Source organism: Rattus rattus, chromosome 4 (assembly GCF_011064425.1).
Source record: "Rattus rattus isolate New Zealand chromosome 4, Rrattus_CSIRO_v1, whole genome shotgun sequence".
Lineage (NCBI taxonomy): Eukaryota > Metazoa > Chordata > Mammalia > Rodentia > Muridae > Rattus > Rattus rattus.
Window position 1 is genome coordinate 130,265,388 of NC_046157.1, and position 72,089 is coordinate 130,337,476.

The window sequence follows — 72,089 nt, forward strand, 5'->3', positions numbered from 1 at the left end:
AGGACTTTTGCATTTGCCTGTGGTTTGTAGGTAAAGAAATCCGACCAGAAGCTAGTAAGCTAGGCCCTGTTGCTGTAGGGCTTCTGGAAAAGTCTTCGTGACTTGGATTTTCTGTCTTATGCTGTGATATATAACTGCCCCTAGAGACAATAGGAACATTAACTGAATCAATGAGAATGGAAACTTAAACAGTATCGAAAATTAAAGAGGAAGAGTTAGACTTGATGCAAATTCAAACAGAAGCAAAACTTGCTGTGGATTCATTGGTCTTAGAGCTGGACACATGACATCCTACTGTGTGTGGAAGACACTCAGTCAGACCTGGGCAGGGATTCCCTTTACACCACCACGGGGGCATGTCAAGGTGACAGGAAGCATGCCTCAGGGAGAGATACATGTGGATGCTTAGTCTTCCCCTATGCAGTCTAGAACCCCAAATAGGGGATTATGGTACCTCCTACTCTTCAAATGGATCTTTCCAGGTCAGTTAGCACAATCAAGATAATCCCTTAAGGCATGGCAGAGCCTAACCCAATGTAGCTAATCCATTAAAGTGTGTCCAGGGGCTTATGCCCTAGTTGATTCTAGGCCCTGTCAACTTAATAATCATTATTAACTATTTCTGTGCTTAAATATTTTAAAATGCATGTTAGGACATAGCTAGGAGAAATCAATACACAGAGAAAATATTGATTGCAGCATAATTATTACAAACTAGAAACATAGTTACTTTTGGTCACCGTTACCAAACACTTGGCAGAATTAATCTTGGCTCACAGTTTCAAAGAGTTTGGTTCATTAGAATGGGGATGACATGGTGGACCAGAGCAGTTCATTTCATGGCAGAGAGGGAGCTGAGATGGGAATGCCAGCACTCAACTGGACTTCTCCTCCCTCCCACTTTATGGTCTGACTCGCCCATCCCCACACTTAGAACAGGAATCTCTCTGGAAACGCCCTTACAGACAGAGCTGTGCCTTTCCCATCTCCTAGGTGATTCTAAGTCCTGCCAATGAAGAGTAGCCATCAGAGCCACTGAAACAGGACAAATGTAGCCCCGTGTGGCCCTTTCCGCTGGGCACCTCTCCCCTATGCTCTAGGCATACCTATGTCCTCTAGAACGTGTGTCCATAGGAGCATGACCCTGGCAGAGCCTGCCATGCTCTTCCTGTTTGGACTTGCCTTTAGTGTGAGCTAACTTTGTGTTAATTTCATTTGGGGCTCATGTCTCTCCCACTTTTCTATATATTTGGGCCAATAACCTCTGTTTAAAGTTGATATTTTGAAAACAAACTACTACCATAAGACTTTGGTGTGTCTAGTACAGATACAGAACACAGGGTACACTCAACACAATCCAAGGAGTGTTGATGTGGGGGCGAGCATTTCTAAAAGTGTGGGTGTGTGGACTTCAAAGGCTCCTGGGCTGATGAAGTAGTGAGAAGCATTGTTAATTTTTCCCTGACTCTGCAGGGTCCAGGGCAAGAGTACAGATGACGGTTCACACCCCATCTTAGAATTTTCCAGTTTCAGCAGCTGGCACACGAGTAAATAACCAGTTTCTCTTATCTGTTTGAGCATATGGAGTGTTCTAGCAATGGCTTTGAAGGCCAGATGTGCCTATAGAATCACACCATGCTATCAGAAGAAGAGAAAATCAGTGGGCCCTTTCCTTCCTTCTTCCCCCAGCTCTGCACAAGCTCTTCCAGCATCCCAGACCAGCAACCAGGCCTAGGCATTCAAACTCTGTTTGGTTTTACAAATAACTGTTCTGTGGGCCGCCTTTCGGTCTAGGGTTGTTAGCTCCAAGCCCCTATGTTCCCTGGAAGAAAATAAGAGATGCACAGATTCTAAAATCGGACATAGATAAATGTGGGTGGAGAATTCGAGGCTCCAAGTCTACAGCATGCTCTACACATAGGCAGGCTCAGGAGAAGCTGGTGAGAGGCCTCGGGCCTTGTGTGACAGTGTGATTCCTGCTCCAGGCTAAGGGATGAGTCTGCTTTTGAGCAGCCATGACCTTCTTTCCAGAGATGTGGCCCTTTGCAGGTAAGTGCATGGGAAGGGATGGGGGCTTTTACCTCCCTCTAATACCAGAATTACTTACTAGCTACTTCCTGACAGAATTCAGAGGGCTAAGGAGCTTAAGTGCTGCTGATGCCTGGACCAGAGGCCAGTACAGAGAGTGCTTGGGGAGCAAGGGCCCCAGGCACAGGTTTTACCAGGTAACCCTTGCGAACCCTGTACTTCTGGGCAGGGCTTAACAAGGCAGAAGAAAAGCCAGAGGCAGTGTAATGGACAAATTTAATTAATCAAATATTTCAGGGGGAAAAATATAATTAAGTACCTGAAGTAGCAGAGGAGGGACAAGGCAAAGTTGACTACCATCCTAAGGGATATTGATGAGGTCGGTGAAGTTCTTCAGACAGGCATACACAGGTCAGTGTTTAAAATGACTTCACTTTGTGACATCGTTTGTGTAAATGTGAGTTATCCTACTAACACTTGCCACTGTCCTGCTTTGTGTAAGGCACCCATCAATCTATGTATATGTATGTGTATGTGTATATATGTGTGTTTCTATATACATGCATATACACATATATAATGATATTATTTAAACATGGCATTAAAGGGTGGGGAGACAAATCCTATAATTTTAATATAAAATTTTCTTTCTCCAAATCACTGCGCATTTCCCCATCCCACCCTTTCCATTTTTCTACTTCTTCTGAGATCCAAAAGAAAGAAAGGCAGAGCAGGAGAAGTTACACAAGGAAAGTGTGTGTGTGTGTGTGTGTGTGTGTGTGTGTGTGTGTGTGTGTACAGGGAGCTAACAGCAGAATGCTTTTTAAAAAGCAGGTGTTGCAGTTAAAACAAGGTAGAAAATGCCTTCCTCAAGGAAGCCAGTGATCCCAGCAGGACAGGGGTGCCCAGGCAGACAGCAGTGATGGACAGGCAGGGGGAGGTCACCTTTGCTCAGGAGTCATTCTGTGAGGACTTAGAGGGGTGACCAGTCCTCTGCTGAGCTCCTATTTGGGCTGCGGTCTCTGCTCTGTACCCCATTCTGCTTTGACCAGTCTGTCCTGTGATTCTTGTCTTGGCCTCTGGAAGTAATGGACATTTTAGTCAGAGTTAACCACCCAGGATATTTGTCTTGAATGCTGAAACCATAGCAAGGAGGGCAACATTTAATACACATTTTTTTCTATTCCTTTGGATTGCTGGGGATTAGACATGAGAAATTACAAATCTTTCTTCCCACCCTCTAATGTCATGTTTAAATAATGATAACAATAATAATAATAATAATTTAAAAAAATCGTGATAAAAATAAAAACTACTTAAATATACGTCAGTATCTTGTTTTTGACAACAGACCATCTAGGTTCCATCAAATCAGTGGTAATTCAAAGATTCCTTACAATGACAAACAGAAGAAGGTTCAGAAAGAGAGTTCAGGCAGGTAGCACCGTATTCCAGATGTGCTAACCTTGGGATTCTATTGGAACAGCTGGTCTAAGAGGTAGCTGGCATCCTGTGCTGGGAATGTTCTGTGGTGGGTTGGTGCTGCCATCTCGTGGCCACATTGCAATACTAGCCCTCATGTCTTTCCCAGCCTCTTTTGAAGTGAAATGTGATAAGGTGTAAAGAGATAGTGAGATCCCAGCCACACCCCTGAGATCCAGCCACACCCTGAGATCCCAGATCCACACTCCTGAGATCCCAGCCACACTCCTGAGATCCAGCCACACTCCTGAGATCCCAGCCACACTCCTGAGATCCAGCCACACTCCTGAGATCCCCACCACACCTGAGATCCTGCCACCTCCTGAGATCCAGCCACACTCCTGAGATCCCACACCCTGAGATCCCACCACACTCCTGAGATCCAGCCACACTCCTGAGATCCCAGCCACACTCCTGAGATCCAGCCACACTCCTGAGATCCCAGCCACACTCCCTGAGATCCAGCCCACTCCTGAGATCCCACCACCTCCTGAGATCCAGCCACACTCCTGAGATCCCACCACACTCCTGAGATCCCAGCCACACTCCTGAGATCCCACCACACTGTCCTGAGATCCAGCCACACTCCTGAGATCCCAGCCACTGTCCTGAGATCCAGCCACAGTCCTGAGATCCAGCCACACTGTCTGAGATCCCAGCCCACCTCAGAGATCCCAGCCACACTCCTGAGATCCCACCACTGTCCCTGAGATCCCAGCCACACTCCTGAGATCCCAGCCACTGTCTCCTGAGATCCAGCCACACTCCTGAGATCCCAGCCACACTCCTGAGATCCCAGATCCAGCCACTCCTGAGATCCCAGCCACACTGTCCTGAGATCCCAGCCACACTCCTCCACCACACTCCTGAGATCCCAGCACACCTCCTGAGATCCCAGAACACACTCCTGAGATCCCAGCCACACTCCTGAGATCCCAGCCACACTCCTGAGATCCCAGCCACACTCCTGAGATCCCAGCCACACTCCTGAGATCCAGATCCTGAGATGATCCCACACCACACTCCTGAGATCCCAGCCAGACTCCTGAGATCCCAGCCACACTCCTGAGAACCCAGCCACACTCCTGAGATCCCAGCCACACTCCTGAGATCCCAGCCACACTCCTGAGATCCCAGCCACACTCCTGAGATCCCAGCCACACTCCTGAGATCCAGCCACACTCCTGAGATCCCAGCCACACTCCTGAGATCCCAGCCACACTCCTGAGATCCAGCCAGCCACACCCCTGAGATCCCAGCCACACTCCTGAGATCCAGCCACACTCCTGAGATCCCAGCCACACTCCTGAGATCCAGCCACACTCCTGAGATCCCAGCCACACTCCTGAGATCCCAGCCACACTCCTGAGATCCCAGCCACACTCCTGAGATTCCAGCCACACTCCTGACATCCCACCACCCTCCCTGGATTCCAGCCACACTCCTGAGATCCCAGCCACACTCCTGAGATCCCAGCCACACTCCTGAGATCCAGCCACACTCCTGAGATCCCAGCCCAGCCACACTCCTGAGATCCCAGCCACACTCCTGAGATCCAGCCACACTCCTGAGATCCAGCCACACTCCTGAGATCCCAGCCACACTCCTGAGATCCAGCCACACCCCTGAGATCCAGCCACACTCCTGAGATCCCAGCCACACTCCTGAGATCCAGCCACCTCCTGAGATCCCAGCCACACTCCTGAGATCCAGCCACACTCCTGAGATCCCAGCCACACTCCTGAGATCCAGCCACACTCCTGAGATCCCAGCCACTCCTGAGATCCCAGCCACACTCCTGAGATCCCAGCCACACTCCTGAGATCCCAGCCACAGATCCAGCCACCTCCTGAGATCCCAGCCACACCCCTGCCAACCCTACCACCCTCCTGAGATCCCAGCCACACTCCTGAGATCCCAGCCACACTCCTGAGATCCAGCCACACTCCTGAGATCCCAGCCACACTCCTGAGATCCAGCCACACTCCTGAGATCCCAGCCACACTCCTGAGATCCAGCCACACTCCTGAGATCCCAGCCACACTCCTGAGATCCCAGCCACACTCCTGAGATCCCAGCCACACTCCTGAGATCCCAGCCACACTCCTGAGATCCCAGCCACACTCCTGAGATCCAGCCTATCCAGCACACTCCTGAGATCCCACCTCCCCTGAGATCCCAGCCACACTCCTGAGATCCCAGCCACCTGAGATCCCAGCCACTCCTGAGATCCTGAGATCCCAGCCACACTCCTGAGATCCCAGCCACACTCCTGAGATCCCAGCCACACTCCTGAGATCCCGCCACACTCCTGAGATCCCACACTCCTGAGATCCCAGAACCCCCTCCAGGGAGCCCACCCCCACCCCTGAAATCCCGGCCACACTCCTGAGATCCCAGCCACACCCCTGAGATCCAGCCACACTCCTGAGATCCCAGAACACACTCCTGAGTTCCCAGCCACACTCCTGAGATCCCAGAACCACCACTCCTGAGATCCCAGCCACACATGAGATCCCAGCCACACCCCTGAGATCCCAGCCACTTGCTGAGATCCCAGCCAAAATGGGTAATACCTTATTTTGGTTTTCTGATTTACTCTATATATTTAGCTATTCTTCTCTCTGCCTTGCTAAGATTGGTCTCGATCGTCTTACTACACATAACATAAAAGGAGATGTGGCTATAAGTCAGCCGCAGATAGAAGAATTGGGCTACGTAGACCCAGCACACCTGGGTAAATGGGCTCACCCGGTTAGTGAGGATCTTCAAACATGACATTGACTATTGACTGAACGTCTACTGTAGTCAAGCCCTTCATGCTCCTAGGTCCACATATTGATTTTAATGCTTAGTGTTTGAGATTTACTATCTTGCCTACACATAAGATTTCTGTTCATCTCCTTTAGTTGAGGACCTAGTCATTGGTCTATTGATCTTGCTTGACAGCATCATTAGAGGCTAGTGCGTGTGTGCGTGCATGTATGTATGTATGTATGTATGTATGTATGTATGTATGTATGTATGTGTGTGTGTGTGTATTATCTAAAAGGTTTAGATCCTAGTGATGAGGAAGTCAGTCTGCTTTGTGAACTTTCCCGTTTGGACATCCATCCATGTCATTACTTTGCCTACTTAATAAAACAGCGGTGAACAAGCATCTCATCTTTATGTTTTATACACCTGTTCCTTTTTGTGCTTTATTGTTTTTTTTTCCTTTTAATGCTGACTTTGAACTCATTGTCTTTGTGAATCAAAGCATTATAGTAACTTATAATACTATTGGGGATTTTATTGTTTAATTATAACAAAAATATTTATAATTTGACTCATATTTTTCTCTTATTTTTGTAGAGATTTATTTATTTATCTCTGTGTGTATATGTCTGTGGTGTGTGCACACATGCATGCATCCATGTCTGTATGTGCAGGTGCCTGAAGAGGCCAAAAGGTGGTGTCAGGTCCCCTGGAGGAGCCGGGTTTCAGGCAGTGGCTAGCAGCCTGAGGGATGCAGAGAGACGGACTTGGATCCTATGTTAGAGTAGGAAGTGCTCTTCACTGCTGAGCCATTTCGCTAGCTTTTAGCCATCACAACTTTTTGACAAGAATCTTTGTAGTGGGTACATCTCATCTCCTAACACCATTCCTATCACTCTCCATATTATTCGGGTTTTCTAGAACCCACAGGGTATCCCCAATGTATCCTGGGAATCTTCCTTCAGCCCATCAACTCTGAGCTCCCACCTCCAACCACACGATGGCGGAGGGCTGTCTAGAGCCGCACGCCAGGGCAAGCGCGAGCTCTGCCTATAATTCCAGCAGGTTCCCCGGACTCACCAGTCCTTGTACTCTAAAGCCCTCTTTAGTCACAAGACTTGGAGCTCTCGTGGTATTTAGCTCCAGAGTCTAAAGCTGCCTTCAACATCTCCAATCTCCGATCCACAGGAGGAATATTTGGCGGCCTCGACAGGATGGACCTAGGCATGAGGGAGGCTGGAGCGGGGCTGATTTTGATAAGCGCTCAAGATACCATTGAACATTAAATGCCAGGATGATGCTTTGCTCTCCTAAGCAATCTAATGTCCTCAGGCAATCGCACAATTTATGTGTGATGACAGCAAAGGCTCTATTATACAAAATAAGTCTGAGGGATGGAATTTGAAAGCTTTCAACCAATGCATACTCAAAATATAAAAATAATCCAATTGGTTCTTAGGAAGGGCTGGGCAGTTTCCTTTCTATCACCTCTATGAGACTGCAGTGGGCAGGAACTGGGGAAGGCTCACAAGTTGTCAGGCCCTGCTCAACTCAGCTCTTTCTGCTGATGCTCATCTTCATTCTCCAAAATACATGTTTGCACTCATGTACACGATGTACATCTGTGTGTGCATGACACGTGTGCATGCACACATGCATGCACACACACAGAGAGAGAGAGAGAAAGAGAGAGAGAGAGAGAGAGAGAGAGAGAGAGAGAGAGAGAGAGAGAGAGAGAAAAGAATCTTACTGTTAAAAGTGCAGTGCCCCTGTGCTTGTGAATGCATGTATTGGGCATGGCTAGAAGTCAATTTCGGATGTCTTTGCCTCAATCATTCTCTGCCTTTATTTTTGAAGATAGCAGCTCTCACTAAATCAGAAACCCGGAAACTCATTGATTTGGCTTTATGTTTTGGGAACTGAGCTCTGGGGATCAATGTATCTCTACCCTATTCTCCAGCACCCAGGCTACAGAAAGTGTACCATAATGCCCAGCCTTTATCCGGATGCTGGGGATCTGAACCCAAGTCTTCATGACTGAGCCGTCTCCCCATGCTTATAACTTACTCAAGAAGGAAACTCAGTTTCTCCGTCTCTTGAAGGTCGTGACCTTCAAGTCAGGTGATTGCAGTAGGAGCGTCTGTTTCTTTTTGCCCTTTAGTGTTGGAAGAAACCTGGCGATCGTTACAATGCAGAGAATCTAATTTGTCTCATCAAAAGCGAATTGGGAGGAGGTTCCCGTGGCATGAGGTAATGGAAACAGGCTGCACTCATTAACAAAAAGGCCAGTGGACAGGCATTTCTGCGTTTGCCTTTGAAAGCTGCGGAGGTGGACCCCACTGGGAGGATGCCTCCCTTGGCAGTGGGCTGTGAGCTTGGTTCATCTGCGGGCAGCAGGGCTGTTGCACCCCAGGCCAGGAGTTCCCAGACAGAACAGAGCCCCTGTTGGGAGAAAGGGTCATTTCTTGGAACTCCCAGTAAATAAAGAGGTTCCCAGTGGGTTTCCCTTTGGCCAAGCATCTCCGAATTCCACATCCCATTGGCTTTGCCCTAATTGTTACTTATTTGAGATATAAGAAAATGTAATCCGTATGCACCCTATTCCGTGCATTTAACTAATAAAACTGTTGTTTCCTAAGAGCCTTTTGAAGTCCAAGTAAACTTTGGAATCAGTTTTATGAGACTTTAAAAACCTTTCTTCTTAGGAGCAGGAAGTTGAGTTTTGCCAAGAATAAATGAATTCAAATAGCAAAGGGAGATGCCAAACCCACAGTGTTTCAGTGGCTTCTTTACGGGGCCAAGCACATTTCCCAGGCCCGAGAGTCAGTCTGCTATCTAAGGTTACAGTCCAACCTGTTATTACTTATAAATAATTATTTTAGAATGCCAGTTGTTCTTAATACAAAAATGCTGCCATCTTTTTTTTTTTTAACTACTTTGATTTTTACAGTCAAGGAAGAGAGAAATTATTGATTTTACAAATCATCCCTTTATAAGGATTTGTTAGTTACCTGGAAAAATGAATTAAATTTTCCCTCTGGTATTTCTTGAATGTTCTTACTTTCTTCCTTCATATTTATTTAAGATCATGTAAGTTTTTGAAAGCCTTCATGACCACATTCTGAAATATTTTCTAGGAGACTTTCCTAAAAGAGGAGTTATGGTGAGCAATATAATTAATTTTGGCAGCCATGAAAAACTCATGGAAACTTCAAAGAGAGCATCATGGATGTCATATGAGGGCTTGTCATCCCAAAGATGCTTTTCTCAATAAAATTAATGGCAAATTCTTTTACCATTTTAAGATGAGTAACTGGTTTGGAAGCACAGACGCTGCACCTGCTGCCTGCTCTCTGTTGCTGGTATCTCCCGTCCTTTGGAGGAAGACTCATCAGGCTCATTCGCATGCTCTTCAGTAATTTCTTTTTCCTTTTGCCTGCTGCTCCTGATCCTTTACCCTCGGTCCCCTTTCAGACTTGCCTGTTGTTCTCCTAGACATGGTTTTTACCATGGCCACTATCATCACCATCACCACCGTCACCACCATCACCTCGGTCATCACTGTCACCACCACCATCATCATCTTCACTTTGTTTATATTTCCCGGGCTTCTATCTAAGTCAAGATCTTCCTCCTAACTTGGGCTTCTATAGCCCCTTGCTGGGCTCATGCTAATTTATTTCCCTGTATAGTCCTATCATTTCAGCCATACGCCTTTCTCAAGCCCTGCCTTCCTGCTGTTTTTTGTTTCAACCAGATAGTCATCAAATCACTAACTCCAGGCTTCTTGACCAAACTTCAACCAAAGAGAGACATGTCTTTTATTTGGCTCCAGCTAGTATGTACTGAGACACCTTGCTACCACAGCAGTTGCCTCCAGAAACTAGTCAGAATGGTGGCTTTCTCTTGGGTATCTGATACACCAATCCCAATTCTGTCAGGTGGTCTTATAGGGAGGAGCTACATGGAGCCAGGAGCTTAGGACCAAGATGAGTGGAGTCTGATGATCACAGTGGTGCAATGTAGAGAAACCTCACTAAGGAGACAATAACGAATACTGCCCACGGAGTGGGCAGAGCAGGCATCCTAGAGGCATGGGTACCTACACTAGATTTGCATGAGAAGAATCAGAGGAAACCATTAAAAAATACAGACACTGAGCTAAAATGTTGAGTAGGAAGACAGGAGGAAGCTGAGGAAATACAGCATGGCTGACCCGTTGTGTTGGCAGGTTTTGTATCCCTGGATTCAAATAACTAAGATGAAACAAGTTCAGACTCACAGGTTCCATGCAAGAAGAGTACCAATCCTATTCATCATGAAAGTAAATAAATATGCCTAACATCCACACGGAAGCCCCCCAGAAGACCCAGTATAGCCAAAGTAGTCTTGAGGCAAAAGTACAAAGCTGGGTGTAGTACGGTACCTAACACCAGAAAGTATACTGCAGAGCTCTAGTAACTAAAACAGTGTGGCACTGGCACCAAGACCCAAGTGCAGACTGATGGAAGTGAGGAGAGACCCTGCAAAGAACCACAGGTCTGAAACCACACCCAGAAAGATGCACATACTCAAAATGGTTTAAATGCCTACGTTTAAGACCTTCAATTATTAAAGTTTTAAAGGGGGTTTTTCTCTAATAAGGCCCAATGAAGACTAAAGCAGAACAAAACAACAGAGATTGATGCTATTAAACTTAGAAGCTTCAAGAGAGTGAAGGAAACAAAGAAAAACTCACAGCACGGAGGAAGCCTTTGCCAATATTTTACCTCACCAAAGATTAACAATTAGAATATGAAAGGAATTTAGAACACTAAACAACTAAAGAAACAACCTCCAAGATACCAGTAATTCAGTTAAAAAGGGAGATGATCTCAATAGGCATTTACCAAAGGAAGACACACAGATATTTAACAGCTTTGTGACTACTCATATAGTTTGGACTTGTAAGAAGGACGCAGGTCAAAGGCCTAGAATCAGGCTGACCAATGGGTGACAGGCACCAATCCCTGGGTTTGGGTCCTGGATGGTATGAGTGAAGTCACCTGAGCAGCAGCCAATGAAGTCATTTCTCTTTGCTTGTCACTGGAGCTGTGAGATGACTGGCACTTTTAAATTCCCGTCGCCTTGATTTCCCTGCTGTGATGAGTTGTAACCTGGAATTATGAGCCAGAAATAAACCCTTTCTTCCCAAAGTTGCTTTTTTTGTCAGGAAATTTTATCACCAGTCAGAAATGAAAACAGGACTGTCATGTACAGAAATTTAATTTACATGCATGCACACTTGCAAAGGTCTTTTTGTTTCTGAGATACTGCAGATCAAAGAAAGGCCCTTGAATTTGCTATGTAAAAGCTTTAACTGTTGAGTGTATCCTGAGCCCTTGAGAGACCTTGCTGCCTAGTTCACAGTGGCCTTGACTTTGCAGTCCCCTCCTTCACCCTCTCCTTTGCTAGGAAGAGTTGCTTGCCACCATGTCGTGCAAGAGAGGTTTACCTAAAATAGTCAGTGTGTGTCATTACGGATACAGGCTTCAGAATTCCCTCTTGCTTGAAGGGAGTCACTATTTTGTTCTATTCTTGTTTCTAGTTAGAGGCACGCCTACACTATAGACAGTAATCTATTTATTCTAACTCTGTTTTAATGTAAGTCATATCTGAAATGTCTTTGCATCTGTGTCTGCATTTGTGTTTGACCAAACAGCCGCATCCTTGTTTAACAGTTTATATACAAGGTCAGCTACCATGGGCATCTTTCTCTACTATCTTTCTGGGGATCCAATCCTGATGTCGTGAAATGACAAATGTGCATTTAGTTCTTAGTACACACCTGTCAAACTAAAACAGTTTTACAGTGTAGTTCATTTTGAAATCTGCCTGCAAGTACATTGTTTTATCTGACATCCAATCAACCATTCTGTGTGTGTGTGTGTGTGTGTGTGTGTGTGTGTGTGTGTGTGTGTGTGTGTGTGTGTGTGTGTACTGTGTGCACTCTAGATATGTGTGGGCAGTTACATAAAAGCATCAGTTGTCCTGATAGATTTGGAGATATTCTATGTATGTGTCTATATGTATATGTGGCTATACACATGTGTTTGTGTGTATGTATGTGTGCACATCTGTATGTTTGTTCATATGCGTTTATTTGTATATTTGTGCATGTGTGTTTGTTCATGCATGTTACATATGTTTGTGCATGTATGTATATGTGCATGTGTGTGCAGTATGTTTTCTTGTTTTTGTTATGGTATTTGCCCATGTGTGTGCATGTCAAGGTCAGAGGCTGACAAGTGTTGTTTTGACTACTTATTTCTCGTGACGTCTTATTTTTTGTGACAGGCTCTTCTGGCCGAATCCTGAGCATTCTGTTTTGGTCCCTGGGTGTCACCTGCATCTTTGAACCCAGCTCTGGGTACAGATGTGCCCTCTGTGATCTACTTTGCTTTTGTAGGGTGCTGGAGACCCATGCTCAGATCCTCCTGTTTCGGCAGTCTCGTGTTTCCTGTGAGCCACCTTCCCAGCCTAAGGTACACAGATTCTATCAGCTCATTTACAGGACAGAACTTACCTCAGAGCAGTTTAGAACTGGCTCTGTGGAGAAGAGGACTCAAGACCTTTAGCCAGGATTGGATCCTACTGCCCAGGTCTTTCTTTAACAAGCCTCAGGCTTCCTAAGGCCTGAATCACAGAAGAAGGAATGAAGCCTGACTCAGAGCAGTGCTCACCCTCAGGGAGTTTGTGGCTAGATTCAGCCAGCTGCATAGCAGCACATCTCTCTCACAAAGGTAATAGAGTACTCCGAAATGGGAAGGGGCAGGTTTTCACAGACAGCACAGGCATGGGACAGCCACAGGTCCCTTTTGTCTTCATACTTACAGGCTATGGAGTTCTGTGCTATTCTTTACCTTATTTTTATTCAGGTAGGAAAACAGGAATGATCACATCCGTTGACCACACAGCACTCTTTGAAGGGGGGGGGAGGAGGAGGAGGGAGGAGGAGGAGGAGGAGGAGGAGGAGGTGTGTGTGTGTGTGTGTGTGTGTGTGTGTGTGTGTGTCTTATGTGTTGTTTATTGCTTAAAACTGCCTGAGGACAATTTTTTTTAAAATGTGATATGGGATGTATCTCTTGGTTGTGGTATTATAGAATTTAATTCTGTAAAACAATACAAAGTCTTGGATATTCAAACATGCTCGTGTGTTTACGTTAGAGTGGGTAAAAAAAAATCACCTTGGGTTGTTTGTTCTGGTGATTAAGCCTCTAATATTCAGATACGTGGATCTATCCTTGTTACATTACACTTATTCCCAATGTCAAACTATCTCTCAGGATTAAAATAAAGAATTTCCAAAGAAGCACGAATCACTCTTAAATTTACTTCTAACTCCTTATTAAGTAACACAAATACTTTGATTAGTCAGCTACATTTTTTAAATCACACCATTGCCCTGGAGTATCTGCAGTGACAACCATTCCAGATTTGACACCAGGCAGTGTCAGTAAAGCTATGCACCTCTGTTTGACCTCTGTTTGACGTCTGAGCTCTCCCTGACTCAAAGCTGCCACTCCAGGTTCCATTTGATTCCCTTTGTCCTGGCGTCTGTCAGTCTCTTAGGAATTACATGGTATTTATTCTACCTTTGATTTTCCTGGGAGCTTCTGCAATAGGCCCTATTTGTCCGTTTGTCTGTTTCCTTGCCTTTAGAGTTCAGTCTAGTGCATTCTCACAGGAAAACCCAACGATTCCTTTAGGAGAAGTGAGACCTATGTCCTACATGCACATGGCCATATATCTGAGTCCAGTGTCAATATAAGCTGGGTGGTTAGATTTTGATGTATGCTATTCAAACTAAATTTTAGTAATGAGAAATAGGGATAGGCTCAGATGGTTTATGATATAGGTGCCAGTTCATATTTTATGATATCTACACAAACAAGGAAATAACCAAGTGACTGCCTTATTAGACCTGAATTGGGGAAATCAACTTTAATGTGTTCTATGACCTTTTGTACTGTAATTATATGTCTGCATGAGATCATGTGTTAGCAATTTATTTATATTTGATCTTTGATGGAAACACCAATGGTAGCATTAGCAATTGGCATTTCAAGTAAAACTAAATGCATATTGTCAGGGCACGTAACAGTTGACATTTGCATGCAAGACTTATTCTGCACTATTTTCTACAAAAAGTGGATAAAATTAACAATTTAAAAGAATACTTGGAGAATAATTTTACAATTAAAATTTTGTTAGGCCAATATATGAATGCCTATTAATTTTTAGAGTGAAAAAAAAACTGTAAAAATCTACAGAGATATCCTAAGTACTCAGTTAAAATGTATGGAAGGGTTTATTTGAAATTTAGTGGCATAATTTATCTGTTAAACAAATAATCACTTTACACAGATGAAATTCCCACACAGAAGATGAGTGTGACTCTTACTGTGTATGGTCTTGTCATTTTCAAGGTTGGGAACAAGAGAGACACCACCGGGTGAATGGCTCCCTAATTCCGGGAACAAACTATTCCCAAAACGGACACAAGAGGGCACCAAGCACGCAGTAGCTGGTAGAGATTTAATGGTCTGCATAAACTCTGGCACTTGAAAACGAAGCCACGTTTATTTTATTCTGAGTAATATATTACGCACCTGCTTGTTTTATTTTTTAGACTGATTTGTGTCAAGTGGCTCTCCAGAAAAATGACATGTGTGTTGGATGCAGGCAGAACTAATCTTTCAACATGGAAGTTGTACTATTTTGTACAAACTCTGATATAATTAAGTCCTTCGTATTGTACTGGAAAGGCTTTAGGCTCATGTAACAAGTTGGTGCATACTTTTTGTGCATTTTGCCTTTGTAGCTCCTTAAGAAGTGGCTTGGGGAGATGGGCTGTGCAATATGCACACTCCTACAAATCCCTTTGAGTAGGCTGAGTCCTGGATCTTTGTCTGGAGGACTCAGGGTTAATTGGGGCTGAGACTGAAGGAAGTTGGCCTCCCCAGTGGCTGAGGAAGAACCTCAGACCTGTAAATATTTAGTTGGTATATTAGTTTTTTAGGACTGTCACAGACCAGGTGACCTAAACGACAGAATTTATTTTCTTGCAAGTACCACAGATTGTAAGTCCAAGACCAAGTGTCAGCTGTATGGGATCTTCCCCAGATGTCTTGTTGGTTTGTAGATGTTCATCTTCCTGTCTTCACTGGCCCTTCCCCTGGGAGCGTGTGTTCTTGGTATTTCATTGTCTACTCTTTGTGCTCTTCTGAGAACACAGGCAGATTGCCTTAGAGTCTATAGCAAAGGGCTCATTTTGATTTAATGGCCTCATCGCAGATTGTCTCCTAATAGAGCTTTTGAGGAAGTGAGGTTTAGGACTTGAAGGTGAATTTTTAGGGAGTTGCAGTTCCACTAAAACACCTTGGTTCCTCGCTGGTCTGGGTGAGGCTGGGCTTGCCTAGTTTGAGTGAATGTGTTCATGACCCAGTTCCCCCTACAGCAAGCATCGAGTCAGCTCCTGTCGGGTGTTGAGCTCTGCACTTGTTGATGCAGTGCATTTCTGCTTTGAAAGGCTCCACATTTCACTCTGCTAGGCTGGCCTGAAATCTTCCACTGCGTGACAGGCAGTAATTAAGTACTGAAAGAAAGGCATAAATACTTCCTTTTAAACATTGACATTACATCCATCTAGTGAAAGGCGTGGACAGAGGCAAGTACAGGGAGTTCAGGAAATGAGAAATTTCTTTGAAATAGTTTCATTGAAAATTAACAAGTTGATTATTGTGAAAACAGATTCCAATTTACACATAATGGCCAATCATCTAGCTTTCCTGGCCTTGGAGGATGCCTTGCCTACCCAGTGTGATCTGCTGTTTTACCCCACCATGATGGTTATCAAGGGCTTCTTAGGTTAATTTGCCTTTCAGACTTCAAACTGCTTAAAGATAATACATCTAACTCAATTATAAGGATTCTTCTTACTCACGGTGTAGTTTCTCCTGGCCTGGCAGTTCTGCCTTGATATGTCTCCTACTTTGCCCAGCCCTCGTTTGAGGGGACATTAGCTGAGTTTCGATAATTGGATCGCTTGCACAGGAACTTCCTATAGTCACGGACAGCAGGGCAGTTACAAAGCCAGTCTTCAGGAGTGGCTCTACTACTGCAGGGACAGTCTCTGGCCACACTGACGGGAGGTCTCCTCCACAGATGAGCGGCAAGTGTATGGGAAGCCTTGCTCATAGATGGTGCCTGATCCCAGAAAGCAGGATTTGGGCTGGCTTGTCTAGACTTAAAGGACCAGTCTGCAGGCACAGGAGGGAGAGAAGGATCCCCAGCTTGATAGCTACTTTAAAACTCTTTCCTGTCTTGAGGGACTTTTCTGTTTCCGCCAGTTTTTGGATTGCTGGTTGATTTTAAACTTGCCCATTCTTTAATCAGAGATATATGGGAAAAAAAAACAAACAAAAGAAAGAAAAACAGAAAATCTATAAGGCACCCAGTTGCCTTTGGATTTCAAAGAAACACCTTATCCTCCCTACTTCAATTCTGCCTTCTCCTAACCTTCCAAACCCTTTTCTTTCTCTGTCCTTTGGATGTCCCCTTCCGAGGCTACTGTGATAAAGTTCTTCATACTTTTCTCACAAGACTTTTTTTTTTAATCCCTTCTGTTGGCAGGGAATTGACTCATGAATAAATGGATAATAATAACGGCTGACATTTTTGGAGCGCTGACTATTTGGCAGGCACTAAGCCGGGGATTTGCTCGCATTATCTCACTTGATCCTCTCGACAGCTTTGTGATGCAGCCCACTTCACAAAGGAAGCGCCGAAGCCGAGAGAGCGAAGGAGCATGTCCTCGGCCACAGAATTCGGAAACAGACGTGTCCCCCTCTCAAGTACAGGGAAAGGGAAATGGCCTTGGAGTGGAAATTGCAGGACCCTGAGACACGCAGAATTGGTTGCAGGTCAAAAAGTTAATGTTGCTTGCTTTCACTTAAAGGGATGTCAAGTGGCCATTGCAGGGGCTAATTTCCCCTGGGCAACCAATGTGCTCAAGCTGCCCGCTCTGCCCCTGGCGACAGTTTAAGTCTACTGCACTGGATTCCAGCTTCTGATGAACACTTGGCTGGTCGTGTGTGTGTGTGTGTGTGTGTGTGTGTGTGTGTGTGTGTGTGTGTGTGTGTGTGTACATGCTAGAGCAGGTGCCAGTGGAGACCAGAGGCTTTAGATCTCCCTGGAGCTATAGGTACATTTGGCTGTAAGCTGTCTGATGTGGTTGCCGAGAAATGAACTTAGGTCCTCTGCAAGAGCAGCGCATGCTCTTAAGCTGGGCCAGGCATAAAGACTTTTAAAAGTTCCCAAGGGATGCCGGAGGGCCAAGTGTGGGAGGCACTGTTTGAGATGTGGAGTGCAGTTAAGGCACCGCAGGGGACTTCCGTGACAGAGCTATGCACTGCACAGCTCCCTGGCTGGTGAAGCCAGGTTAGTTGAACCCCACGCTGCTTTCTGCGTTGGTCTGGCAGGCACACTGCTCTCACTCACTACCTCAGGAAACAATTGCTATTTTGGTTCCTTGCTTGCCAGGGTAAGGGCAAAAAATAGAAGTTTTCCCGGGCTTCCCGGCCTTCCTTGGGCCCTGCTCCCTGTTCCCCTTGCTCAGACTTCTTCCTTGAGGGAGAGGGGTGTCAGCATTTGCTCCCCCTGTTTTCTCTTTTCAATTTTCTCATTTACCACACCTCATTTGTCACTCATCTGTCTCCCTGATTAAAATTTGACAAGCTCAATTAAAACACACACACACACACACACACACCCACACACACACACACACACACACACACACACAACTCTTTCTTCTCTTTTCTTTTAATTTTAGAAAACCAAATGCTTGAACGTCTTCTGTGTATTCTTTTAATCGGGAATTTACAAGTTCTTCCTCTCTGGACTCCCATTCCCTCCTCTCTACCATCTCCCGTGCCTTTGTTAGGACTGGCTCACCCCATTATTTCTCCTTCCGTATCTCGGTCCCCTAGCCTGGGCACAGCACTGCCAGTCTTCCCTCTCTGGTGGATCGCAAAATACTGCAGAGATCTGTACCTCCTCTGTGTGTTTCCACTCCTCCATTTGGTGTTTAGCTGTACTGAACATATTGAAAGGTTGAGAGAGACAGTACTATTTTGGTTATTTATCTGTTGCCGAATGCACATAAAAAGAGGGAACCTTCCTTCCAACACTCAGCAACAGCAGCTTGGGCTTCCCGGCTGGAGAGACTGCTCCGAGCCATTACAGAATCGCCACCTCACACTTTGTTACTTTTTACTTGTTTGCACAATGTTTAAAAAAAGCGGTAAGGTAACCGCGGTTTCAGTGAAGGGACATCAAGAAGTAAGAGAAAGAAACCGGAAGGTAGGAATGAGTTACAGGGCCAAAGTATGAAACGAACTCAGGTGTTACCAGTAGAAGTGAAGAGGTCAAAGCCACAAGAAGCAGAGACCGGCACCCAGACATGTCTACAGAGAAAACAGTTTTTTTTTTTTTTTTTGGGGGGGGGCACTTCAAAGAGATAAGAATGTAACAACAGGAAAGAGAACCTTGGGAGACAGAAGAGGAGGTTCCCACTCTCACGGGTGGATGTTCAGAGGGACAGAAACCGCAGATCTGAGATGTCAGTTAAAAGGGCTCGGCATTACACTGATAAGCATTACCTATCTGAAGACCTGGCTGGAGCAGACTCAAGTCTCCAGAGCAGGAACACTGTACAGTTTCGGGAGGAACACACACAGCAACTACTGAATCCACAGAGCCAGAAGATGGCACCATAGTCAACGTTTGCAGGGAAATGGGCTAACCGCTTGTGTTTCTAGGCATGGGCTCAGCCCAACAGAATGTACTTAAAGGACGGTTATGTGTAGATTTTTGTGTTAAGGGTATCCTGTAAACGACAACAAAATATTCCAAACCAGTTTGGAACTCCCGGAAGGCGGCCCAGGGCAGGTGCGTTGGCTCGGTACACCCGCTCGGTACCTAGTGGCTGCGCAGTTTACGTGCTACGCGATACCAGCATTTGCAAGATTTTTAGTTCATTTCTTCCCTCACACTGGCAAAATATGTTTCCAGCTGGTGGGGGCAAATGGCAGACTAATTGCATGACATTTCTAAGTTTGTATTGTTGGAAATCTATAGATATAATTGTGCTGCTCTTATTTGAGGAGGTTAAAGATCTACTCTCTGCTGAGAGCCCACCGTGCTCTCCAGCTGTGGTAGCATGTATTTATCACTGTCGAGCTTGAGCCGGAAAGCTGGATTTTTATCTCACTCGGAGTGACTGTGAAGCAAACCACGCTTCCCTGTTGAGATTCCTGCATAGAAACACATTTCTCAATTCCTTCTTTCCAGCTCAGACACAGTAAACCAAGCAAGTGAGATCTGAAGAATAATTTCTGGACCTAAAAGAGAAATAATGGAGAAGATGAGACGCAAAACCCTTTCTTTTCTTTTAGCTATGTGCATGTTCTGGGTGTCAGGAGAAAAGAGGGGTGAGGTCAGGGTCAGAGAAAAATAGGAGCGTAAAAGACATCATGTTTTTGGTTCATTTAACTTCACATTGAATATGGTATTCAGTCAAATTCCCCATTCAGTACAATTCTAAAGATACATTCTTTTAAAAAAATTCACAAACAACGTATTTGAAAACAACTTTTAAAAATTAGCCAGTAATCAAAGAATATGAACACATCCTTCCAAGCCTTTGAACAAATTATCAAAAATTGCATTTGATATTCTTTGAAACAAGTCCAGGTAAGCTTCCCAGACTCCTTGACAAAGGTGGGCCCCTTTCATTGCAGCCACGTGCGACTCAAGGAAAGCCTTGGTGCTGTGGGTTAATCATTATGTCAGTGGTGTCTCCATCACATCACCCAGGCTCCTGGTTCAGCTCTCCCCGGTTCTATAACCACAGATGCTTCGTGAGACCGCTGACCACTGCTCCCCACGAAACGTCCTCTTTCTAAACTACAGTCTTATTTATGAATCAGGAAAGTTTCAAAGGAGGCCCCCATCTGACGACTGCTCACTGATGAACTTGCAGCAGGGAGGCTTTTAGTCTCATTTTGCGAGCTTCTCGGAGAGAAGGTTTAGCATTTCAGAGTCTGGATTTGGCCACTGGCTAATACGCCTACTACTTAACACCATGTACTCACAAGACCTTGTCATCAGGCTGCAGTGAATATTCTCAAGAAACAGGTAATAGTGCACACGTGGCACTGGAAAACAACAGCGGAGTAATAAAAGGGGGGCTATAAACATTGTGTTCCTGTGCCAGATAGTGTAAGGTCAAATGTGCTTAACTTTCAAATTTACATTAGCTTGGAAAAATACCTTTTTTTTTTTTTTTTTTTTTAACAACAACCCAGTTATCAGCCTGAAATGAATGGGAATCTCTTTGTAACTGAACTTGACATTTAAGAGCGTTGGTTTGAGAGTCAGGTAGGAATAACCTGTGAGGAAAGAACGGCATGAAACTCTCCATGTTGAGGTGGTTTCGCTGTATCTTCATTTCTCAGATTACTTCCATATTCTAAATGGAGGCAGCCTTCCACATACGTGCACCGCTGGGCTTTTAAGGAGACGTAAGAAAAGACAGGACAAAACCAAACAAAGCAAAAGTCCCCATGAAAATAAGCCCTAAAAAAAGGAGTCGCACCTTGCCGTGCCTCTTCACCTCTTCTGCCACAGAGCCATATGCACTGTGATGACTGTGCCACCATCAAGGGCTCTGACAAGACACACAAAAGGTGTCATCCAGTGTAGTCATTTAGGAGGCTGGAAATGAGCTGTGTGTGTGTGTGTGTGTGTGTGTGTGTGTGTGTGTGTGTGTGTGTGTGTAGGGGAAAGGGAGGGAGGGAGGGAGAGACAGAGACAGAGAGAGATTCAGAGAGACTGGGGTGGGGGTGGGGCGCCGGTTTCACAATCATGCTATCAAAAATGTAATATTGCTTGTGAACCAGGTAAATCCTGCGCTGTCCTTTCCAGAGCTACAGTCCTCAGGGGTGTTCCTAACACCTCCGTGGGAACTGTGGAATGCACCAGCTGCAGTCACTCTGGAGCAGAACCCAGGACCCCAGGATCGCTTCAGCATTTTATGCAAATAACAACTTCTAGAATGGGATTTTCTTCCTTGTGGAATAGAAGCATCTAGAAAATACAATTCCAAGGGCCTTGGCCTATTAACAAATGAACAGAACTGACCAAATCACATGGGTGACAGGGGAGAACTGGAAACTTAGAGAGGGCTGTGCTCATTCCAGCCCTGGTTTCAGTGGGAGTTTTCTCTGCTTATGCGGAGTGCCTCTGTCCCTTCCTGGTGATTCTCCCTGTAAAGCGCAGTTGCTGGAATGCATGCTTATGTATGTGTCTGTTTCCTAGCCCCGGTGCTGTAGCCTTAGACTAAAACGGGTTGTAATCATGAAGAAATCAACACGTTGGATAAAGGTGTGTTTAAAAGAACTCTAAACAAAGCAAAAGCAGGGCCCAGGCATTCCTTACCACAAGTTTTGATCCTTTTTTTGCCTGAAAGTAAACATTTCAAAATGTAAGCTTTTTAATATATTTGCTGTTAAATTACTATCTTTCCCTCCAAATTGTTGCATGCCTTAAAATGTCCTGAAAAATCATGCACTCTCCTTAAAGATGTAGCAAATATTTACAACTGTCTGATACCCTGCTTTGGTTTTGACATGGGGAGGAGTACGGTTTAAATACATAGATAATTTTATGGTATTTATACATTTACATTAATAAGGCTTTCATTTTGGACCTAATTTTATGTAAATGTTATTCAGATTTCAGTCTAGTTTTCGAGGAGAGGTTAAAGGGTGCTTCTCCACTCAAATTAAGCAGGGACAAATATTATGACTTTTAAAATTGTTCTAAATGACTGTGTTTTGTTTACTAGGCTTATATTTATACAAAACATTTTAACTCTTTAAATGAAACCTAATTTCATGATGAAAGCCACAGTCAGAGAAAAGACCTGGGAATCTCATAAATCCAATATCGTGTCCTTTGTAAACCCCTTTTTGCGAGTTTTGCTTAATGAAATAAATCAATTATCACATTTAGAAAAATCAGGGAGAATAAAAATTAATCTAAGGGTTTAGATTACGTCCCCAAATGTCTTACCTTATAAAAATTATCCCGAAGACTTATGCTTAAAATGTGTTTCTTGGAGAAGAGTTTTAATGTTTAATGCTTAATGTATATTTACTTAAAATATACATTACAAATAGAGGTAAATAGGCAAAGACTATTTTCACGTTTAAAAATTACTTCAGAAAATGGTGTTTTGAGGCAAGAAAGGAAGAGATCAGCGGTGCCCTCAGAAGCCAAGCCTCCAGTCTGCTGTCTGCTATCTTTCTGCATGTGGTCAGGGAAGAGAATGTGCAAGGCAGGCTCTGACTGAAACCCTTGCTAAAAATTCAGAGCTGCATTTCAGAACCACGTATTAATAGAATAAACTTAATTTGGTTTCCCACAAGAGCAGCTGCTTTTCTATTTAATTATGGGTTTTCAACAGTAGTAATTTTTCCTTGACCTACTCAATCTCAAAAGTCAGGAAATTGCTTCTTTTTAAAAGCTGACAATGGCCCGGTATGTTTCCAAAGGGAAAAAAAAGAGACAAATTACAGAAAACCATTAGTTTAAACATATTTAAATAGCCAGAAAGAAGTTTGGACAGAAAACTTGGTGAAATATGAAGAAAAGTTATACATTGATTATATTGTATGGTAAAGCATATACATTGAGATTAAAATATTTTATTTTTTTAAGTAAGATACGAATGTGTTGAATGATTATAAAAAGCCCTGATGCATTAAAGATGGCTGAGTTCTTGATCTTTGGTAGGAATATGTAATTGTAAATTTAGATATTTCATCTGTATCCTGTGTGCCAGATGAACAGGACAAGGTATTTTAAAAGAGGAAAGTTTAGCTTATGAGGAAGCCATGGGCAGGATAGCAAGATAAGCATATAGCTCACTAGGAGGCTGAGGAAAACCCAGGAACAAGAGGCAGGGACTTTATTGAGAAATAAAGGAGGGAGATGTTTTTTATTTAAATTGTTAAATGTCAATGAAAAAATGTACATAAATTTTTCTCCAAATGGAAAGAAAAGTAATTTTGGTTTAATAAGACAAACTTAATTCACGGCTGAGGGGTCTTAAAAATTAAAAGGGATTTTTTTATATATATTATGTGTTTATCAAACTTTTAAGCTTCCTTTGTGGCATGTGAACAATTTGAATAATTTGAGGCTTTGAGATTTTAACTGATGATAGAAAATTTTAAAAGGATAAATAAAATTGCAATTTAATTTTATCATGTTCCAAACCTTTTTTTCTTTTTTAAACGTGTGCATTGAGATTTCTTCTGATTCATACATGGAGTTAAGATTCTTAGAAAGGAGTTAAACCTGGGGAAAGGATTTTTTTAAGTCTTAGTTATTAATCACGTTCTTTTCATCATTTTGGAAACGACAGAAATTATATCTTCATAGCAAAGCATGGTTTCAATACTCAGGCTAATTAAAGGGACCAAGTTACAGAATCTAGGCCATTGGCACCATCGGGAAGTCAAAGGAAGCTTTTAATGAACATCAGAGCTGTTGGGACTCTCAGGACTTTGATCTCTGCTAATTTTGATAGAATTGATATCAATCAGATGACCCAGGAGTCCCTTCTAAGTGCAAAACCTCACGTTGCCCTGGACGGTGGAGGTTCGAAATACTGTAAACTTTATATGGTAACACCATCCACAGTCCGCTTACTGTAGCCCTCAGAATGCCAGACAGCAGTGGATCGTACAGTTTACTTAGAAAATACCTCTACAGCACTCCACTATCCCCTGTGAGCAAGGTCAGGGTGGCACTCAGTACTCAACAGGTTCTTCAGAGACTTAGAATTAAAAATGGTAACTTTTGCTAACATAGGGGGAAAGGGCCCTTTAGATTCCCTCCTGGGATTCTGGGATACAAGCTTGTGCAAAAAGGACTTTTGTTTTGTTTTGTCTTGCAATTCTGAAGGCATGAAAATCTCAATAGAAAAATAATACAGGTTTACACCAAAATTCCTGAAAATTATCAGCCCATAACTGCCTTAGCTGTACCTGACGTCCTGTGGCACAGTCCCCATGCATAGCTCAAAACAATGCAGGGTGTGTCCGGAGCGGGATTCACCACTGATCTCATGCTTTGCTGAGACATAATAAAGCTAAAGATTCACATGGAAATAGGCCCTCAGCATAACAGCACCGGGGATCGGATTCTAATTTAGAAGTTAGGGTTAGGGTCACTAGCGGTAATGAGTGCTTGGGCAATTTGTGCCTTGTTTTTAAGTTAGGGAGTTGGTGGTAGCTGGGTAAAATGTGCTTTGAGTTTTTAATGTTTAACAAGTTTTTAATGTTTCAGCTAATTGTTCCTGTATTGCCTACCTGTGTTATATGCCCAGCTTTAAAAAAAAAAAAATAGACATTTTGACGCCCACAGAGGAGTCCATTAAAGGTGGCCTAGAGAAACATGAGGCCAGTTAGTGGCGGTGCAGAGCAACAGAATCGTTAGCGTGAGATTTATATGTTCTACCAATACAAATGGGAACTGTAGACAGGCCATGATCACCGAACAACGCTGGGGATTCCAAAGTAAGACAGACACTCTCTCCCTCCTCCGCATCAAAACAAGACCAAAGACAAGCAGGGATGAAGAGAGCCAAAGAACCAGCGAGCAATGTGGGCCATCTAGCCCCTCGCAGGAGGCTCGTCACAGATGTCTCGCTTGAAGATGACGAGAATTCCCATCTCTTGCGTACTACACTTTGTAACAGCGAAACCATATAAAGACATCATTAAAATGTCAAGGCAATGTGGAAAGAGCCCGAGCAAGAGCAGAGTACCTAGGTCGGGCAATGTACAAGCTTAGCCAGACAGCAAGGAAGAAGTAGGGTGTAGCAAAGGAGAAATGTGAGCCGAGCAATGGGACAGGTGACAAACGTGGTGGAGAATTCACTGCTTTAACCCCACTTAGCAGCTACCTTCCCCAGCTCTTACCTTACACAAATGAACATGAAAACTGTCACTCACAGTCACTGAAGACAGAATTTATGACTTCGTGGTTGCCGTTCTACCGGGAAGGCTCACCTCTGTACCTGCCACTCAAAACCTCTAGGGATTGTGATGCTACAGCATTGGCTACTGGTGTCCCCATTTTATTATTGTCTTTTTCGTTTGCTGGCAAGCTGAGGTTGGCTGTCAACCCGGGACTTGGGACTGAACTGGCCAAATTCTAGCCGCAGCAGATTGGCTTAAACCTTTTGCCTTGTGGGTTCTTGTCATGAGTCTTTAAGATTGTTTTAAAGCAATGTTTTTGTCTCTGTGTACTTTACTAATTCATTCAATGAAAGATACTCTGAAAGAGGGCCTGATATGGCTGCTTGGTAAAGACATCACGTGGGAATGACTCTGGAAGTCTAAGCCAGGAGAGCCGAGGCTATTAGGGAGGGCAGGCTTGAACAGGTCAGGAGTGTAGGCTAGGTAGTGGGCTCCAGCATCTGTGCTTAGTAGTCAGCATCAAATATATTTCTAAAGGTAAACTCGAAGATTAGATACAAGATCTAGAAAAGATTATCTAATCTTAGGAATAGTACTAATTGCATTAGCTACTGTTGCTGTAGGAGAAATAACAGTAACTATTGGTTAAGCTAATATGAAGTGAATGTTTTTCTTGATAGAAGGAGCTCTCAGATGGCTCTTAGAAGAAAAGATCCGAATTTGGGGTCAATTTCTGAACGATGCAAAAAAATATTTCAGCTTGTGATTCTCTTCGTGTATTTGTTTTCTTTTAACTTTATCAATGCTGAGAGAACTGGAAGCAGCTGCTGCGGTCTTCTCCCCCCTCTTGTCATGCCTCTTCCCCTTCCTCTACGCCCCCCACACTGGCTCACCTCTAGGACCATGCGAAGGTTTGCCACTGGGCCTGTGTGCAGCTGGAGATGGAGGTGTTTGAGTCCCTCAGACTTCCAAACTCTCCCAGTGCCCGAACTTTAATCAGCTTGAGTTTCATAGCATACTTTGTCATAAGAATAGTTTTAAAGGGCATATAGGGGTTGGGGATTTAGTTCAGTGGTAGAGCGCTTGCCAAGGAAACGCAAGGTCCTGGGTAAGGTCCCCAGCTCCAAAAAAAAAAAAAAAAAAAAAAAAAAGAAAAAGAAAAAAAAGATAAAGGGCATATGGTTGAGAGTAAGTTTTAAAATTAAAAAAAAAAAAAACCCTTAGTTGTTGGTATAATGTTTGTAAGTTAGGTCTGATATTCTTATTTATTTGACTTACAATTTCAAAATAAAATTAGGTTCATTTCAAATACTATTTTTCAGCTTGAAAAAAAAAAAACACCCTCACTTTGAACGTTAAGCCTTTACATTTTGCTCTCAGATCCGGCACCCTCTAGTATTTGGTTAATGCTATAAAAACAAAATCCTCACCAAACTACAAAAGCAGAGCAGCCTGGCTTCATTCAGCTGTCGCCCTGGAGCCAAAAACTTGGTCTCGTCACATGAAATTTTATAGTTTCATACGTCACCGTCTTGATGTGGTAATTTTATTGACTTTTCAGACTTTTTTTTTTGTTTAATTTCTAATAAGAAAACATTCCATAAAGAGGAATTTTATTATTTAATATTTTCCAAACATTTGCGGAAGAAGAGGATGTGAAAGGAATCTCTCCCCATGTGCCCCTTGGTACTCCTCGATGAGTCAGACTGGATTCAAAACCAAACGTGTTCTCGTGTCACATCGCCATGGAAATGTGGCTTTGGGAGCTGGACAGAATGGATCCCTTCCCAGATAGGAAAATTGTCCTTAGAAGAATAATAGAAAGCTCTTACTGGCATGTGACATGTGACATCTCCAGTTTTCTTTCCCTTTGCCTTGCATTCCAGGCTTCTAATAATATCTTTAATGTCAGCGGAATGACCTTTCAACAAATTAACAAAAACCAAACAAAACAACCAACCAACGAACAAACAAAAAAAACCACCACCACCTCCAAAAAAAACTTGCTAAAAATAGCAACAAACAATTATTATTTGGAATTTAATGGCCATCTTTTGATACTAATACATTTTTACAAATATGAAAGCAAAGGCATAATCAGGATTTCTGGACTTTCTCCATGATCTCTCTCTCTCTCTCTCTCTCTCTCTCTCTCTCTCTCTCTCTCTCTCACACACACACACACACACACACACACACACACACACACACACACACACACGTGTGTGTGTCTTTTGTGGAAAGGAAACTTTTACCTATGGCAAAAATTTAGAAATTTGAGGAAGAGGTACAGAGTTTACAAAAGTTGATTTTGAACGTAGGACTGTGTTAATATTACTCACATTTGAGTGGCAGGTTGGATTAATATCCAATTGAGATACCTTTTGGTTTTCCCTATCAGTAAACATTGGTAGACGAGAAAAACACTGGCCTTGTGGCAAGCCTCTGAGTGCAGATCTGGTTTATACCTGAGTGAGAACTGTAATCTACGGAGAGAAAAGCGGCCCAGAGACCTCTTTGTGTGAAACATCTCGACATACTGTTGCCTGTTAGAGCGTACCGAACACACACACTTCTGTTTAGTAATATTTTGGGGAGCTGAGATTTAGGGAAGAAAAGGCTGTGGTATTTTTTACAGCTAATTCTAAAGCTTCCTGGGGTTATTTATTTATCTGTGCTATGACGAGCACACATTATTTGTAAGGACAGTCTCAGCCTAACATTTTCTTTTTTGTTTAGCTGTGGTTTTTAGACCTTTGAGTTTTCTTTCCTTTAGCTTTTGGGAAAACCAAATAAGTGCAGGTTTCCTCCAAGACACCTCATGAAAACATTTTTTTTTTTTTAAAGAAAATGAAGAGTGAACCGAGTCTATATTTGTTTGGAAGATCATCTGACTACTGCTAAATGGAGTATCTCAAGCTGAAAGTGAAATCTGTTTCACTGCTAAAAATTGCCAAGAGTTTTTTGACTAAGATTTGGGAATCTGCAGAAAATGTAAAAGTTTTTTTTTTCTACAATAATCTGTTCAGTGAACAAGCTGTGAAAAATAGTTCTGTATTTTGTCCTTGTGATGCAGCAGACGGTGAATTTCCATTTTAAAGAGCGACGTGAGTAGCTTCTGGCATCCTCTGTTGCCTTACTCCAATCGACTTACACTGACTTACAACAATGCAGTTTATTATTTCTTAAAAAAAAAAAAAAAACACGGAATTTTCCCCCACGGCGCAGCTCTACCCTTCTATCTGGGATCAGAGGGGAGGGCGCTTTGAAGCCTTATCAAATGGGCCTTAAAATACCACAGAGTATTAGGAAGACACCATTCTCTGCAGTTAATGCTTTGCACTGGAAGGGCTTTAGAAACAATTTATGGTTTCTTCCCAAGCATATTATTTTGAGGTAGGTGGTCCCATAATGAACAGTTATTATAAACGGTTAAAGGATAATTTTTTAAAAAGGTATAATTATGATTCTCATACGGACATAAAGTGAACATGTGTTAAAGATTTTATTTAATTCATTAATTAATGAGGGAAGCAGTAAGATGTTACAACCTGCTTGAAGGAAAATTCAAATTCACATTCACACAAACAGACAAATAAAGAAGGCTGACAGGGCTTTAGGAAAGGTGCAAGGTTGGTCAGCATCTAAGGAACAGGAGGTGATTGGATTGTTTTCTGCAGGCCACACCTTGTTTGTGTTCCTGTGGGGAAGAATGATTTGCATTACTAATTCTCTGAAACCTGGAAAGATGTAACAGAGCTGAAAGACAATGAGAGGCAGAAACCACCTGGAAGGGTTTGCAAGGCAAGGGCCCTGAAGACTCTTTTTGCTTTATTTCAAAGTCTACGCAACTTTTAAAGGATCCAATTAAAAAGTCCTTTCCCCACTCAAAGGAATCAGTTTTGCATCTGGGTTACCAGGACAATATTTAATGTATAGTAGGTCCACACATTTTGAATGGATGAAGTTTTTCTAATGTATTCTACCAAACGCTTCTTCAATAACCCAGTAGTGTAAATAAGTATTTCTTTTTGTCTCCCAATTTTAAGCATGTTAAAGAGTCTGAAAGAAAGTTAAGGCAACTGTAAGGGCTTGGTGCATACCTTTCTTCTGTATTCTAAAGGTTTGTCCTTATAGATAAGTGTAACCATCACCCCTCAGTAGGGAAGCTTTTATTTGCAACAGAGACCATGACAGAGAACTTCGAGAGATTGAAATGCAGAGTTGCGGAGCCCAGTCCCAACTGACACATTTATGGTACGACGTCTGCACCTGAGTTTCATGGATCATCGCAGAGGAGGGCGTGGGAAGAACGTAAGAGCCAAAGGAATGGAGTTTGCTGGGAAATTATGTCTTCTAAAATGTCAAAACTTACACTCAAAGTCTCAACAACATGGCTGCCCGAACAAGACATGGATACAGACGGCACCAGTAGGCATCCTAACCCAGATGGAGTAAAGTTCTGGAGGCCTCAAGCTACACAAAGAACTGCAGGGAAGTAATGAATGCTCAGAGTGGGAGAAGTCGTCTTCTCTACAGAAGAGCTCACTGAACACTCGCTACCAAGGAGCCAGCACGGAAAATACACATATGAGTAACACTGTAAGACTGGGTGGGCTGTATTTATAAATTTGGGATATATGTATATATATGTATATATGTGTATATATACATATCCTAAGTATATAAATAGTTCTAAACACATATATATTCCTAATACATATGTATTCCTAATATAGGCATATTAAATACATATATTCCATAAATAAATATATATATTTATTTAAGAGAAAAGGTCATGATTTGAAAGAGAGCAAGAGAGGGGATAGATACATTGGAGGGTTTGTAGTGAGGAAGGGGAAGGGGGAAATGAACTAATTGTTACAACCTCTATAAGAACAACAATACCAACCAACCAGAGCTCCCAGGGATTAAACCACCATCCAAAGAGTACACATGGACAGACCCATGGCTGCAGCTGCATATATAGCAGAGGATGGCCTTGTTGGGCACCAATGGGAGGGGAAGCCCTTGGTCCTACCAAGGTTCGATCACCCAGTATTGGGGAATGTCAGGGCAGAGAAGCAGGAAGGTGTGGTGGACTGGAGGGGGATCACCTTCATAGAAGCAGGGGAAGGGGGGTTAAGATATGGGGTTTATGGATGGGAAACCAGAAAAGGGGATAACATTTGAATTGTAAATAAAAAACATGCAACAAAAAAAGAAAAAATATTTAAGAATTTGTTTCCACAGCTAATGAGGCATCTAAGAAAGGGCAGAAACAAACAAACAAAAGGTGATCCTGAGTTGAACGTGCACGGTGTTTCTAGTCTCTCCTGGAAAAGCCGTGGATGCTCATGGCTGAAATCAACGTTAAACTGTCCGAGGAGGCTGGCGAGGGCTGGATGGTTCTCAGTACTCGCTACTCTTGCAGAGGACCCAGGTTTGGTTCCCAGCATGCACACGATGGCTCACAACTGCGTGTAACTCTATTTCCAGGAGATCCCGCTTCATTTCCCTGGTCTCTACAGGCACCTGCATGCACGTGGTGCACATACATCCACTCAGGCACATATACATATACTTACACATTTAATAAGTAAATATGCTTCTGAAGGGTTAGTGGCCTTAGAGGGTGTAGGGCAACCTTCCTGTTCCCCTCATACTATCCTGGCTTCAGGCTATTACAGAACATATTCAGCCAATACTTTGGTTTTGGTATCAGTTGCTATTCTTAGAATTTATTTTCCTTTAGCCTTAAGTTGACTGGGTAATAACCTTAGGAACATGGACTCAGTTTTTTGAGGAGAGTTCTGATGTCCAAGCTTTCGTGTGCCTGGGATTCTGTCATTGGTACTTTGTGCTCATTAATGATGGTTCTCAATGATCTATGTGCCCATCGTGAGATTTAATGCTTCTTAATGGTTTTATACTTCTACCTATCAGTGGGGAAAAATTTTAATTTTTTTAAAGATTTATTTATTTATTATATATAAGCACACTGTAGCTGTCTTCAGATACACCAGAAGAGGGCATCAGATCGCATTACAGATGGTTGTGAGCCACCATGTGGTTGCTGGGATTTGAACTCAGGACCTCTGGAAGAGCAGTCAGTCCTCTTAACCACTGAGCCATCTCTCCAGCCCCAGGGAAAAATTTTTTTTTTTTTTTTGAGTTTTCCATAATGAAGCATCTTTTTAATGTGAAGAAACATATGCAGTTGGTAACATTTCATACCCACAATGCCCCAGCAGGCAACATGCTGGAAATCACTGAAATGCAGGAACACATATCCAAGTCTAAATTCACATTTGGTTCATTTACACTCTAACCAACAACATACTCTAAAATACTAACTAGTATTCTTTTTTTTTTTTTTTTTTTTTTTTAACTTGAGTATTTCTTATGTACATTTGGCAAACATCCCTTCCCTCCCCCCTTCCTTATGGGTGTTCCCTCCCCACCTCCCCCATTGCCGCCCTCCCCGACAGTCTAGTTCACTGGGGGTTCAGTCTTAGCAGGACAGGGAAAAATTTTAAAAGGTAACTTTTGATGTACTACTCTATGAGAATTTTCATGAGGAAATGCAAGGTTAAGACAGTGGAGTCTCCAATAAGGACTTTGAAAGGCCAAATGAGAAACTCTTGTATTGTAAGGTCAGATCCTTGAACAAATTATTTATGGTCCCATTATATTATCTTATAATTTATGAAATATTTCCATACATTTTTTTACTTCATTTAATCTTTATAGTAGTCCTGCAGATTTTAGCTGTGTACAATAAGTGTGGATTCCAAAGGTATTTCCCCCACTGTGTAAAATACATGGCTAACACAAGTGGCTTGTTCTCATCAGCTGTTGAAAAGCTGCGTGTTGGTCACCACACTGTGAGTGTTGTGGTGGTCCGTATCCTGCCCGCAAACAATAAATAGCGTGAAGCCGGAACCACAGCCTGATTCATCTGCCAGTTATAGGTGTGGTTTAGAATTTCCTCCTTCCCAGGTTTTGCTGTTCCCACTGAAAACGTTAGTTCCCTAAACACTCAAGTCTAGACTCATTGTCAGTTCGTGCTTTGTCATCAGATATTTTCAGATGCAATACAATTAGAGGAGAAAATCCAGGACACCAGTTAACTATTACTCTGTTTATAACTCTCCATTACAACGCCGTGTGTTTGGGAATGATAGCTGGACTTTGTAAACCGTGTGACTTCAGGCAAGCATGCATGACTGCCTGGTGCTTCCCAGTCTTAATATCTAGCAGGACTTTGAACATATGACTTAATTTTCTAAAGTGCAAGGAAGACGGCTTTCTGTTTAAGGAACAGAGGTTGTGTGGAGACTGGGTACAGTCAAAGTATTCTTAGCTAAAATATATTATTTAAATGGGAAGCATTATTACTAAGAAAAGGAACAAGGGGCGTGAGTTATGCTATGATTAAATTTGCTTTTAAACTCTTGAACCTGAAAGGCCGAATAAGTCTGTACTTATCTATCATTTTGTGGACCGTAGCTGTCCATCTCAAAAGTGATTTTTGGATGGGTTTTTATTAAATCCATGAATAAATATCATGAAAACATTTCTAACTCGCTTTATTCCTCCTGGACCAGTAGATACAAATTTCTGTGGCTGAAGCCAGGCAGAGAACTAATTTAGAAATGCCCTCAAACAGCAGTGAATTTAAATTCTAATGCACTAATGCACTGAGAGCATTCTAGATGTATGTGCGTGTTGTGTTTCCACACACACGTGTGCTCGTGCCTGTGCTTTTGAGTACTGCTCCGTGGAGGCTGAAGGTTGGCACTGGTTCTCTTCTAGCACTGTCCACCATAGTTATTGACACAGGTCTTTGGCTGAACCTGGAGCTCACTGATTCAACTGGCCAGAGAGCCTTATGGGATTTTTTTTGTCTTCACCTTCCCAGTGCTGGGAATACAATCTTGCAGCACTAAACCTAGATTTGTATGTAAGTGCTGGTAAACAGTTCCGGGGCTCATGATTGAACAGCAAGCATTTTCTTGATTGAGCCACCCCAGCCCTAGTTTGGAAATCAATAACGTTAATTTATTTAAAAACATTTCCCATTTATTTAAATGTTTTATTTTAAAAACCCCCTTGTTATTTACTTGTGATGAATTTTTAGCTATGTTGACCTTTGCCTGTTCAGATGCTCTCGTGTCCGTTATCACTTCGCCTCGTTTTAGGACGTTACTTCTCTGTTAGGATACCTCCCTACTGCCGTCATGGAGAGGCAATCGGGTCTGATCAAGCAGCACCCCCTCGATTATCCTTTCTGAGGAGCCATTCCTGTTCACCCGGCATCAGCAGGCATCAGCATCGAGGTAGCTCAGAGCAGCAGAGGCAACCTGAAGGCTGTGAGAAAGCAGCCTCATCCCCAGCAGTTCCAACCGGAAGTTGGGTAACCTGCTTTCAACTTCCAGTCTTTTGGTTCTTAGATCCTGCTCATCATTAAACCTGGTCTTAAATTAATTAATCTGGTCTTAAATCCTGTTTTTTAAATTATTATTATTATTATTATTATTATTATTATTATTATTATTATTATTTAAAGTTCCCCCACTTATCTTCAAAGTGTTTTTTTCTTGTTTGTTTTTGTTGTTGTTTATTTTATTTTATTTTATTTTTTAGGTGGCTTCTACTTAGGCTGTCAGCACTCCATCTTCGGATCCTCACATCATGTAAACAGTGTCAGTGTGTTTGTGCTGCAGAGTGGCAAGCTAACAGAGCACTGAGAACCTGACGTGGTTCCGGGTAACCACTAACTTCTCCACTATTATCACATCACTCTGGTTACTACCATACACTATGTAATCACCTGTTTAATTGTTGGCCTCCCAGAAGAAAAAGTAAGCTTTGGCAAGAATTTGTCTTATGGGACTACCAAGAGAGCTCAGTGGGGGGAGGTGCTTGCCTCAGAAGCAGGACGACCAGCATTTGATCGTAGAATCCATGTAGGGTGGAAGAAGCAGCCGGAAGGTTTCCTCTGACTTCCACACATATCATGGCACATGTGTGACCACACATGTACTATTTACATACATAGTAATGTAATAAATAAAAAAATAATTTGAATGTGTTACTTTGACATTTACCCTTGAATTTAGAATATAGTTGCTATTCCATACTTATTTATTGATTAGAGTAAAATTAAGTTAAAATTTAAATTTGTCACTGCAAGCATGGTGTACGCAATAACTTGTTACGTTTACTTAAATTTAGTTTAGTCGACTCACGTGTCTTATACCCACATTAATATGAAGAATGGAGAAGTGGGTATTGTGTTCTCTTCCCCCTGCCTCTGTATATATTTGTGATTTTATAGTGAAGACATGATGAAATAAACTTTCATTTAAACTTTCTTTTTATATACCTTCCTTTTACACAGCTGTGGTACTATACAGTACTGTATGATAGATTCATACTCACTATTAAGAGTGGATTCTATTAATCACGTGTCTAGCTTATTTTGTATTTATTTGCGCTTGTGTTTGTGTGTATTGTGTGTGTATCTGTGTGTGGGTATGTGTGTGAGTGCAGTGCCCACAGAGTCCAGAAGAGGGCATCAGATCCTTGAGAGCTGGAGTTATTAGCAGAATTAGAGGAATCTGTGTCCCAGTGAGACAGAAACTGAATTTAGGTCCTTAGAAAAAGAACAAGGGCTCTTAACCTCTGAGCTGTTTCCGCAGCCTTTCTTTTTGTAATCTAATGCAAGAAGCTTGCTCTAGAGTGAGTGCAAATCCTTCTTATCACAAAACACGCTGTGAAAGTCAGCAGGTGAGAGGCTCGCTCTGGAGTGAATACAAACCCTTCTTACCATAAAGCGCATTGTGATTGATACCTTACTATTGGTAAAGGAAATGTGCTTTGATTTATTGTCCTATGTGATGGTTTTTGTGTAGGCAGAAAAGAAGCCCTTTGTACCTCAGACACTGGCAGCAGCAGCACTGGCAAGAACAGCCCCCATCACCTGCGCATCTGTTAAAATGTAGGTTGGGGACCACACAAAACACATACTCAGGATGTATGTGGGGAGAAGAGTTACCGGAAATCTTCATCTTTAAAATTTCTGAAAAGTCCATCCTACAAATTTAATTTGAGAACTACAGTTCTAAATAAACAGCAAAATGTCCTCAGAGCATTTTCAAGACACAGGGTGAAACCTTTTTTTTTTTTTTAAATGAAATGTGAAACTATACATTTCACAGGTTCACACTACAGTGAGAGATCCAGTAATAGTTCTGAAGTGAACATAAACGCTCCTGTGGTTTAGGTTGTATTTTCCAGGTTTGTGATGTCACACTACCAAATGCAAACAGCAGAAGTCTGCAGATGTATACATTAACTTAGAGCGCCTTTTTAAATGTTAGGGAAAGTTTCCTGTGCTCTCTCACACCCTCACCAGGTCCAAATCAGACCCACACTTCCTAATTAACCTAAGAAAAGCAGCACAGGTGTCGAAATGAGGCTTAAAGAGCTGGATTGGAGCAGACTGAGGCGCTTTCTGTAAGTTAGCGATGATAAACTTTTACTACGAAAAGCAAAATCGCTCCGATAGTTGAATTTTCTTGGCTCCTGATAGTGGGTAAGGTTTGATAAGAGTCTATGGAAATGGACCATGAACGTTCTCAAGTGTGGGGACAGCGCGAAGACAGACCTGTGGCCTGAGACTCCGGGTATAAAGCGTTCACAGTGGTTATCGCGGGTCAGCCATGAGCATACGGAGATGGGGAAACTGTTCCTTCCTCAGGAAGGCTTGGGAGTGTGGGCGGGAGGTCAGGGCACTGAGCGGCTACATGGTTCACAGTGTTTGGCTAAGGAGCTATTACTGTTTGCTCGTGATCTGCTCCTTCTGAAGAGGGTGATGTAGTGATCCTGACTGATCAAACCAGAGCTCATGGGAAACTGATCCCTTGGAATGTGGCAAACTGCTATCCTAAGCTTCCTGCCACGTGGTGAGAATTAGCCAACCCCCTGTAGTGGTGACCTTCTGCTTCCTAAACTTAAAGGAGCTTTGTCTGAGAAGACAAATCTCCGAAGCCAAGGCATCTAGGTTCTTCTCAGAGAAGGGCAGAGAAGACACTACTCTGCAATGCTATTTGGACCTAGGTCCAGACAAGAGGAGACGTGAATGGTGTTGACTCATGAAAGCTTGGGGGACTATTTCTTGCTACTGCACAGCATGGCTGCACTTATTAGCAAAATAATTTCCTGATACAACCTTGACCATCTTGAGTTATAAAAACTGAGAGTGAGGTATAATAACTGAGTGATAGAAGTCTGGCTGGATCAGGAAAGACGAACTGTTTCTTTGTAACCACTCATTAATTTGCTTAGCCACTCAGCAAAATAAGGAGTATTGATTATGTGTCAATGCTGTTCCGTGCTAGGGGGAGTGTGGCGTTGTGGTTTGTAGTGCATTTGTGTGCTACAGAGCTCCAGGTGTGAGACCTGGCTATTGACATTGTTTGAAACCTCTTATTATTACCTTACTTTCAAGATAGCAATTTCCTATAGTATCATACTTTATATATTTGGTAAAGAAAACGAGTAGATAATATATGTAAATACTTTGCCATTGAGTCCTACCAAACCAACCCTCAAAGATGTTAGCTGTTATCTAATACCTACTTTGTCCTTCAGCCACTCCAGTCCAGCTGAGAAGGCTGCTAGTCACAGCAGAACCCATTTACATGGGTAATCCTGGTGTTAATATTTACTAGCTGTTTAACAGTCGCCACAGCTAGTGACAGTTCTGTAGACGGAGGACTGGGTCACAGGCCAGGCTGGCCCATCTCTAGGGTTACAAGGTCCACTGTTAGCTCATGGATAGTCATCAGGATCTCGGGGAAGAACAGGCTCTCAACTGTTAGTTTCTTGAAGTGCAAGGCCTGACATTCACATGTCTTTGCTGTGTTTCTGGAGCCACCATCTCAGCTCCTGGGGGTTTCACTGCGTCTGTGGTACTCGCATCCCAGGACTTCAAACTAAGTTAGGTATTTCTCATATTCAGAATCAGCCTGACTCCTTGTTTTTTATAACCCTTAACACTTTTGTGCCCTTGGTGAAGATTTTAGCTTTGGGGGGCTCATGTGGTTAGACATAGAGATAACCAACCCAAGACATTTTCTACTTTCCTTATATCCGCAGAGACCCTTTTGCTATTCAATGCAGCATTGTCCGTCACAGAGTCCACAGTTGATCTTGTGGACATTTAATTTGGCCTACAGGATGATCTGAAGCCTAAGACATACTTTCGCCTGATCTTAATGATAATACATGAATGCTTTGTGTATTCCAAGTGTATTAGTTACTTTTGCATGGCTGTGACAGAGGACATTGACCAAAGGAACTCATGGTAGAAAGAATTTATTTTGGCTGATGGTTGCCTATGGAGAGTCACCGGGGTCCAGGAGGCATGGTGGCAAGTGGTAGATATGGTGGCAGGAACAGAAGGCTGAGAGACCCCTAAGGAGAGAGTGTGAACTGGAAGCAGGGTGAGCTATAAACTCTCAAAGCCTACTCACTGGAGACACACTTCCTCCTTCAAGGCTCCATATTCCAACTTGCCCGATGAACAACACTACTTTGGACCAAGTGTTTAAATACAGCCTGGAGGAGGTATTTCTCAGTCAAAGCACCATACCAAGGCTTGCATCCTATGTCTCTACTCTTCCTGTCTGGTTTCTTTTCTACAACACCAAAAGCAAGTTTTTATTTATTGCTTTTATTTTAAAGATAAGGACGGAATTGATATTTTTAAAATCGTCTTGTCCCTAACCAAATTAAATTCTCATAGAAGAAATCAGAAGAGAATAGACTCAAACCAGGCTGGTCTGACCTGGTCCATAATGACCACTGGAGCTGCCTAAGACCTCGTGCTTCACTACATGCAACCGGTGGCTTCTCAAGCTGGCCGTGGGTCAGTCATTATGTTCTCTGCCTATAGAGCTGTTTATTTCATAATATGTGGCCACAGACAGCCTTGCTTTGGCAACTTCTGGAAAGGAGGTATAAGCAGTCAGGGTGGACACTGTGTATACCACAAAGAGATGGCCCTACCTGATATTTCTAGAAAACAAGTGTGGAGTAGGCCTTTGCTAGGCATTTCCGAATGTGTCTGGGCACTCATTTAAGTCTTAAAGTTATTGAAGCAAGTGTCTCCAATTTAGAGAACATGGAATTAAAGCGGAGGCTTTAACACACTTCAGGTTCCACAGCTAGAAAGTGGCAGCACTAGGAGAGGAACTCAAGCTGTAGTATTAAGCATTGGATCCAAGACCTTGCTGTGCTTGGTAAGCAGTCTAGGACTGAACTATATGCCCAGCCACTTAATGAATCAATTCGTTACTTTATTGATGGAGTCCCCAGACTTGCTGAAGATGACTTTGAATTGTCTCTGGATCCCAGGCAAGCCTTATACTTTGGCAGCTTCTGGAAAGGAGGTGTAATCAGTCAGGATGGACACTGCCTATACTACAGAAAGATGGCCCTTCCTAAACCTCTTGAGTAGCTAGAATTATAGTCTGTGCTAGCAGGCCCAGCCCTTTATATTTAAATACGAAGAATTAGTAATTTCTAGATTCTTATGGGTGTTTGGTAGGTATTTGTAATTTATTCTCTTCCCCATTTCCTAGTGAAGTACACAACCAGAGTACATAACCCTGTTATGTCAGGGTAGGGGATGGGGTCCTGTTTAGTAAGTAAACTCTGTCCCTAGCATGGGAGTCAGGTGGCAGTGGTTGGGATAGCTTGGGCCATAATTAGTAGACAGTAGACAAGGGCCTAGAATCCCCTCTTTGTTATGACTCTGAAACCACATTCAGCAACCATTTCAGATGGTCACCCTTCTCTAACCCAAAGCACTCCATCTGCCCGTGGACGGTTTGTGCCATTATACGCAGCCTTTCTTGTTCTTTCTAGACTACGGTGGTGAGCAGCCGCCTTCCCGACCTTTATTCTTCTCCCTCTAAAAAGCGACGACGCCATAAGAACACTCGCTCCCAAGAATCTGTGCGCGTCTTTATTTATTTCTGTTCTGCTTTAGCCTCTTTCCACAAATATCTTAAAAACACAGGCTTACATATGTGGCTGTTTTAAAATGCTTTCGGAGAGAGCTGTTAAAAAGCGATGACAAGTTGTAGTTGTGCGCGTGTCTGAGTGTGTGCTCACTCTCAGAGCAGGGGAAGCTATGCATCAGTAAGATATAAGAGGAAATTACACAAGACCAAGGACGTGAGGACACTTTATAATGACGGTCACGTCCTTGATGGGCCTCTAGCCACTACTGAATTTGATAATCTATGTTGTAGTAGGGTATATATTATGAAGCCAGTGGCAAGTTTGGTCGTAGTGGCAGAAGTGAGTTGGTAGTTTGGTGCTACTTGTAAAAGTGACTTCTGGGATACCTGGAAACTTGGTTGTGGTTTTACAGAGTTCCTCATAAAGAAGTCAGAAGAAAGGAAGATGACTGTAGGTCCCTATGTGGCATGGTGTCCCTTAATAAGATGTTTTAGCTTAAGGTCGAAAAACTATTGATAAAAATATATTTTTAATTATTGGGCCAGACAGGGAGACAAGAGACGGTTCCTGCTTTTTTTTTTTTTTTTTTCTTCATTAAAAGAAACGTATACACCCAGCCATACATTTGAAGCATCACATTTTCCTGCCTTTAATGTGACCTCTTGGGTTTGTTCTCTGAAAGTTTCCCATAGCTTGAGTTGATATTATTTAACTTAACATCGTGTAGACAAACTTGAACTTCAAATCGAAGGAAGGTGCTCTTGTAAGAGTTTATTTGCTCTCATTAATTTAGAAGCAAACTCTCTGTGACAGGAAAGTGTTTTTTAACCCCCTGCCAATTAAAATGCACCCGACGAAATTGTCTCGCGTATAATAGGACTGTAATACTCAACAGCTGAAGGCTGCCATTTGGAGGACTTTGATGAGGCTGGGGAGAGGCGGGGCCAGCTTCACCTTTTGACAGCAGTGGAAATGTTTTCAAGTTGTAAAGCATGTTCTGGATCGATTCTAAAATGAAAATGTGTCAACTTATTTTGGAATGTGAAGTCATTCAAGTTTACAGTCTCCTCTGTCTAATAATTGTAAATTGCGATGCCTCGCTACCCCTCTTTTCTGACTGGCGTGATGAATTACTAGACAACGCTGGCCTAGAAATTGCAGCAATTCTCAAGCACAGGGAGAAGTAGGTTCGGGTTTCTTACTAGACTGCGGGGTTACAAGCAGCATTTACTCAGTCTTGCTGTGTCTTTTGTGAAGTGGAGATTTTATAGCTGCGGCTTCTAAGTCAGCCAAAGGCTCACAATGCTGGTACAATGTTCAGCGGGATTTCATTCATTATTTACACATAAGATCCTTACTACAGCCACTTTAAAGGAATCTGAAAACTCTTCAGTAAGCTAAGACAAAATCATTCCCACTCCCATGTTTCTGTTCTGGAAGGTTCATAATTTAACGCATTACCAGATACTTAACACTTAATGATTCAATGATACATTAAAGCCCAGTGGTTGATATAAATACCACCAACAGAAAGCAAGATCATTCATTTATACATTCAACAAATAATTTCTGTGTAAAATGCTGGCAGAGTCTTGGCTATACATGAGTGAGCATAACAGACTGGGTCCATGCTTCCTGGAGTTGACAAGCAAAGAAAGCAGACCTCTCTCCTTATGGGACACTATAGCACCAACAGATGACATGCGGTTAAATTCATTTTATTGAAAATTGAAATTGGAAAGTTTTAAATATGGGAAATAATGGTTAAAAAAATAAAATAACTGGTCTGGGAATCTAGTTTGGTGGTAGAGTTTTATCCCTAGCGTGCACAAGGAACAGGTTTGTTCTCGGCACCTAAAAATAATCAACTAATAGGCACAATCACCAAATTGTATAATTATGAGGCTAGTAGTCACCTCAAATATCTGGTAGACAGCAGTAATGAGAAAGACTTCTCCAGCATTTCTTTACTTCTCTGTCTCATTCCAAGCCTTTAGCTGGCTTCTGACTTTATTTTTTGTGGGAATAGGCAGTGCTGTATACAAAACGAACACGTGGGCTAGAACAGAAGAGTTAGCTGGAACTCTCTTTGTAAGAGCTTTACAATAGGACGGGACTGTAATAACCCTTGAAAAGAAAATCTCTTCTCAGTTTGAATGCAATGTATTTGGGGACATATAATGTCTTCATTTGCTGGAAAGATGATGTCCACACATAATGGCATAATGAGTTGTGATTTCGCATCTGAAGGTAGAAATGCACTGTGACATCCTGAGAATTTGGCTCTGCATACATGACCGCACTATTGGATGAGAGGTAATGAGTAGAAATTTGAACTGATACATGGGTTCACGAGCTAGCGGGCAACTCCTTGCAGCTCTGTGCACGTTCATACACAGGCACATGTATGCATATATACAATGAACATAGTTAATGTCTGGTAAATCGGTTTGAGGTTTTAAGTAAGATACTGCCCAGCTCTGTTGCTTCAGACAGGTTGCCTGACACTGAACAAGGTGAGACAGACACTGCCCTGCTCTAAAGCTGGGTTTGTCTACAGGGAGAGATCACCTGTTGACTGCCTCTGCAAATGTCAAAGGCGGTGCATTTAAATTGCAGCTTGACATAGCGTTTAAGAAGCTCAATGGCTAAGGATATTTGGATGCTGCCCATGTTGGTCCTTTTGTGAGCTGCCCCATGTGGGTGCTGGGAAATGAGCTTCTGTCTCGTTTAAGAGCAGCAAGTGCTTGCAGCCGCTGACCCATCATCTAAAGAGCCCCCAGTACTGGTACTTTAAAAACACCAGTTTATGCTTCCTGACACAGAGGCTAGAGCTGCAATGGATTTGATGTCATCTGACGATGGAGGAGAGGAGTCAGATTTTAGGAGTGCTTTTTGGATAAAGAGAATTGAGGTGAAACAATCATTAACATTTATGAAGCCTCAAGGGGCCAGATTATTTCTGAACAATAGTCCCAGAGCTCTCCGTGGCCCTGCAACGAAGTACTGGGCTTCTGGTCCATTTCCTTCCTTGCCATGAACTTGAGCTCCAGTGTTTAAGCAGCACCTTCTCCTGCCATGGATGAGGGTTGGGACATATTAATATCAGAGACTGTTTAAGCAAGGCAATAAAATGACAACCCTCGACTTTAACTAACCCAGCCTGCAAGCTAATCTTAAGGGGGCCCAGTTGGAGGACGCTTGTACATTAATTAACTCTAATAGCAATGAAGGAAGGGAGGGGAAGGAGGTTGAAAGGCGTTAAAAAAAAAAGCTAGAGAACTCATGCTCAATTTCCTTCTGTCTTTTTTAAAGGTGTTTAACACTCGTCCAATTTGGTCAAATTATGGTCAGGACAGCAAGAGAAACCAGTCAGCTTTAAAACGCAGAGTGTGTGAGACGGGACATGATTACTTTGCCGAGTCCCCACTTTTTTTTTCTTCTAAAAGAGACAAAGGGAAATACTTAAGAACCAATAGTGACAGCGACAGCAATCATTGAGTTGCAGGGTACCTTTGTCTCTGGGGGGGCACACAGTAATTTTTACATGTCTGCCACTGAGTGTCAAACCTTTCCTTTTCTTTTCTTTCCATTCTAGATGGCCAAACTGATTATCTAAAATAGAAAATTAGCACACAATGGGTTTACTTGGAGATACCCCTTATGCAACTAATGGCAAAGCTTGTTAATTGGTTGTAAATGCCAGCAGGTTGCCAGGATAATACTTCAGAAATAAGCGGGTATTCTGATAATTACAGCAATCTTCATCTATAAAAGCTTAAGTAGATGGAGTAGTGGCTGGCTTAAAACCAAGATTTATCCCGCTGCACTCACATTCAAAGAAAAAATAAGACGAAAACAGTAATGTAACAAAACAATTATATAGCAGGAAGCTTTGTAGGTTTTCTAGATTGGGAAAACTCAGAAAGTAAAACAGAGCTGTAATAACCAGTTATGGAAAAATAGGCCATTTACATTTGTGTATAATTAAATAGTAGGCTATGCAATTTCACTTTTTAAAGTAAACTGCCTTTTCCTTTTTTTTTTATAGGGCAACGTAGCCATAATTGCTGCATTAAAGCTTTAATGAAAGAAAAAAGCCGCAGATCAAGATGACATGCCACGTCTACATTTGCACCGTGGCGCTCTGCTTGTTTAGTAATGGGAAGCTACTGAGGAGATTAAAATTGCAGAATTCTTCATAGTTTGTTCTGAAATTGCTATAGGAAGATCATTCGGGGTCTAAAATACACACAATTTATTTTTCCACCTTCAATTTGCAAGAATTTAATGGCTTGCCTAACTAGTAGGTGGTTGGAGATATGCTTTATGTTGAAGAGAAAACTACTTCGGATCATAAAAATGATCAGAAGTGAGTGGATCAGAATTTTAAACCTCAGGCGATTTCCTTAGCGTGTTAGAAGATTGCCCCAAGTATTATACTATAGTTTCTGTTTACTTGCTGTGCTGTAAGAAGCCTCTGGCTTCAAAATATCAACAGGTTGGTTTGTAATATTGTATTTCTATATTTTTCAGGATTTTAAAAATCACCCCCAACCACATCTGGAACTAGTATAAAGGACAGCGAGCTCCTGTACAGAGGTGACGCTCTGGAGAGTTGCTAACTGGTTTGTAGGATAATTTAAGCTGCTTGTATGTTTGTTTTTTAAAATAGCTTCCAATGAGCTCCTTTCTTCCAAGTTTGGAATTTTCTTCGTATCTCAACTCCACATAGGTTGGCTATGTTTTCTGCAAACCATCGCTGGCAAATAACGTCAGCGGAGACCAGAACCCTTCAGTACGTGTCACAGCCCGGAACAGTGGGAATACGCTGACACATCAGCAAGAAAGTAGCAAGGTCCTTAGTGCCAGGGGCTAAGGGGGGAAGTAGCCATATAGTTAACGCATGCTATTTGTGTAAACTTTTCTTCATTTTGCAAAAAGGACAATGCAACAGCAACTCTTAAGAGAGAAACCCGAGGAAGGGACCCGGCAAAGGCCTGGGTTCTTGGCTTTTGGAGTTCTCACTTTAGGAAAGCGACTAAGTCGCTCCACAGTTTTGTTTTGGTGTTTGTTTCTCACGGGCTTGATAAAATGCATCTTTCCTATGAGCGGTTCTCCTGGAATGAAAAAACTTCAAGTACACAGCCTTCTGGCATGGCTGGCTTTCTCACAAAAGTAAGAATGTGCTGTTGGCATGAGGGCTGGAGCCGTGGGTAAGCAGAGCCCGCAGCAATCAGAGCAAGTGCCGGGCGGAGCAGCCTGGCCGCTCAGAGCCTCGGAGCTACTTCTGTGAGAGTGTTACCAAGGAAGAAAGCTGAGGGAAGGGGTTAGGACAGGCTTCAGAGGACACAGAGACTAGAAACACCATCTTCCACCCCCAAGATTTTGTGTAACAAATAAAAATGGATGTTATAGGTGCCTAACCACTTGCCTTCCTGGCCAAACAGCAAAGACAGTCTTTCTAGTCTGCACCTCTGAGGCTGCCTCTTTGAGGCTGGCAGCTGATGCAGGACTTAAAATGGGGGCACCCCGGGCGCTGTGTTTTAATAGATAAACCATTTAAAGATATTTTCTTTTTGCTACATCTTTATATGTGGTGGCACTGAACAGAGAAAATGGTAGAAGGAAGCCTTCAGCAAGCTTGGTCGCTGGTCACTGTGGAGAGTGTGGTGCTTGGTGAGCAGAAGATAAAAGGCCGAATAGACAGGGAGGAGCATGACCTAGTGTATTCATACTGCCCACCAGGCTCCTCAGCAGTTTCCCTTCTCTCCACTCAGCAAGAGGTACCGGGCCGCGGCATCACGAAGCAAACAGTGCCTACCTTCACATGAGGGACAACCATGGAGATCAACGTCTGTGAGAAGCAGGCTCAGAAACAACTCGCCAATTCTATAGCTTATAGGAATTATTTCCTAATACAATTCCTACTTAAATAAAAAAGGCCAACAAATGTTCCCATGCTTAGGTTAAATGCTTAACAATGTGAGATGGCTTTCCACACAGTGGGAATATCTATTTTCCTGAAGAAGAGAAAGGGATTAAGTGGAGAGGGTAGGCCTCCTACACCGTGTGTAGGGTAGGCCACACACTCAACAATCATTTTTGTTACTTATTCTCTAAGTTTTCATCTGGCTTGGGCTCATACTTATTCTGAGGGGCTCTTGACACGTGACATTTTTGACATCTCTGAAAACATCTTAGTATAGAAGTAGGGCATAATCTTGTCAAAATACATTTTACTTTCTTTATGCCCCGGTACTCACTTCTCCTGTTGCTTGGTGACATGGACATTGCGCAGGGTGGGCATTTGAAAAGTCTTTGGGGGAGAGTTATTTTTAATTAAAGAATGGAATTTTTTGTACTTTCACAGGTCTTAATAATGGGCATATTAAACTGATTCTTGGATCAAAATGCTAGAGTCCATGCATTTCAGGTTGGAGCCTTTAAAAGCCAAGTCCTCAGACCAGAATTTTTTCCCGGGAGAGGAACACACTTCCTCATCTATGGGAAGAGTGTTGCGGGCCATACGATCGCATTCTTGTGTGGATCCCGTGTTCACCCCGTCAGTGAGCGTTTTCTCTGTTTCTGTGTCAGTTGTCATTAACCAGTTACGAGTCTGACATGTGGGTCCGTCAGGGAATAGGATTTAAGTCACTTTGGCTTTAGTGCACGTGATAGATTAGTACAGAGTTTACCAAAGCCACTTTCAGTGGCTTTTCAAAAGCAGACGTGCATATGTTAGGGTACCTCTGCTGCGGCATCAGCGACTGAACTAGCTGACAAGTGACAGGAGGTGCCCTCCCTGGTATTCCATGAAAGCACGCACAAATCATAACAAGTTGTGTCTCTTTCATGAGACAGGGAACACTTCTCTTAAAGCACACATGGCTATATGGTGTGTTTGTGTACATGAAAATTCATGCTGCTGTCAGTTTTAATTTTGCCATTTTTGTTGTTTTTTTAAGTTCCAGGTTTGAAGTTTTTGAAGAAGCTTAAGTGATTGCTTTCAACTTCCTCTTAAATCCTATTTAAAGAGTCTATTGAGGTATTAGTAAAAGAAAAGCAACGTGTACTAGCATGGAGAGAAACTATAACATACTGAGGACCCTGTCTCTTGGGCTGTAGCTTGCTTATTTACTGACCAATAAATGCCTACCGTGTGGCGGCAGCGGGTCATATACTGGGGGATGCGTAGCGGGCCACGAGTCCCAGTGCTGTCTGGGTTTCCGTGCCCTCGGGGAGCCCTGCAGCAGCAATGTCAGCACTGGGAGTCCTTGCTGTGCAATTTTTTTGCTTCCTGGTGTATTGACTTCCTGTGAACGTCCCCAGCAAATGACACCGAAGCAGACTAGAGGCACAGAGAGGAAGGTGGTTTCCCAGCCAGAAAGATCTTGATTGGAATCTAGTCTTTATTTTCTGGAGCGGATCCAGCATCCTTATGTGTAAAAATGCAAATATTGTTGCAATGTCACATTGTTAAATCACATGAAGTATTACCTGAACGTCTTTAGATGACCAACCCTGGAGCTCCCTGTTCTCTGTGGTCTCAAAATAAGAGAAAACGTAATTCCCCCCCCATCTCTCTCTCTCTCTCTCTCTCTCTCTCTCTCTCTCTCTCTCTCTCCACACACACACACACACACACACACACACACACACACACACACATTCATATAAAAATGATCTATAGTAGATAGGTGCCTAGGCCCACAGAAGTTAACAGTCTGGCTACGACATCCATGATAAGTGTCAGTAAGATGATTCTGCTCCAAATGACTAGTTTGCTCTCTAGTATATATTATATACATACAGACATATATGCTATACACATACATTATATATGCAGATGCACATATATACACATATATTTCTTTTTTTGTTGTTGTTGGTCAGCACAATTATTGTTGACTTTTGTTTTTTGAGGCAAGCTCTCATATATTAGCCCAGGCTGGCCCACAACTCACTTGTAGCTCAAACTGGCTTTTAACTCAGGACAGAGCCTTCTTGCTCAGCTTCCCAAGGGCTGGGATTACAGGCATGAGCTCCCATGCCCAGTTATCATGTGTTGCTTTAAAATGCAACCCGTTTGTACTTACAGGAGCAGTGAGATGTACTCAAAAGATTGATTGGTTATTTTAACTTCCCGCGGCTTTTCTACTGAATGGAGGTGCGATCACCGGAAATCAAGGAATTCCAGTGACAGAAGTAAAGGACACCAAGGGGAGGCTTGAGCCCATCCCCAGCCTGCACTATCTTGTTACTCTAACTCCGGCACAGTGTAGGGGGCCTCTTGCCTCTATGTAGTGAACACAGAGACCATTGCAAAAGAGAAGCACGTCACAGTAAGGAAGATCCTGTTTGTGCTTGGGTCAGGCCTACATACGTGATGTCGGCATGAAGTGAGAGCAGCTTCTCTAGGTGACAGGAAACTTTTCTACCCTTCACCTGGAGACCTTTTCCACCTGACTCCTTTGCTGTGTCGCTTCCCCCTGCTTTCACCTTCGCAGCCCCTCCTCTCACGCTTGCCTCAGCACCAGGAGTGGGCATCCAGGCTTTGGCAAGCTGGATGAGGAGGAGTGGTTCTCTCCTCTCTCTTACATATGAAGTGGCTTCTTTTTCTGTTTATATCTTCATGTGAACATTCTGGAGGGTAAGAATGACAGATTATTGGCTCAGTCACAATTTGCCTTACACATAACCTCCCTGCCAATTTCATTAAAAAAAAAAAAAGATGTCTTCCTTCGTGGAGGAAATAAGCCTATCTTTGTTGTAGTAAAAAATGTGTACGAAATTCATAGAAAAATCTGTTCTGTGAAGAGGAATTTTTTATTATGTGAGATACACCTGAGTCAGTTCTGAGCAGCCAGGCGTGAGGACTTTGGTTCACTTGTCTTTTGTCCTTCTATCTTTGCCACTGTCAAGTCATCTTGCTCCAGGTCTGTTCCTAACCTACTCTGAGAGCATTATTTTATGGCTAAATGGTGCTGCTGCTGCTGCTGACAATGATGAGTCTATCATCCCATTTCATATCCCAGGCAGAATGGCGCTAGAAAGTGCTGGAGGCCGAGCTCATACTGCATGATTATCACATTCATACATTGTCTCCATCTCAACAAGCTTCATTAACCTAGTCCTGTCTACATATTTCTTGCAATGACTCTGAATAAGGATAATTAATAATTTGCTAAGACCCTAAAGTGGAAAAATGAAGAATTTTAATTTAGGTGGTTTGATCTCATTCCCCCCCCTTTGGTATTTAACAAAAGTGTATTGAAAATCTTAAATAAAAAATACAATTACGTAAAGAAGAAATGTTAATTAAGATTTTGTATTATTTAAACAGTCTTAAGGAGAATAGAAAATAACTAGCTTATTCATGATTAATGCATGATGGGGTGAATAACAATTATTTTTCGATACGTTTATTCTCTTTAGAGGTTAATTTGTATTAGACAGAAAGAGGATGTTAACATTCTTTAATAGATTTTGGATCCTCCTAGGGTATTTTTAACTTGGGAACCCATTGTATATTTAATATGACTTTAATCACTGCGACAACAAGTTATCCCTTAACAGAATGCAGTATTTAAGTATAGCTGACCAAGATTTAGGCTCGTATTCCAACCCCTTAATGTAAATAGGATAAAATAAACAAATAAAATAAAACACACAGAAATTTATGCTAAAAATTTTCTGAAAGTCTTAGAGACAATATTTGCTCCTAAATAAATTACATCTTGAGAATGGCAATAAAAGAAAAACATTCTAAAATTCTGCTTCTGATTTGATTGTACTAAAGAAAGCACTTTGATTTATTGTATATTATTTTCAGGCATTTTTGAGCCTGGATGTGCTAGGTAACAGTAGGACTAAAGCATCAGAAGGTTTAGGAGAAAGAGAATATAAAGGTAGTATATATGTGTATATATATTATATATGTATATATTATATTATACATATATTATGATATCTATCTACCTATCTATCTGTCTGTCTATCTATCTATCTGTCTGTCTGTCTGTCTTCTATCTAATCATTGGGACTTTCTACATGTTTCATCTTGGGTATGTGCTGAGAATTTAATGTGTCCCTCTCCCTTATGTAGATAATGTCAAAACCATGTCACTAGAGAGTCTAATGTCTGATGTTTACTTATGAGAGGTGGCAGGCTGTTGTGGAAGCACAGCGTGAGCTGTAGGCTGACTAATGTGTTAGAGGCTACACAGAGACTGTAAACACTGCTTCTTTCAGGGCTGTGAGGTGCACAGTACTTGCCTCTGATGGGTGCTGTGTATCCTTGAAACACTAAAGCTTCCAAGAGGTTCGAAAGCCATGTTATTAATTAATAACCGACTGTGTGCTAATCAATATATCAGGTAGATACTATAATGGCTTATAAACATGATGACTTTGGAATGGCTCATGTATAAATGCTAATTGATTTAAAGTAAAGGGAAATTTCTGTCTATTGGGTCAATAGTATATGGATTATGACAACCTTTTAGTATGAGATTGCTAACGAATAGTCCTTCTTCTTTCTCAGCCCCCAGATTGTTCTGTGTTTTATAATCAGAAATGCCTGTAAACGAGATACATTAGAGCAATTATTGGCACCAGAATTCAATAACAGCAGTAAAGCCTTTTATAAGATTCCAAAGACACCACATTGGGACTTAAGAATATATAACATTCTACAATGTGGGAAAAATATAAATGGAAAGTTTTGCGTTTACCTCTTTATGCAAAAATGTGTATCACATAGGCATGCTATCCTTGATGCCTCATCAAAAATTTCAGGTTTTTGTTGCTTTTCTTTTTCATTTGTAGAGTTGAGAAATAGACCAGGGATGGGATCTGCCAGAAAAAAATGACCGCAAAGATACAGCTACCTTACTTGTTCTAACATCTAAATTATGAAGTGAATACATTTAAAGCAGACTTATACCAAAACAAAGAATTGCCAGGTGGACTTTTACCTAGGAGACTCCTACTGACCAGCACAGGAGCTGCTTACAGTAGAAGTATTATGAAGACTTAGGACTTGGTTATTATAATAGAGTTAATAAAAGGGGGTGTGATTAATTCTCTGTCACTGCACAAAGCAGTTCGTGCCTCATCTCCCCCTTCCACTGCTGTACTAGCTCTCCACCCCCATCTTATTGCTCCATTCTTGGAGGTCGGCTTTGGAATGAAGCCAGTTGCCTTTTTTTCCCTTAGACAAATTTTACATCAAAATACTGATTTTATATTTGAGGAAACTGGTGGCTTTGGAATAGTACACATGTCAGCTTTTATATGAATGTGCATGAAGTTTCAAAAGCCAAATGGGAAGGGATCTGTGACAAACAGCAGTCCTTTGCCTGAAAGACCTCTGCCTCGCCCACAGCTCTGGCTGCTTTCAGAGAGCTTGCAGCTTGCTGACTTCCTGGCATTTATCTTCGCATTCAAAATGAGTAACTTATATCACAGGCGCTTAGCTTTTCAGGGTTAGTGTCATTTACTGATTTCTCCTTGTGGAAGATAGGAGTTTAACGCTTTCATGTCTTTTCCTGCCCAACAACATTCCTAGGAAGTTTCTTCAGCTGCAACCTTCTTAGAAAGGGTCTAAGAAAGAATGTTCTTGAAGTGTTTCAGTATCTGAAACCCTTCCCGAGAATTTATGGAACAAAGTGAAATCTTTTCTTCCTATGCACAATAATCTTATAATCTGCTCAAGTGCAGGAAGCAGAGTGAGGCAAGAAGGAGCTTCACTTCCTCTGTGGTGACATACATGCATGTATGTGTACGTGTATGTGCATGTGTATGTGTATATGTGTGCGTGTGTGCACATGTGTTCATGTCTGCATGTTTGTACATGTGTGTACGTGTATACATGCATGTGTGTGTATGTGAGTATGTCTGTGGATGTGTGTGTGTGTGTGTGTGTGTGTGTGTGTGTAGGCTTTGTGGTGGAGTTGTGGGCATGGGAGTTTAAATTTAACAATAAAAAGAAACGAGCTAGTGAGAGAGGTTGGGCAAGAATGATCAAAGCTATGGGAAGGCAAATACAATGAAATGGGAAAAAGAAGGTGTGGTAACTAAAAGTAAAAGCCCCAAAGAGACTAAGATGAGTCAAAGAATTCATCTCCAGGGAGTTAAGGCCCAAGATAGTAGGGAAAACAAATGCTTTTAGATTTTCACACAAAGAGGCAATTTAAAAATTAGCTATGGGTGAAGGATTCAGTACACACACACACACACACACACACACACACACACACACACACAGAGAGAGAGAGAGAGAGAGAGAAAGAGAGGCATCTCTCCCATACATAAATGGGATAGGTGCCTACAACTGAGTGGCTGTGAATGGTCCCTGTACCAGCTAGACTCTGTATGGCTTCCAATTTGTGCAGGCTAAGTTGGGACTGGATGAAGGACAGAACAGGCATTGTTGTCTCCTAATCACTGGTGCTATAATTTCTCTGGGCTAAATTTTCAGGCAGTTACATTAAAACTTTCTCTTTTTTACAAGAGGATAATTTTTCAATACTCAATATATGCACCCATATGCATATGAACAAACACACACACATATATACACAAATGTATACACACAGACACATATAAATATATTCAAGTACACACACAGAGAAACAGGCACCCACACACCCACCCAACCCCATATATACATACATAAATGTATAAGTACAGGACGGAAAACCAGAATGAATTGAAGAAGCTGAAAGTATCCAGGCCTTTCTATTCACGCCACATTGACAAGTGTATTGTTGGCTGATAATTATTTTGATGATATATAAAAATATAGTTATTTTGATAGCATATCTTGACAATATTTAAATACAGGATATAAAAGCATTAGCTCTGTCTACACATACAACAGAAAAGGTTGGCAGTTGAAGACTGTCTACCTGACACTGTGGAGCCAGGACTTAAACATGGCTCCCACTTGTGTAGAGAGCTCTTTGAAATCCAGCCATCCTTGGAATTATGGTTGATCGTCTCTGTGAAGAATTGTCTTTATTCCTATGCCTTTGGCCAAGCTTATCTGTCAGTCTGCCTGCCTGCTGCTTTTATTTCCTTGGGATCCACAGTTACAGCGTGTGTTGACCAACTTCACCACACCACAGAGCTGCTGTTGCTATTCGGGTCGTGCACAGACCCAGACTCTCCACAAGAGAGATCCCCTTCAGTTTAGTAACCTATTTTGAGGACACGGGTTTGTACGACTGTCGTTTTTAACACCATTATCTTAAACAACATGTGGACTTAGAGTCATACATTAGCATAGGCAGCAAATGCATTTTATATGCCTGAAACTTAACCTGGGGTCCTTTGGGTGTTGCCTGGTTGCTGATTCTACTTGCAAATCTCGCCAAAAATATGTTTAGTTCCCATTTCATTGAAAAATGACTTAAGTCAACTGGAGCATTATAGGTTGAATTATTATTAAGAGGAGCCAGTTATGGTTTTTAGCCCTGTATTATCAATGAAAACATCTGGTTATATGCTGGTTCCTGATTTCAAGTAAATACTTTCATCACAAAATTCTCTTGATGATCAACTAAGCCCAATATGTATAGCATCCTTTCCCTGCCTTCACGAGGGTCTCAGTCATGTAAGAGAATCAGAACTCACCACACAATTAGAGTAGCCTACAATAAGGGCAGGGCGTCTTCAGCATGGCTAATAGGCTGTGGGATCAGAGAGGTATGCTTAGCCTCCAGAGCAGGGGAGAAACAACTGCATGCACAGGTTTCTGGATGGAGTGACATCTGAGCTTGTCAACAGAGGAAAGGAGTCACCTGGCAGAAGAAAGGAAGTTTACACAGACAAGCACCAGAAAGCACAGTGTTCCCAGACCAGCGAGCCTGAGTCTATATGGACAAGGCAAGAGCAGCCGATGGCAGTGCTGGGGGCTGGGGGTTGGGGTAAGCACAGGCAGAGGACTACAGCCTTGATTTTAAGGAAGCTGGGTTTTAGCAAAGCTTTGTGACTTCAAAAAGTTGAGAATCAGCACCATATACCTCAAGTCTTGTAGAAATAACGGTCAGTAGAACAGAATTAGGAGGAAGGAATATTGGGAACCTAAGACTAGAAGACCAGTTGAAAAATAGTGTGGCCTGACCTACTATTATGGGCACAGATGAAAGGAACAGATTATGGGAACAGATGAGAGGATGATTACTTTATCCAATGACACTTTTAGGTGATGTGGAGGAGGAGAGCCTATGCATGGTCACATTGGCTTTAGAGGTAATTGTTGTTGTCACACACACACACACACACACACACACACACACACACACACACACACACACACGCTTGAGCTAGAATTTAAGAATCTTTTTTCCCTTGTTTACTTCTTCACTTTACATCCTGTTCACAGTCACTCCTCCCTTCTCTCCAAGTCCTACCCTTATACCCCTCCCCCCATTCCCCTTTCTCCTTCTCCTCTGAGAAGGGAAGGCCCTCCATGAGTACCAATCCACCCTGGCACATCAAATCAGAGAAGGACTAGGCACATCTTCTCCCACTGAAGCCAGACAAGGCAGTTCAGCTAGGGGAAAGGGATCCAAAGGCAGGTCAGAGAGTCAGATAGTCTCCGCTCCACCTGTTAGGGGACCCACATGGAGACCATGCTGCACATCTGCTACATGTGGTCTAGGTCCAGCCCGTGCATGCTCTTTGGTTAGTGGTTTAATCTCTGTGAACCCCCATGGGCCCATGTTAGTTGACTCCGTAGATCCTCTTGTGGTGTCCTTGACCCCTCCTACTCTCTCAATCCTTCCTCCCACTTTTCCACAACACTCTCCAAGCTCCACCTTATGTTTGCCCGTGGGTCTCTGGATCTGTTTCCATCAGCTGCTGGATAAAGCCAATCAGGAGACAGTTATGCCAGGCTCCTGACTGCAAGCACAGCAGAGAATCATTAAGTGTCAGGGGTTGGCTCTCTTTCATGGGATGGGTCTCAAGTTGGGGCAGCCATTAGTTAGCTGTTCCCTCAGTCTCTGCTCCATCTTTGTCCCTGTGTAATTGGAGGCAGGACAAATTTTGGGTTGAATTTTTGTTGGTGGTGTCGTCCCCCCCCCAACCCTGACTAGAAGTCCTGCTTGGCTACATAAGGTCACATCAACCTTTACACCCTCTGCTGTTAGGAGTCTTAGCTAGGTTCATCCCCACAAACTCCTGGGAGCCTTCCCTATCCCAAGTCTGCAGCTTTCAGCTCATCCCAGAGATGTGCTCCCCTCTCGCCAATTTTCCTTCTCTCTCTCAACCTCCCTGCTACATCCAATCTTCAGCCCCATTTCTCTCCCCAACCCCTCTCTAGCCCAGCTCCATCCCTCCATCCACCTCCCATCACTATTTCATTTCCCTTTCTGAGTGAGAATCCTTCCTTGGGCCCTCCTTGTCACTTCCCTTCTTTGGGTCTGTGGCATGTAGCATGGTTATCCTGTACCTTATGGCTAATAAGCCACTTAAAAGTGAGTACACACCACTCATGTCTTTCTGGGTCTGGGTTACCTCACACAGGATATTTTCTAGTCCTTCCCATTTGCCTGCAAATTATATGATATCTTTGTTTTTAATAGCTGAGTAGTATTCTATTTGTAGATGTACCACAATCACTGTTGGATTATTTAATGATATTGTCAATACTTTTGGGAATCCAATTAAAAAATAATACCTAGCTGAGGGCTTTTGGGAAGACAGATCAGTGGATAAAGCAATTGCTGAACAAGTGAGAAATTTGGCTTTAATGATTGGATCCTTAGAATATGCATGAAAGCTGGGCAGGTATGGTAGTTATCAATGATTCCACCACTTAGAAGGCAGAGGAACTCTTCAGGGCAAAGTACTCAGCTGGATGAGTTAGAACTCATAAGCATAAGGTCTAATGAAAGATGCTGCCTCAATAAATGAATAGGTAACAGTCAGGGAAGGCATGCAGTGTGTCAACTTTGGGTTTCTACACACATAGAACCCCATATATGTGTATTGGCACACATGCAACATGTGTGCACATAATTTATGTACACATGCAAAAAATGGAAATATTAGGCTTTGATGTACAGTCTATGGCTGATGAAAAGGCACACATAGACATTAATATCCTGAAATTAATTTGCTTGTTGTTCTGCATAATTAAGGGAGTTTTGACTGTTCAAAAACACCTCACCTCATGCTTTAGAAATGTATGCCAAGATGCATTGCTATTTCTATGTTTAATATTTCCTTTCTTTTTCCAGTAATATTGACATCTGAATTTGAAGGTCTCATAAATTACAACAAAGCAAATAGTTCAAATTCCCAGAGAATCTCATTTTATGGATTTTAGTCACGCTCACCATCCTGAGAACTGAATGACGCAATCATATTTAATTTCTGTATCTCTGAGAATTATGTTTTAAACTTTAAAATGAAATGTTCTCATGCTTTTGTTTGCAAACATAAAAAAACTACTTAGTGGTTTGAATAGGTTTGGCCACCATTGACTCATGTGTTTGAATGCTTGAGAGGTGTGGTCTTGTTAGAATAAGTGTGACTTGTTGGAGAACAATGTGTCAGGGAGGGGGGTGAGGAGGTGGGGGTGGGGGTGGGGAGGTGGGGGTGGGCTTTGAGAACTCCTAGTCTTCAAGCTTCACCCAGGACTGAAGAGAGCTTCCTTCTGCAGAGGAGCCTGTGGAGGACCACGCCTGCCTGGATGCTCCATGCTTCCTGCCATGATGACCATGTGCTGAACCTCTGAAACTGTAAGCCAGCCACCAATAAACGTTGTCCTTTATAAAAGTTGCCTTGGTCATGGTGTCTCTTCACAGCAATGAAACCCAAGTTATGACAGACAATAGAGAAACAAAAGTGAAATATATAAACTAGAAAGCCATGCTTGCTTTGTCTGTTCTGTCACCCGAGAAGGTGTCTAGGGTCACATTTCAGGCGCAGCTATCTTCTAGACATGCTCACACACTTGTTCATGGCATGAAAATAGAATCTGCCTGTTAATAAATGGTGTCAAGTCTTTCCAGGCAACGAGATAGAGAGCCCTCCTTAACTGTGTTTTCACTTTTTATACGTGCGGTTTATGTGCTCTCTTAGTAATGATTTTTATTTCCAGCATCAACTGACAAGAGGCATTTTTGTGAATATCCTTACATGTGCAGGGGTCTCTGCATTTCCCCTCATTCTTTTCATCCGAGAGTTTCCAGAGAAGAACCCACTGATTTGGAGATAACATGTATTTTAAATTTTGGTAGCTATAGTTACCCCTCAGTACCTGTTAGGAAGTGGTTGAGAACTTGTGTAGACACACAAAATCTGAAGATAGAAAAGGTGGTTATATAAAGTGGAATTTGCATATAACTTATGTATATGCCCCTGTATGCTTTAATAACCCCCAGATGATAATATCAGTCACAATGTAAATTCCACACAAATAGGTTGTTATGTCGTATTTTGAACAATTAAGGGGACAAAAGTCTGTGTACACTTAGTGTGGTCATACATTTTTTATTCAGAGTCTTTTGGCCTGGGGTTGATTGGTACCCAGAGATACAGAACACTGACTGTGTTTTAAATTAGCACAGAGATGTCATACTTTCAACAAGGTATGAATGTACATCTGTTCACTTAATATTATTTAACTTGCTATATAATCAACTATATTTTTCTTTTCTTAAGAGACAGGAAAAAATCTTTAGTATTTTAATTATAATATTTTTATATTTTATATTTACTCTTTGTTGACCTTTTATTTTTGTGAATTGCTTGCTAAACTTTCTGCTAACTTTCTGTCGGGGTATTCATCACTCTATTAGCACTTACAATCTGTTTTTCATTTGTTAAAGCTTTTCCAACTTTTCCTTATAACTTGTGACTAGAAGTTTGGGCAAGACCATTCCCCTAAGGTAACAAACAGTAATTTTATTGGAAAAAGAATATGAGAAGCTATCAACAAAAATTTTTAAAAATGTTAGGGAGTATATTGATAACAATAAAAAAGGCAATTAGCATATATTTTAGAAGCATTCTCTATACAAGTGAAAATCAGGTTAATTTGGGCTCTAGATAGAGTAAGAAACAGAGTGTGGGTTTCTGTGTGACCTTTGCACATCTGTGTGACCTTCTGGAACTGCAGGTGGAACAGAGACGTCTCATGCTGCCGAGCTTCCATGCGTGAGCACGTGCAAACTTGAGTTAAGGAATGAAGATTGTAGCACTGATGTTTGCCTATGACCAAACTCCACACATCGCACACATTAGCTATTGTAGTGCTGAACCCTGGATGTCAGTTATGCGTTAAGGTATTTTTAAGAAGATCTAATAATTTGCATTATTTCTACAAATACAGAGAAAATAGAGGATACTTTCACTACAGTGGCATCATCATGAAAATGGCAATTTAAACTTTATAATTATTTATTGAGATGTTTCTTTCCTGAAGATCCTAGATTTTTTTGTTTGTGTAGATGTTAAACTTACACCACTGGAAGTGGCAGTTGTTGGTTTTAGGGTGGTACAATACTAGATAGAGCCAGAGGGGTCTGGAGACATCAGCACCATTCTGACAAGTTGAGGCAAAGGTCATCTGACCATTTAAGATATGCTAACTTATTCTAATTAGAGATCTATCTCAAAACAAATGCAAAAGATACCCTGGAACTGGCCTCCAAAAGATTCTTGAGTAAGTCCCATTGTCTGACAAAATTTTAGGTATTCTGGGGGAAAGTGTAGGAGAGAATTTAAAAAATAAGTTTTATTTTAAAATGCAGAAGAGGGGTTGGGGGATTTAGCACAGTGGTAAAGGGATTGCAGAGGAAGGGCAAGGCCCGGGGTTCAGACCCCAGAAAAAAAAAAAAAAAAAAAAAAAAAAAAAAAAAAAAGAACCAAAAAAATAAATAAATAAAATGCAGAAGAATGAATTACTGTTTTTCACCTTAAATTATTTTCTTTTCATTTAAAGCTTACTATACTTGTCAAATTCTACATCCCAGCTTATGGAAAAATGAAACTTTAAAGATTTGTAATTAATATACTACCCTAGGTTGTTGAAAATAGCTTTCTGTAAGATCGAGTCTCTGATAATTTTCCCTAAAAGATCACTTTTATTAGTACGACAGCTAATTTTCATTTTTATGCGACACAAACCCCTTTCATTTTATATGGTATTTTATATAATGATGTTTATTTCCTACACAAACTCTCTAGGATGTTTTATCTGTTTTATATCCCATTGAATTCTCCCCGAAACTGCACTAGTTTACAATAATTTTATTACTTTATTAATTAAACGTTTTCCAACAAGCCAGCTATGGCATTTCTTATCATCAAGGGTCCCATTAGTTTTTAATGGTGTGAGACAAAATTACCGTTTACCCACATGCAATTTAAGAGGCATCATTAACGCAGGAAAAGCACCAGGTGGGATTGCTAACGGTCACTGTTTCTCATTTTTGTTTTTATTTAAAAGGAATAACTGGTTTTGAGGGTATTCTTCTCTTTGTTGTGGTTGTTGCTGTTGTTGTTGTTGTTACTATATTGCCAACTCCTCTCTTAGATTTTATGACCGAGATAATTTAAAATAATGCTCTTCTGTTTCCTTAGGCACTCTTCAACAGTCTTTTACTTACGCGCACACTGCCGGCCTTTTTGTGTAGTCACGTGTGTTTTGTTTTCACAGACAACAGAACAAAGACTGATCCTCACGGGTTCCAGCCAGAGTTTTGGCCAATGTTTGGCAATGTGAGTGGCTTGGCCACAAAACCCTTTCTGTAGTCAGCAACTGCAGGAAGATGGTACCCAGGGCTCTGAAATCCAAAAGTGACTCCAGGACTCTTAGAAGACTGACACTTTTCTCTTTTTGTGTCAACAGAAAGAACTGTTGAAAATTAGTTCTATGTCATAGGGTAATAAGGCTTTGATACCTTGCCAAATGAAAAGCACTAATTTCTATATTTTAAACATAGGAAACCAACAAGAAATACTCAGTTTGTAGCAATGTCGATATTCTTCAACAATTGGGAAAAACCAAGCATTTTGTAATTCAGTGCGTTATTAAATACATGGAGAAGAAGGAAAGTCTCTGTTGCATCTGTCTCTAAGGAGAGGTAAACGTTTGCTCATTTACATCCTGAGTAAAGCACTAGTCAGTTTCCAATAAGAGGCAACATCCAGCACTGGCATCTACAAGGAATGAGATCATAAAACCTACTTAGGTGATTCTTGCCTGCTTTGTTTTTATTATGCAGCAAAGGTTTTGGTATATAAAGACATTGGAATTGAAAAGGGAACTGTCTCTTTTAAAAATTAAGGATTTAGGTAAGTCTTAAACTTTTTTTTTGACACAAACCAGATTAAAATTGACAAAGGTGGGGAAGTGCCTATTGCATAACAGTGCATTCGTGTGTCGCAGGAGAGGTGATTAAACCCAATTTCATAGAAACTCTTTTATTACTCTTGATATAGCTTATAAATCCATTTAAAGAAAGGAAGCAATCTATCAGGCCAGGAATCTGCTACTAGAGGGAAGGAATTGTAAGCCAAAGTAAAGAAGGAAAAATACAAGTGAAATCATATCTTCTTGATGGGGAAGCTTTGATATCTGAGAAGAAAGAGTTAACTGTTTAATATTAAGATACATTAATACATTGTTGGGCACTATTGAGAGGTGAAGCCCTTGGTCCTGCCAAGGCTGGACCCCCTCTAGTGTTTGGGAATGTCAGGGCAGGGAGGTAGGAAGTGGGGATGATTGGGGAGGGGAACACCCTTATAGAAGAAGGGGGAGGGGGATGGAATGGGGCTTATGAACGGGAAACCGGGAAAGGGAATATCATTTGATGTGTAAATAAAATATCCAAACAACAACACCACCAAATAAACCTTTAAAAAAGGTACATTAAGCCCTACCTGTACTTCTTACAAATTCCCCAACAAATACATATTCATATTAGGAAATAAGTAGGCTTATCTATGAATTTTATAAAAGTAGCTGTGATTTCATTTTCTGCATGATTATCACAGAGGGATGACTGTCTTGTTAGGAGGATATCAATTGCTTATGTAACAAAAAAATCAATGAAGTTATTCAGTTGTGTGGTGTTCATCTTGTTATATCCCTCTTTTTTTCAAATTTGTCCCACATTAATTATTAAATTTTACATGAATGATTTTATTCTACCACTTTGAAAATTTTGAATAAATTTTTCACCAGTGTTGATACATAGAAAGAATGATTCTATATGTTCTTATGTGGAATCCACACTTACACAGCCCTTGCATTGCTTGGGGTAGGCACTCATCAACATTAGACTTCGAGGGATCCAGTGAAGACAGTTTGGTACGGCTGGATTCCAAGTCTGTCTTCATGCACTGTGCTTTTATTGTGTTTGAAGCATACAGGAAATTGCTATAGCCAATCACCAAAAAGTGCTTATTTTTTATGATGTTTTATTTTCATTGCTCAACATTAACATAATGAAACTTTAGATTTTTCTATTAAAACAATGCAGTACATGGGAAGTGCCATGATGAATGAAAATTCCTTGTGATATACATTGATGCTTGTGGAATAAAGATTAACGTTTGAGCTTCCTGGATTAGATACTCTCCAATTGTATTAACAGGCTTCATGAAAGAAAGCACCTAAATCACACACACACACACACACACACACACACACACACACACACACACACACCTAGGAGAGTTATTTTTTTGGGTTATCTTTCCCAAAGAATAAAAAAGCTATATGCTGTATGATTGTATGCCAATGTAGATTCTCAAAAGGTAATCTTTTTGAGACTGTGTCTTTAGTATGGACAGCATAAGGTTATTAAACTTAAAAGACAAAACAACACTTGTTATCTATACCGAGCATTAATGTTTTGTTTGAGTCCTTTGAAATGAGATGACGCATACCTTAAAGCACAATAATGGTACCTGAGTACACAGGAAAGCATAAGCCAAGGAGCTTTGAATCTGAACTCTGTGGGACACACATGCTATGACCTGTAAGTGGCAGACTCCAGCGGATAAGAGGAACTGTTAGAGGTTCTGGGCCCCAGCTTTTGATGTTACCCCTGGCTGCCTTTGCTTCCATCTACACCGTAGCTTACATTGGTCAGTGCAACCTGACTGCATGCTCTTGAGGTGAGCCCCTTTAAGTGAAAGAACACCCGACGTAGCTTAGAGAGAAAAGTCTTTGCGTCATAGAAACAGTTTGTTCCCCCTATCACCTCCTGAATACTGTCTGTGAGGGTCCTGGACAAGTCTCTTCATCTCTCAGGCTGGGTTAAGTATTTAATTCTAAAGATGGAAAGGGGCTGCATTTTGTAAGGCACAACAGGACAGAGCGTCAAGACGTGTTCTGTCGGACTTGGCGCGGCACTAGTCAGTGCATGATACTCGTACTGTCTTCAGACCCTCCAAGCACACGGTGGTCTCTTTCATGGCTTAGTATCTGTTTTCTCTTTAGTCAGTACATTTGGACGAGTAACCAGGATGTTGATCATTAAATATACGGTTCTTTTTGTTAATTTACTATTTTCTCATATTTTACATCCCCAATGCAGCTTCCCCCCTCCCTCCCTGTTCCCCTCTGTGTTCTTTCCTCCCTCCCCCTGCACCCACTCCTCCTGTTTCTCTTCAGAAAAGAGCAGACGTCCAGTGGATATCAACCAAACATGACCTATCAAGTTGCAGTTAGACTAGGCACCTTCCCTCATATTAACTATACTATTCTTAAAAATGACAGGTGCCATTTATTGAGCATGTGCTGTCCCAACTTAGTGCTAAGTACACACTTCCTGGCATGGATAGTGTGCACACCCACTTCCTGGCATGGATAGTGTGCACACACACTTCCTGGCATGGATAGTGTGCACACCCACTTCCTGGCATGGATAGTGTGCACACACACTTCCTGGCATGGATAGTGTGCACACCCACTTCCTGGCATGGATAGTGTGCACACCCACTTCCATGACGACTCATTTTGTTCTTCAAACATCAATGAGGAACATAGTCCTTTATCACGGTCTTCAGGATAGGAAAATGGAGGCTGTAGATGACATTCGTTGTCTAATATCTCTGTCCTTATTGAATGACAAGTCCTAGTGGTCCCATAACTCAGACACTTAACAGTAAAGAGAAACCTGAAGACTGTGCCTCAAAATGGACAATTTGTTCTTTCCAGTGCTGGCCACAAAAAGTTACAGGAGAGGAAAGAACCGAAGATTGACAAGTGATTCAGAGCATGCTCTTTTTGCATTAGTGAAAGATCTGGACAGGGTGAATGGGCGTGAGCAGTTTCTAAATTTTTTTTTTTTTTTGTATTTTCAGTGATTATGCTTTATGTCAACTCTCTTCTCTTCTGTGTTCCATTTTCTCAGGCAAAGATGCATTTATACACAATGAACTCTATCGAACTTTCTATGGTTCTGGCTGACATGTTTTCTGTGAATACATGTTAGCTGTGAATACACTTTCTACATCTTTACTCATGACTCAGTGGGCTTCGGTAGCTTCTGGTTACAGCTTAGGGCTATACATTCCTAACTACCTCATTTGCCAACTCGGAGGAAGAGGTGGAGAGGGCCAGGAAACGGGAAACAAAGACCTGCTCCTTTTGAGTAGAAAAATACATGATGGTATATGCCAGCAGACCTCTCTCTCTCTCTCTCTCTCTCTCTCTCTCTCTCTCTCTCTCTCTCCTCCTCCCTCCCCTCCCTCCCTCCCTCCTCTCTCTCTCTCTCTCTCTCTCTCTCTCTCTCTCTCTCTCTCTCTCTCATCCAGATACTTCTGTGGATATCCAACAAAAAAATCTGGTGAAGGAGAATCTTGTGTTATTTAACATTTTAAATAGTCACTAATCTGGTTGTTCTCCTTAAACTCCTAGATTTAGAACTGCAGAGAAACAAGGTGTGACCTATGAAAGGAGCTTTTCACCCCATCTGAATGATTAGGCTAAGCCTTTTTTTCTAGAGAAAGTGTGGTGATTTAAATTTTACCTATTGAAACAGTCTATTGACTTTGGCTGAAGCCATATGGGAGTAGAGGCACAGTGGTAAACCTTGACAACAACATTGGGCCTGGAGTTAGGAGCGGGAGGAAGGCATGGGCTATGCTATTTACATATAGGTATGCAGCTGACTGGACTAAGAGTCAGACAACTTTGGTTCAAGGCTTGCTGCTGCACTCCTCAGTAGCACCTCCAAGATGAAGTTTTCCTTGCCCAACACTGTGGGGGTTCTGGCAACTGTGTTGTCATGGAAGTGTCCTATGAGGGGGTTGGTTTTCCCAACACTTTATTGCAAGTTAAGCTATAGACCAGTGAAGTAGCTCTGTTACTGGTTTTCTCTTGGCAACATTTAAATAACATCAGTTTTTACACAATGATGGCAACGTCACCAAAATAAAATCTGCACAGATGCAGTGTTTGCAGCAACAATGGGACAAAACAAGTAGAATGTTCTAGAAATTCAGACTTGGAAGAGGCTATGTGATGTTAAAGAAGAAGTGAGCAATGAAGCCAGCTAAGGTATGTTTTTGGATATTTTGTTAGCCAAGCATTTCAATAGCTTGTGCATGTGAAGAGTGAATGGGCAGTGGTAATAGATTTTTAGAAAAATTTAGAGTAGGAATTTAGAATTACCACGGAAAACATTATATATCTTAATTATCTGAAAATTTCAATACATTTTTAAATCTATGTACTTACCCTAATTGCTATGAGTAGTATCTTAGAAATAACTGGGAAATTTTAGTACTTTCTTTATATCTTAAATAGTTGTCATGAGCATCCAAATAAAAACCTGGTAAATGTATATTAGCCTAATTCACTGGTGAACTTCATTGGCCAAATAATTCAGATAAAACTAGGCAAAGAGTGAAGTCGCTTTGTAAGTGAGTTCCAGTCTTAACAGTATTGAGGTCGTGTATAGCAAAATTAATAGCTGTGCTTGGATGTGGAAGGGGTCCATCAGCAGAACGGACCTCTGATGCCTACGGAATGCCTTTAGATGATACTCCTGGGCAGACAAAGCCATTGTATTTGAGAGTCTCTGCTTCACAGGGATATGGCAGTAACATCTAACAAGTTTCAGCTTTGATGGCTCAGAAATTCTGAGACAAGATTGGGTATATATCCAGGAAAAATGCAGGTTAATATCGAAATGTCTTTGTTTCCAAATGCCTTCTTTACTCTTCTAAATGTCCTTTCCTCTTCTAGCTCTGCACTTCCCTGGTTTCATTTTCCTGCCGTATTTCATTACTACATTCTTATGTGATTCCCAGGCTAGGGGGATTTCGGCTTTGTGGTCTCTGTGACTCTTTGATACTAGAATGTTCCCCAGATCATCTTTACCTTAGCCCTGCACCTGAAATGGCCTTTTAGGTGCTAAGCATCCAGACATGTCTTAGGGCCAACTCTCCTTCTCCCCATCTTTGCCTCCTCTACCAATCAATTTGTAAGTCACGTTATTTGTAACTCTGAAAATGTCTCTCCACAGTCTCCATTTCAACCAGTAGCATTCCCAAAATGGGTGTGGCCTGGCCCCAGCTTTTATGTGGACAACCATTGCTATCTCTGGTAGTTTTTAGTATTTCTACATAGATTATATATAAAACTTTCTAAAGCACCCTACCCATCCGAGTCTCTAAATGCTCCAACTATTTTTTATACCACTGAAACAAAAATCCAACATCTTATTGTTTATTTACTTTTGGTGGGAGAAATCATATATCTTCAAGACAGATCTCTTGATTTTTTGGAAACGTTGTCATTTATTCTATTTCTGCTAAGATTTTCATAATTTGGGTTATCGTATCAGAAAGAAATATAAATTGGCTTTACAGCCTGAAATACATATAGGAAATTGAGAATCAACTTCCACTTAAGTACTCTAAAGTTACTTTAAAGATTATTTTAGAGAATTACAATATGCAGATGGATACATTTTTTTCTTTTACATGGAATTCATGCATCCCCGAGGTTGATACTGTTTATTTTGCTTCTTGGAATTTAACATGCAGCAGGCCTTCATTACCTCCTCATCTTATGGTGGGGCATGAATATGTAAATTGACTTTCCACATTTTGAAAACTTGTGCATAAATCTTAATCTGTATCCCACTTCAATGGGTATGGAAAAGACTTGCTTGGGAAAGACTGGCTACAAAGTTCACTCTTGGAAATCACATGGGGGAAGGAGCGTCATGATTATTGAATTGCCTTTCCCACCATGGTTGCTGAACCATTAGTGGGAAGGACAAACACGCATTGGCTTTACTGTTTTAACCAAGAACACTAAAGTGGTTACATGAGAGGCAATCTTGGCTTGAACCCAGGTTGGTAGAAAATGGAGAACATTACTAGTTGGTGTGCCCTTGACAATCTGTTCGAATTGAATGGGAGCTCTTGGTCCTCTTATTAGAAGATAGGTCATGCTCAGCATCATGAAAAGTGGCGCTATTTGGCACCTTTCCTGGGAATCTTGGCAGAGGAGCAGAGAGAAGAATGAAAAAGGAGAAAGTTATTGTTATCTTAAAGACGGTTTAGGGAGAGAGAAATAAGAACCATTTTCAGGAGGCTTAGGCATTTCAAACACTGAAGAAGCCTCGTCTGCTCTGTGATTTTTCCTCTGAAAGATCACCTTTGTGGTCATCTCCGCATTATTTTGTCAGCTCAATTTTGGTCTTCTTTATGCTTTCTGGATTTCATCTTTGCATACTCTTTGGCGTTAGGTTCCTAATATTTTGTATATAAAAGAGTTGAGCATGAGTTCAGTTGCATCTCATTGGTAGGTGCTTTTTTCTGCACAGAGTGACCTTTGCACTGGCCCTCACCTCTGCACGTCTCCCTTAGTCTTGAGCACCTTAAGGAGAGGCTTCTTGCTTGACTCAAGTTTTAGCATCCTCATGCTGCACAAACATGTCCTCAGTGAACAAAAGAAAAGAATGGTGAATGAACGAATGGATGAATGAATGAATCCTCAATGGAGATATATATCAGAATACAGGAATGAAGTGAGGGCTAAATATGAAGGAAACAGATTCTAAGAAACAAAGTAACAGGATTTGCAATTCTGTTCTCCCGGTTCCCTTGCGATTCTCTGCCCTCATTTGGAATGGTTTCTTAGTGTCTAATCTGTGCGAGTTATCTTTCACAATTGCTCTGTAATCAGTATAATTTAACTTTCTAGCCAACAAGCCCGCTCCGACCGGTTTATAAGGATGATCTCTGCTTTCTGAAAGTTTGTAATCCCACCACTGCTTCTCATTTCATGTGACTGAGTTTAATAAATGTGATTTTGATTATCTTCACCAACAAAGATATTGACAAGGAGAGAATGTCATAAATATGAAGAAAGTTGGTTGTATTCTGATTTTGTAAATAAATGAATTAGTATTGTTTTACTCATAAATATTAAAATTGAGCAAGTGTTTCTGAGCTACTTTTCAAAATAGAATAAATCCTGAAAAATTTAGAGTGCTATTGTAAAATTAGAAACTTAAAAAGTAGTCAAAATATGCCTAAAATGAGACCATAATTTGATTCTTATTTTGGCTCTTTAATAGAAAACACCATTGATGTTTAAAATAAGACCAACTATTAAGTATGGCAGATAGTGAATATAAATTAGTGTATGTTGACAAAAAAAGCAGATAGAATAAACATTTAACATTTTAAAATTATATAAAGCTAGAGGCCAGTAAGATACTTTATGGTACTACCTGGCTTCTGAGTGAGGCATCTGCATGGATATTTTATTTAAAATGTCACCTGAAAAGTGTTCTGAAGCAACCTCACTAATGTGGCAATCTTAATATTGTAATTTTCCAATATGTGTTTCCTTAATTTAACAATATATGTGATTGAAACCTAGGTTACCAAAGTAATTAAAGAGCAAATCTTTAAGGTCCTTTTTTTTTATATTATCAGAATGGAATAGCTCCTGTTTAGAGAGAGCTGCGTGCTATTGGAAATCACTATTGAAAATGCTCTGTAGGAGGTCACTATGACTCCATGCCTGGGCTTGCAGAGTGAGACCACACACATCTGAAGTCCAGAGGAATCAGTGCAGACACACACTGCACTCGCTATGCTTAAATGTTACAGGAAATGCTTAGTGTCTTCAGCTCTGAACGGGGGAGCTAACTGACACATTTCAGGTTGTATTTTTACTGAGAGGAGATCTTAGTGCATAGTTCACATGCGTATTAGTGTGGGGGAGGAAATTTACTCTGGCATCCAGTTGCCCAGTTTCTGCTAAACACTTCAAACATGTTTTCAGTAAAGCCTATAATTTCTCAGGTCCCAGGGTTCGGTGAGCTGAGATCAATTCTCCTTGTAACACATCTCAGTGTGCTGTGCTGTCATGTTTCTCATTACCATCACTAAACAACTCCTGCGTTTATTTCCTTGATGCTCAACCCCGGTCTCTTAGCCCACAAATGGCTTAACTTTCCAGCCCTTAATTTAGCCTACAGCATCTCACCTAAGTTTCCGAGTTCCCTTAAGACTATTTGTGCCTGTCTTTCTTTTGTTGGAGTTGTAATTAGTCCTGGGGAGCGGCCTTTTCCAATTTAGCAGGAGACCACAATCACAACCAAAATGGAGAACAAGTCACGAGGCACTCTTTTATCACCCATTATAAAAACCATGTATTTTAAAAATACTCCTCTTCCTTCTTGTTCTCATTACACCTTGCCCTGAGGGACATCTCTTGTAGCACTGTCTCTGGCTGCTTCCTAGAGGGTAAGATGTCTGCTACGCACATGAACAGTGCTGCAACCACTTGTCTTCTTAATCACACAGACAATGACATTCAAGTACCCCTTCAGACACTGTAGCTGGCATCGATGGTCACATCATTAATTTGCTTTCAGATGTTGTAGTTTGAGACGAGCAAAATCAAAGCTGTCTTTCAAAGTCACAAATTATTTACATGGAACAGGTTGTTGGCTCTCTTCTTCCGTCTGGGCGGTAGCTTCAGAGGATAGGTTTATTTATTTATATATTTTTAGGTTCTTATTTTGGTTCCTGATAAGTTTTTTTTTAAGTAAAGATGCACGACAATTACAAAAAAAATCATAGATCTCAACCCTTAAAATTATGATTACTTATTTGTGTGTGTTAGCCATCTGTCGTATGACAAAGCATTGACTGTAGGTACAAGCAAAGTATTCAAGGAGAAAAGTGTGCTAAAAATTGACCCTAGTAATCACAAATGCTATAAGGAGAAAGAATAAAATCATCTCTTTAGTATGCAACCGTTTTTGCTAAGCTGGTATAGGGTGTCCAGAGACTGCCTGTAGGTTTTTACAGAGTAAAAGTAGATGTTTCCACATAAACAGATGCAGACGGTGTTTTACGAACAGCTCCTACTGTTATCAACAGAACACATATAGCATGTACATCTCTCCCAGAGGTCCCTCGGAGAGTACAGAAATCCAGATGAAGCTGGATAAGGGAGAGTAATAGTCCCACAACCCCAGAGATCAGATCTGGCTTTCATAGCACCAAAGCCAGTGTTATGTACAGTATACATTTGTGTACTTTATCAGTGGGCACACACTTTCCACATTCTATGTGCGCAAACCTTTTCCTCAATCTGTGATTGAGGAAAGTAGATTTATTTTGTATCTTTTATTGTCAATTAGGAGATTAATTAATTCATAGGGCTTTGTTTGTTTTTGTTAGTGTGTGTGATATAGATACATAGGGGGGGGAGGAGAGAGAGAGAGAGAGAGAGAGAGAGAGAGAGAGAGGAGGAGGAAAGGAGGAAAGGAGGAGGGAGAGGGGAGAGGAGGGAGGGAGAGAGAGAGAGAGAGAGACAAGTCAATCAAGTGTTTCTTAAGACACGCCTATATTGTTAAAATATGTATGTAGAATGTTCCTGTTGTCTTTTAGAAATTATTCCATTTCACACGCAGCAGAAAGTTTGCTCGATATCTAATCAAGCAATATGGCTTCTTCAAATTTGAAGGATATTTTAGAAAGTTAGTTTTTATTCTTCTTCATTTAAGTATTATTTTTTAATTGCAGCATATTAAACATAAAATCTGGTACAATCTTTAAAAATAAATAGGACCTAACTATAAATGGGCCCTGTTGTGTTTTTATCTTTGACAAGCAAGTAATTGCTTCTCAAATTTATCAGTTTGTTTATGCAAAAACCATTTACCAAGCCTAGCTCAAAAGCATCAATTTCATCATTATCATCTTATTAATTTAGCCGAGCTATAACACAGCTGATTATCCCTGAGTAATATCCTTTGCAGCACATCATGTGTGGCAAAACCATCTGTACAGTACCTATTTAATAAATAAACCCTCGGCTAAATGTCTCTGTTTATTGAGAACTAATGTTTATAGAAAATATAATGGAACTCAATAAATAACTCAGCTTCATCAACCTGCATATGAATCAGTAGGAAGAGCGCTGACATCATCACCTTTCAAGTACCAGAGAAAGCAAAATTACCCCAAAGAGCTATAGAGTCAATATTAAGGCATTAAAACTGCAATGAAGGCATATTAATGCTTAAAACTTCATCGCTGGCAGTGGGATTGGCACAATGGACATATTTTATAACTCCAGGAACGCTTAGGCGTTTATGGCTGACGCTTTGTTGCCCGCTTTGCGCTTAATGTAGTTTTCCACTTTAAATAAAAAAAACCCCTCAAGATCTTAAAAAAAAAAAAAAAAAAACACGCCCATACACACAAGAAAATTGCTGATTCTAGGCCTTCATCTTTAAAATAATGCAAAGTGCTGATTCCGGATTCCAATTGTTCAGATTTGAGGGATGGGGGGCGGGGGGGCAACTTTTAACTCCCTGTTTCCTGAACTCATATTAGGACAATCAGATAGGGGCGAAGGTTTGTCAGCTCACGTATCGGTCGTGTCTGTTTACTTAAAGAGGCTGCTCTGAGTGATGTCACTGGTTCTGAGAATGTAAAGAAGGGTGTATTCACTGTGCAGAATCAAAACAAAAACACCCTCAAACTCAAAAAACAAATGGACAATCAGAAACCACAGAAGCGAAAAAAAAATCCACTGGAGGTTCCGAAGCAGTCTTCCTGGTCACGTCCAAATTTGCACAACTGTCTGGCATAGTCATATTGATTCTCAACACTAAGGTTTTTGAAACATTTGGCTTAATAACTTGAATTTTGATGCTTCTCAAATCTCATACGACAAAGCAACTGCTCGTGAATAGATAAGGGTCCGTTAGCCTACTTCCTCTTAAAGTCTACCTGCTGCTAAGTAGGTCACTGGAAAGATATTTAATTTTTTTATTAGTTGTTTGAGAATTTCTTATGATCTTTTTGGGTCATATCCCCCCCAACTTCTTCCAGATACATCCATCCAGTTTCCTTAAGAATTATTTTCTAAGGACTGGCCTACCAAGTCCTCTCTCACAGAAGCCCTGGTTTTGTGCATCAGTAAGGTGTGCCTCCTCCCAGACACTAACAGGAAGCTGAAGTCTTCACTTTTCCTTAGTGTCTGATGGATTGGAGACTTTTTTCCCCAACATCTGATCCTCATGATAAATCTAGAAAAAATGGTGGACCCTGACCTGTTGCTTGGGGCATGTTGGGTCGTTTTCCTTAGTCAGTGCTGAGAACCATATGACTTTGTTGTTTACATTTGAAGACTTTTACATTCGTACTTGAAGAGGCTTCTCCAGGGGTCATGAACCCCGTCAGCAGAGCACAGGGCTTCTGCTGATCCCTCTCAAGGTAAGCTAAGTTCTGGGTGCTGTCTGGTTGGTTTGCTGTTTGTTGCTCATTACAGGATTTGAAAGTGTCACAGGAGAAGGAGTGTGAGGACTCTAGGGAGGATGAGGTCCTGGGACCCGAAGATGGCAGTTTCCCCCATAAGACGCTGTCATTATGCTAGATCTACAGGTTTCCTTCTTTCTTTTGTTTATCAGTGTTTGAATTTATACAGCGAGTTTTTGTGGCTTGTGCGGACTACCCATTTCCCAAGCCTAGGAGGATTGGGGGTAATTCTAACAGAATCCACGGACTTCCTAAATTAGGCAAGTGCCTCAGACAAAATGAGTACCACATGAAATAAGCAGAGAGATAGTGACTGATGCCAGAAATTGCCTTGTGGGGCAACTCAGCTTAGAGCTTGCAAACGCTGCACCCACACCGCTCAGAGAATGCTTTTGTTCGAGGGTTTAAATTGCAAGCTGGGAAGCCAGCAACTCCAAGCCCTGTGTGGTAGCCAGTGTGCACATTGTGCCTCTGACACAGGTCTGAGAGCAAACCTGTCAGCAGTTTTGAATAGTTTGGGTTTGATGACCCAAGTCAACTTCCCACATACTCTGTCACAAACAGGCCCAGCTCAGCAGAAAGGCTATTGGGTTGACTAATTTGGGTATGCCTCCTGTGAGGGGTTAAAGTGGAGGGATGCTAGCTCATAAGCTCATGCTTTCAAGATGCTCACACGAGAACACTCCTGAGATTAGGGCAAAGTAAATTTTTATCTATTTGTTCTGAATCCACTCCAGTGTCTAGCCTGCCATTGTCCAATCCATAAAGTCACTTTCATTGCATTTTAAGAAATCAATTTCAGATAATTCTGATGAGAGATGATGTCAGGCATTGCCATTTTGAGTGAAGAAATCAGAATACCAATTCCAGTCATCCAGCCCGAGATGGGTAACAGTG

At 41.7% G+C, this 72,089-nt stretch overlaps 1 long non-coding RNA gene across 1 annotated transcript; it reads left to right on the top strand.

Annotated features, from left to right (window-relative positions):
* The first annotated feature begins 20,175 nt into the window (after positions 1 to 20,175).
* On the top strand, positions 20,176 to 45,105 carry LOC116899397. The gene is made up of 3 exons (XR_004387727.1): positions 20,176 to 20,508; positions 28,212 to 28,471; positions 43,456 to 45,105. It is a non-coding gene; the product is annotated as an uncharacterized LOC116899397 (long non-coding RNA).
* The last annotated feature ends 26,984 nt before the right edge of the window (positions 45,106 to 72,089 follow it).